At 37.4% G+C, this 63,672-nt stretch overlaps 5 protein-coding genes and 1 long non-coding RNA gene across 9 annotated transcripts; 4 read left to right on the forward strand and 2 right to left on the reverse strand.

Moving 5' to 3' along the window:
- Nucleotides 1-268: 268 nt before the first annotated feature.
- LOC131785051 (cytochrome c oxidase assembly protein COX19) lies at nt 269-2,116 on the reverse strand. The gene is made up of 3 exons (XM_059101897.2): nt 1,969-2,116; nt 1,257-1,368; nt 269-795 (listed from the first exon to the last, which is right to left on the reverse strand). Exons 1-3 carry the CDS (start codon nt 2,039-2,041, stop codon nt 672-674), a joined length of 309 nt encoding a protein of 102 aa, XP_058957880.1. The 5' UTR covers nt 2,042-2,116; the 3' UTR covers nt 269-671.
- A 114-nt stretch (nt 2,117-2,230) lies between these two features.
- On the forward strand, nt 2,231-10,333 carry LOC131785036 (WD repeat domain phosphoinositide-interacting protein 3-like). The gene is made up of 10 exons (XM_059101879.2): nt 2,231-2,392; nt 2,466-2,540; nt 3,968-4,069; nt 4,423-4,510; nt 5,068-5,162; nt 5,953-6,143; nt 6,697-6,782; nt 8,010-8,111; nt 8,898-9,022; nt 9,475-10,333. Exons 1-10 carry the CDS (start codon nt 2,326-2,328, stop codon nt 9,576-9,578), a joined length of 1,035 nt encoding a protein of 344 aa, XP_058957862.1. The 5' UTR covers nt 2,231-2,325; the 3' UTR covers nt 9,579-10,333.
- Nucleotides 10,334-12,210: 1,877 nt separating this feature from the next.
- LOC131785058 (uncharacterized) lies at nt 12,211-16,393 on the forward strand. Of its 3 annotated transcripts, none has more exons than XM_059101904.2 (4): nt 12,211-12,329; nt 14,264-14,546; nt 14,830-15,036; nt 15,429-16,393. In XM_059101904.2, exons 2-4 carry the CDS (start codon nt 14,264-14,266, stop codon nt 15,491-15,493), a joined length of 555 nt encoding a protein of 184 aa, XP_058957887.2. In that variant the 5' UTR covers nt 12,211-12,329; the 3' UTR covers nt 15,494-16,393. The 3 variants fall into 3 exon arrangements, with proteins under 3 accessions (XP_058957887.2, XP_058957889.2, XP_058957888.2); XM_059101906.2 differs by lacking the exon at nt 12,211-12,329 and adding an exon at nt 12,369-12,569; XM_059101905.2 differs by lacking the exon at nt 12,211-12,329 and adding an exon at nt 12,369-12,495.
- A 2,661-nt stretch (nt 16,394-19,054) lies between these two features.
- LOC131785045 (vesicular inhibitory amino acid transporter-like) lies at nt 19,055-21,248 on the forward strand. The gene has a single exon (XM_059101889.2). It carries the CDS (start codon nt 19,268-19,270, stop codon nt 20,582-20,584), a length of 1,317 nt encoding a protein of 438 aa, XP_058957872.1. The 5' UTR covers nt 19,055-19,267; the 3' UTR covers nt 20,585-21,248.
- A 6,309-nt stretch (nt 21,249-27,557) lies between these two features.
- LOC131785057 (uncharacterized) lies at nt 27,558-37,881 on the reverse strand. 2 transcript variants are annotated; one of them, XR_009340257.2, is made up of 5 exons: nt 37,642-37,881; nt 30,603-30,681; nt 29,711-30,058; nt 29,478-29,572; nt 27,558-27,726 (listed from the first exon to the last, which is right to left on the reverse strand). It is a non-coding gene; the product is annotated as an uncharacterized lncRNA (long non-coding RNA). The 2 variants fall into 2 exon arrangements; XR_009340258.2 differs by lacking the exons at nt 30,603-30,681; nt 37,642-37,881 and having other exon boundaries at nt 29,711-30,590.
- Nucleotides 37,882-44,517: 6,636 nt separating this feature from the next.
- Nucleotides 44,518-47,205, forward strand: LOC131785040 (Krueppel-like factor 5). Its single transcript, XM_059101884.2, has 2 exons — nt 44,518-45,080; nt 45,721-47,205. Exons 1-2 carry the CDS (start codon nt 44,928-44,930, stop codon nt 46,309-46,311), a joined length of 744 nt encoding a protein of 247 aa, XP_058957867.1. The 5' UTR covers nt 44,518-44,927; the 3' UTR covers nt 46,312-47,205.
- The last annotated feature ends 16,467 nt before the right edge of the window (nt 47,206-63,672 follow it).

Raw genomic sequence — 63,672 nt, forward strand, 5'->3', positions numbered from 1 at the left:
GAAAAAATCATTTTATGTTATTGTTTTGATCATATGCAGTTGTTTTGACTGAATGCACAATGTCACAGGCAGGGTTTGAAAAAATTATTTTTGCACTTGATACATAATCACATAATTTTTTCCATGCAATTTGGAATAAAAAAGCTCTTGTAAATTTTTTCAAAGCCCACAAATTGCACTTTCCCTACAGGCTTGTGCAATTTTCACGATTCTTAGTTTATTTTTTGCACCACATCAGAAATGCTCCAGCATAGTAAATACAAAATAGTCCTTGTTGCCTTTTTATTCTTGTAGGTGAAAACATTCTCATTCTACTATTCTACAGCTTTTACTAGAGTCCTACTATGTTATTGTATATTAAATGTTCACTTCTATTATATTGTTTATCAGATAGAGGGTGTGGTCTAATTGTCTGGATGAGGAGTGGTCCTGAAAATGACTGTTGGTGGTGAAAGTGACTGACTGCTTAACATCTTCAGTAGTGTGATCATCAAAGTCATTGGAGCGAGTCAGTCCTCCCCTTAGGCCTGTGTTCCTTGCCAAGGGCTGACTCCCCCTGGCTGTTGAGAAAGTTCTTTTGATGATGATTAACCAATGAAAAACCCAGTTCCACCAAACTGTTGTGTATTTTTAACATGTTAATCAACTTTTATATTGTCCTTGAACTACTATCAGCTTGTGGACTTTGTGCTATTTTGTATGTTGTCATGATCAATCTGATCAATGTTGTGATCTTGTGATTGTATAGACTGATGAAAACCAAGTTTCTCAAAATCCTCCTTTGCCATGAGTTGTCTGTCAATTTAAAAAAATATTACTTTGTTACCACGTACAAACACAAAACCAACTATGCAAAATAGGCCATTTGTAAAAGATTAGCCTGCTTAGCAAGCTCTTTGCAGCAAGAAATTGATAGGGAGGAGAGCAAATCAGAGCTAACCAAGAAGAATAACAGCAACAGAATCATTTTCACACAGCTCCATGTACAAGTAGCAATCACATATTGTGAAGGGAAGCCTGGATACAATGAATGGTTTCAGCCAATACTAACTGTGTTATTAGGAATCCCCTGTGGTATCTGGGAGGTATGGCTTGAATTCCCATTAAAGCCTGAATTTTTTGAGCCTTCTAAATGTTCCTGAAATTTCTTCTATTGCAATTCATCTGTGAGGATCATTTCGTTTTTTGGTTCTCCTTTTCAAAAACTATTTAGGAAAAGATCTTTCACTGGAATGAATATGGGAAAACAAATGTACCTGTCCATTCTACATTGGAGATAATCCTTGGACTCTGTTCTACACAAGTGGTTCCCATTATTGTTCTCCCTCAAGCACTTCATGTATCTCTTCATGTACTCTTTACATTCACCTGTTTCACAATAAAGTGAGACATTTGCACATATACACATGCTGAATGAGAGTCTTCTTACTTCCTGAGCTCAACATTACATGTAATTAATCTAGTGCATGAGGCACAGACCAGATTCAGCCATATTAAAATATGGGCTACAATGGACTAAGGAAAACTTGGACTTGATCCATTTGATGAACAACCACTAATTTTTAAGTAGATCAATTCCATGCTTTACATACATAAGGTAGCAAAGGGTTTATAAGAGACAAATAAATTATGATTGATTGATTTACCAATCTGGCAAACCAATTTTTTCTCTCAATTGCATTTTTCCCAGCCAATGAGAAACTCGTATTTTGTCAATGTTACAGAGGAAGTGATAAATGCGATAGAGGACGCAGCCAGTCAAAATTGTTCCTCTAGTGTCAACAGCAAAACAAATCAATAACAGAATTTGAAAGCAACTGAGCCACCATACTAAAACAATTGTTCGCGTTCGGCGAATTGTTAATTATCATTCATAAACTCAAGCTTGTTGATGAAAAACTGAATGATTCTTGTTAATAAGAAGTTTCGTTTGAAACAACATTTGATACGTCGGAAACTTTTCCATACCGTCGTGATCCAAAGGAAAGCTACCCTTGTCTGGTGGTTTAGCTCGGAATATTTTTCTGCTCCCGGGATTCATAGTCACTCCAAAATATTATGGAAAAGTAAGTTGACTACAGTATTTCAGCCGCCATCTTTGTTATCGTCGCTCGACATGAACTCTGGGGTGCCAACGCAGCCAGTCAGAAAGGCAGATAAATGAAGTTTGATTCTTTCATGAATTTTGATTGGCTACATTCAGTAAACCATAGCAAGGATATCACATGGTCTATTTAATTCAAAATGGCGGTACAAATTGTGCAGTGTAACCTTCTTAGTAGTTAAAAGTATGCAATATTCAATGGGTTATTGTTATCTTTGACAATGAATATCAGTCAAACAAATTCATATGGCAATGGGCTGCTGTATGCAGGCTTCAATCAAGACCAAGGTTTGTATTCATACTATCGAGTGACGGATCGGAAACAGCTCAGACTGAGCTCAATCTTTACTTCCTTTTAAAGGTTGCTTTTCTTGTGGTATGGAGAACGGCTTTAGGATATACAACTGCGATCCGCTGAAAGAAAAAGAGCGTCAAGGTAACGTAAACATCTAAGCGTCTATGACATACCTGTGGCATTAATTTTGGTGGAAATGACATGGTTTCAGTTTCATCCACATAATATGCACGTTAGAGGTCAAACCCGACTTGTAAGCTCCCGAAATTATATCAAAGAATCTTTAAAATAATGTTCACTGGTTTGCAGTAGTAGCCTTTCTGATTTTCTTCGTAAAGTTTTATAGGAGAAGACTGACAAATACAAAATTATTGCTTTGTAATCGGTTTCAAATCATACTCATTGACTCCTTCACCTATGATCAGGATATTAGTTCTCTGCACTGTACTACAACGGGCAATGACTTAATACATTACTTATAGTACAAGATTAAAGAATTTTGTGTAAAATTAAAAAACAACCTCCCCAAATTAACATTTTCGTTTCTTATTGTCACTTGAAAATGTATTATTATTATAAATTTCCTTCTGGTCATTCGTGGGAGTGACTGGTGAAGCTAAGAAATGCATCTGAGTGCAGTGGGTCACTTTGACTGTGAGTAGTATCCACTGGGGTATCAATAGACTGCCAATCAGAGGAAGACTATGCTGGCTGACTAATTGTTTGCCAAAAATAGGTTAGGGTGAGGGAACAAAAATGTTGTGAGGTACCTTGATACAACCTGACTAATCTGACCTCAGGTGGGAGCTGTGAATTCTCAATGGTCTCCAGGAGTAATGTAAATACAGCACAAAATGCCAGCAGTATTGCATTTAGTTTTTTTGGTGCTATAAATTATTATCACTATCATTATTATTTATGTGCTGTAGTATATATCACTATCACTTTGCTGGGCTTTGTGGTGCATTTTGCAGGTTAAAATAGAGAGTTTGGTGCTTGCATGCTGTCATGATTTGTCAGACTGTTTTTTTTTCCAGTTTTAATTTTCTTAATGCCCTCCAGAGTTGTAGTGATATTAACACAGTTTATTTTCTTGGCTATACATGTAAATATGTTTTGGGCCCTTCTTGGTCATTTAAACCCTTGCCTAGTGGTTTGGGCTGGAACAACTCTGAGTCAGGTCTAAAACATATTTCAGCCCAGAAACAGAAACCTTATTGATTTATCATTTTAATATATTTGTATGATTTCAATCTATGGCTCACTCTGATTGATCAATCTTAGGGCCTGATTCTCTATAGTCATGGTGTGATTCTTATGTCATGCCAAAAGACAAAAAAAAAAAAAAGCTTAATCCCATCCTGATAGACGTCATTACTATATGAAGAATACTGGTTCAGCCTCTGTTAGTCATGTATTAAGAAATTATAAATACTCAATGAATCAGAATTTTAAGAGGATGAGCGTTTAGCGGGTAAATTGCTTAAAATTTTACTATCAATTACATTCTAATAATGCACAGGCAGAACCATTACTGAATAAACTGTGCTATGATTGATCAACTTCAGATTTCCCAGATGGTGGTATCAACTATGTGGAAATGCTTTTTCGATGTAATTATCTGGCACTTGTTGGAGGCGGACAAAATCCAAAGTATCCAAAGAACAAAGGTGAAAGATTTTATTGACATTATAATTCTTATTGCTCTAATCCTCTGGTTAAATTATCTGAAAAAAAAATCCCTTAATTGGTTACTTTGATTTCATATAAGGGGCAAAATTACATTCTTGTGACAATGATTCATGTACATGTATTTTCCATGTGATTAAGTGTTCATTTAAATTTGTATAATGTAGATGTACCAATTTCTTCATTTACAGTAACTCACAGCACAGTCATGGTATTGTCTTGTTATGACACTGACATATGAATGGAATAATGTCCTTTTCCCCTAAGCATATACATGTATATGCTTGTATGCAACATACAAAGAGTTACTTATTGTTTTTATTTAACTTAATAGTGATGGTTTGGGATGACTTGAAAAAGAAGTGTGTCATAGAGTTGAATTTCTCTAGTGATGTCAAGGCAGTGAAGCTTAGAAGAGACAGGTTAGTGATTTGTTTAAAAGAAGTTCCAGCTTGCTAATGAGCTTTGACAGAATTTTTTCCACATGACATGTGATCTCACTCCAATTTTCATATAATACAATGTGCTTCACTAGATTGAATTTATTGGTTTTTGAATGCTGCTGCTCATAAAAGCTATTTATCAACCTTAGTAATCTGACCAATGACACAGGAACTTATCAGTTGGCTTTTATTTGATCACACTAAATATTCATGTTAGATTTGGTTTTGGGTTGATACCACCAGAGAAACAAGCCCTTACCCAAACCTGCCAATAATCTTTACAAACATTATTTAGTGGAACAAAATGTTATATTTGGTTGTGGGTTGATGCCACTAGAGAGTCAACCCTCAACCAAATCTTTCAATTATCTTTACGAACATTATTTAGGGGAACGAAAATTCTTGATAAACCTTCTCTTAACACTTGTTATTACCATTTTTTGTCATGCTGAAATGATTATGTCATCTGAACACAGGGTTCATGGAATTTTTTGGTGTGATTTGTATTGTAAAATTGTCTTTGTAATGTTTCACAGGATAGTAGTTGTGCTGGCAGAGCTTATCAAAGTCTTCACATTTACACAGAATCCTCAACAACTTCATGTGTTTGAGACAGCAATTAATCCCAAAGGTATGAATTTCACACTTGAATGAGAAAATTCACCTTTTCAGTATTAGTTTTTATGTGTACTGTCAGGTGACTTCTGATTTAAACAAAAAGTGAAAGTTTGACAAAATTCCTGATAAGATACATCACTGTTCACTGAACTGGTTTGATTATTCCATGCCACAACACTTCCTGTTACATTCTTTGCATCTACTTTGGGGCTTACAAAATAACACCTTGCCTTATAAATAATCAAACATATGATGAAACAAACTAGTCAATTTTGAGTGTTGAAGTGGTTTGCAACATTGGAAAATTATTTAAAACAAAATGCTGAAGCTGAAGTTTGTACACAGGTAGTGGGTGGTTGACTCAATGTCCAAACTTTTGCCGTTTGTTTACATGTGTGATACCAAATTTGGCCAATCCCTGTTACAGTACCTCAGGATGATAGAATGTCATTCTTTTTCTCCTTTCATTCTTTCTTGCTCCTTAGTTACAAAACAAAGTTTGATTTTACTTAGCAGTGATCTCTTGTTTGAAGTGTGTTCCATTATCAGATTATCTTTGAATTGAGTTGTATTGAGTGAGTTCAATAGAGAAAGAAAGGGGGTCATTTACAAACCAGTTTAATTTTTCAATGTGTGAACCAAGTTTCTATACTTTCCTTTTTAATGCTGCTCAAGGTTTTGTGCAAATACTCAATAGAAGTCAGAGTTCCTTTTGGATACATAATTGATTAGCTACAAAGGACTACATGTACTTCTAGATGAGGTTTACTGTAGTAAAATTCAGGATTTTTCTTCCCTTGTAGGTTTGTGTGTCCTTTGTCCAAGCAGTAACAACTCTTTACTAGCATTTCCTGCACGTAAGATGGGACATGTTCAGATTGTTGACTTGGCCAACACAGAACGTGCTCCACAAGAGATTGCTGCTCATGAGGCTGCACTGAGTTGCATTGCCATGAATTTACAAGGAACAAGACTAGCAACAGCTTCTGAGAAGGTGTTATATCTTTCCTGTAATATTAACTGTGTTGAAAAGATCAACTTTTTGTTACTCTGTGTCAACTGTGTTTTCATATATTGCTCTATATATTCCTCTTTTTGATCAGCATCAAACTAAATTGATTGAATTGCGTACACAGCTGTATCCCAAAAATGTTTCATAAACTACAGTAGTTATGCAAGGAGCTTGATATACTCTCTTTTGGGAACAATGTTTAAAATTCACTTTGACGTAGCTTGTCTTTTACATATTGTAGACACTGGTGTAAACCACTGGCTGCTTAAGCAAAATCAGCTGCTTTTAATACTGCTGGTCAGTAATTTTAAGATTAGTATGAAGTGCAGGGATGAGGGGGTTTCACTTGTATGGGTATATTTTTTGGAACTGTCCCATTTTGGAAAGAGAATTTGATGATTACTGTCAATGCATAAAGGTACAACAGCTTATTATGCTGAGATTCGGAATGGATTTTCAAGAAACAGTGGTAAAGGCTAGTCAGTGGATAATTGGTTAATAAGTAATTTTTTCTTTTACTTAATCTTCTCTACAGGGAACTCTGATAAGAGTTTTTGATACAAGTAATGCAGTACAACTGCACGAATTGAGACGAGGATCAGGAAGTGCTAATATTTACTGGTAAAAATGAAGAAATAATGCTTTTTATGTATGTGATTGTCTTTGAGAGGGCAGTCCTCAAAGGGACTGTTGGTGGTGACAATCACTTTACATTATGACAACCTGATGGAAATCTTTATTATGATATGGTGACTTCAATGTTGACTTCAGCTAATCAGCTGTTGGCATGTCACTTGACTTTTGCACCACTCAGTCAGGTTGATGAATGATGTTCACCATTCTAAACCCCCAAATCATTTTGTCAAATTTTCCTGTCAATTAAGGTCTGTGGTGCTATTATAGTAAACAAAATATCACATGGTTGCTTGTTTATGTAGATATGGAATTTCTCTTCTTGTGTTCAACTTGATATCTCACTCATACTCTCTGTGTATCAATGATAAGATGCCAAATAGAGATTAGTGTAAGCAGCAGCAGTTATCAGGTGTGGCTCCAGAGGTTTGGAGTTACCTGTTCTCCAACAAAATTTGCCATAGCTCAGAAATCATTACTAACATATTTCAGGTGTGCATGGTTTTCTGTGTTTTACAGTAATGGTGGTCGGCTAAGAATATATGAAAGTCATATATTTGAACTGCGGATAAAGACGTGAATGAAAGTGATCCTTGCAGTATTGTGCACTACTTGAGCAGTAGTGAAAATAAGACCTGAAAAAAATTCAGGCCTGCATGGGGTTAGAATAAAGGGAATAAAGGGTTAGAATAAAGGGAATGATTGCTAATTGAACTAACATAATGACCAGCTCCCAGTTGGTTTGTTAGCTCAGTTGGTAGAGTGCTGCACTGGTGTTGCAAAGGTCATGGGTTCAAATCCCGTACAGGCCTGAATTTTTTTCAGGCCTTATTTTCACTACTGCTCAAGTAGTGCAGATTAGTGCAGGGATCACTTTCATTCAAGTAATGGTAGTGTTGTAAGATATCGACAGCTTTCATTTCTTTCTTTCCCTTGAGTAATACTGCTGAGTGATTCATGGAGATCACAAGGATAAAGGGAGTGATTGCTAACCTAAGAAGCTTTGACTGATTAACTAATCCTCCTTGTTGGTACCATGTAGGAAATTTATGAATCTAAAAGTGTGGAGAATTTGGATAACTATGTCATAGTGTAAAGGGCTAGTTCAGGCAGTAAATTGAAATGATCATGGTTTATTATTTTGCATTATTTTGTGTGCCATTTTCTCGATGATTTCAACAATAGTAGATAACAAAGAGTCTGTTTTATTTGTAGTATAAACTTCAACCATGACTCAGAACTTTTGTGTGTATCAAGTGATCATGGTACAGTTCACATCTTTGCCATTGAAGATCCAAAGAAAAATAAACAGTCAAGGTAAGGTCCTCTCCCTCCAAGGTAAATTTTTTAGATTAGCTCTAAACATGTACATGTGCTTCACAGTGCACATAGATTTAGGATAAATACATAAAATTCATTATGCAAGTGGAAATCCAGTCTGAGCTAAGGTCCCCCCCTTGGGATTGGAGAGTTGTCCTGGTATACAGGTGTTCCCATCTGGGCTGGCAATTCGATTTTTTAGTGGGATGTAGAAATATTGAAGTGACTTTCACAGCTGCTGCAGATTATCCAGGGTTTGTAGCATGAAGGAAGGAGAGCTAATGCTATTTTTCCTGAGAGGAAAAGGTTCTTTAGAGAGGTTCCCTTACAGTTCACTCTGCTAGTATTGTATTTACCATATACTCATGAGCAGTTGTCTTTCTTATGAATTCTGAGACCCTGGCTAGGAGTTGAACCTTGACTTGTTGATGTGGAAGCACATCTTCTACATTCTCCACCTGTAACTAATCCTCCCTCCACCTGTTACTTTGCTTATTATTTTACAAAATGTACATTTACATGAACAGTGTATACAGCTCTGGTATAATGGTATTGGAGCTCAACAATTTTGTCAGCGGCTTATATAGAGAAATGGCTTTGGAATTGTTACAAGATGAATTTATAATGTTGTATATATTTTTTATTTTCTTTTGAGCTAAAATCACATCTGTAAGCCATGCAATAAGAAATCACTGTTCATGGATACATGATATATGTGCTGCACTGCCTGTGTTCTGGATTACATAATTTTTTTCCTAAATTATTTCCTTTTTTTTATGTCAGTCTTGCCACAGCCCACAACTTTCTTCCAAAATACTTCAGCTCTAAGTGGAGCTTTTCAAGATTTCAAGTTCCTGGTGACCCACACTGTGTTTGTGCATTTGGAAGTGAAAAAAACACTGTCATAGGTATGTTCATTGTTCTTTTTAATAGAAAGCAAGGGACATACATGCATCGCAACTTCAGATACATTTAAAATATTCAGGATAGGCTGTCACTGTACATGTACACTGTGCAGTCTTGTTTGGATTGTAAGCCTCATTGCTCTGCATGTGTGGAATAGTTTATAACTTAGTTACCACGTATGGAATAATTTATGACTAACGATGTAGGTCTGGGTTACTTGATGCTTCTCAGTAGAATGGTTTTTAAGTGTCATGAACTCCTTGGACAAATTCACTAAAACATCAGCCAGCATTGGAAAATTCATCTGGCATTTCGATAGTCACAGGTTGCAATCTCGTGAGAAGCTGCAGGAATTTTGCTTGTTCAAGTAGACTTACAAGTTTGATAACATTGTTACTTTTTTCAGTTGATAATTTGTTTTGATCATCCGTTTCTTTTGTTGATTTCTCCGTAGCTATTTGTGCAGATGGCAGTTATTATAAGTTTGCTTTTAATTCCAAAGGAGAGTGTTCACGAGACGCCTATGCACAGTTCCTTCAGATGACAGACGGAGATTGAACTACTCGCTCATTCAATTAGTTTCTATTTCGAATCTTATGCTGTTACGAACGATCACTGTAGGATGCAAAATATATTTTTTAATTATTAGTTATGAATCACCTTTTTCCAACTTTGATGGGGGATGTTTGATGCTTGGCATGATTGGAAAGAAAATTATGTACATGAATACAACAAATGGGAAGAACTGAATGTCACCCCAAGCAATTGGTAAATTGTAGCACTTCTCGTATTTAAGTAACACTAGTAAGCTATCTCTGGTTTCTAATAGTAGTGTCGCACTTCTTTACCCTGTAGCTGACGAGAAAGTTGAAAGTATTTCAGTAAAAGATAATATATAACTGGAAAACAATTCCTGTATTAATATTAGATACTAGCAGCAGTAATGGATTGCTTTGGAACAGTGTTGACAGACAACCGTTTGGAGGACATTTTTCAGCTCTAAAACCTCGCTTCCGAGTGATGTCAAGCCCCCTTCCCCGCCAAAACACAGCGTCATAAATGAGTAGTGGTTTCGTCTCTTTTGCAAGGATGTAACAAGCTCCTCAGAGGGTCTTGTAATTGGTTTGTACAATGGCTTAATGAAACGCGAAAGCGTTCCTTTTGTGAATAACTTAAAAAAATCGATTACATTTATGCGTCATTCACAAATCCATGAAAACTGAGAAATTAAAACGATTGGAATAGTGCATGTGTAGTGTAAAGAATTGTATTAGATAACTATTTTAGTATTAAAAGTTCTATCCTGTTTTTAACATGTTTACGCACAGTATATCTTATTGAGAGAAACTGTAATTGTTGGGGTAGCTTCGTGAAAAACTAGTCAAGGACTCATTAGGAACTCTTTTTTTTGCCTCATAAGAGATCATAACCGCTTTCGCATTTAAAAATTCCCCGAGTTTTTTTATTTTCATATTCCATTCTGTTCGCTTCCTCGCTTCTTTCCTACTGTTCGCACAAAACAGTCCTCAGCTAAGGACACGGGACGTGTTTTACAGCTTACCTTGGTATCAAATGCGGTTCTAGCAAAATAGCTATCATGTATGTTGTATAGCAGTTCTAACAGATCGGTTGCAAGCTCTTTAACCGCAGTCTTGCATACCGACGCCTGGCACGTGGTGGGTCTCTGCATGTGACAGATGGTGTCTATGTAATGAGGCAATTAGATTGTAATGAGAATACTCGTGATAGATTTCGTTTTAAAGTTTTAAATCGCTGTAGAATAATGATTTCGCCCTGTATCGCTAGAGCGGAGTGTGGAGGAAGGGAAGGGGGAGGGATCGAACTTGACCATTTCTCATACTCACAGGTTCAAATCATTTACTGCAATGAAAGTTACTGATTCTCTATGACCCTACTAAGCGCAATTTTTCTCTCAATTCCGAAATATCAGGCGCATCGATGTCCTGCTGCTGATCTAAAATACAAAGATTTGTGATTAGATGACATTACAGGTACCCGTGATAACTTAAGAGATACATGTTAGCTCGCTCATTAATTTTACAATGCAATAGCGATTTTTTAACACGATTGTAGGACAATTTAAAGGTATTTCCCAACTAGTTCAAGAAATTTTGAATGAGAGCTGTAGATCAAAAAGGTGCGATCCTCTAACACAAAATAATTTGCCAATTTTTATGTCAACAAGAACGTAACTCACTTCACATTTGTTAAAAACCATTAGCTGCTTCTATTTCATTGGTTGGAAAAGATCCGCTTTCATATTTTCATAAGTAAAACCATTAATTCAAATCGTTCAAACTGAAATTCCACACTACACCAGCCCAAGAAGGTGGTTTAAAAGGAAAAGCCAATCACCACAGTTAAGCAAAAAGAATTAAAACTTTTTTCAGTGTTTGAGGCTACTGCGATTGTACACGACCTGGCCGTGTGCAGCTTAATAACAGCCGAAAGTGCCATCTAAAAATCCGCACTACAGTACTTTCACTTCCGCTTTTTTAATTTCCCATTTGGAAAAGGCAAATCGTTAGCCTTTTATCATGTCTTTCTAAGGTCCGACATGCGCTTCTTATCACGGAGTCTATCGGCAAAGAGTAGGTGAAAAGTTTTTTTTCCACAAGGCGAACAAGGAAAATGTATATTCAGCTATGTCTTAGTGATAGGATTGATTGAACAGGTCGAAACAGTGGACTTTTAGGGGAAGGAGTTACTTTTGTAATGCAGGAATTGTACACGAAAAAAAGATCGTCAAATTAAAGCTCAGTAGTTTTTTTCCTAGGTGGCTGAATTTATTCAAAGGTGCACCGGTGTGATGGAAGGAAAATGTAAACTTACACCGACAACTTTGAAAGAAAGTGAAATTGACGAAAATAAGATGTCAGTAGCAGTTTGCAACAGTAATTTGCATGATTTACAGACAACAAAATTTAACCGAAAATATCTAATATCTGGTAAACTTTTTTTACAACTCCATTGCGAAAAAATAAAAATAAGAATTTTTTTTACCATAAATGATTAATAACTTTATTTGAAAGTAGAGGGTACACACAACAACGAAGCTAACAACCAATTGGTTCTTTTAAACATGCGCATTTCGAATTATAAGTAGGAGGCGACGTAGGTTAATAACATACAAAGTTCAACAATAATTTTTTTTGCCTTTGTTGGTTCTATGGAAACAAGTTAAAACACTGTAAAAGGATACTGCAAGGTAAACTCAAATTTTTATCGCCTTCAAATTAGAGCCCTTCTGCTGTAAGATCCAATTGCAGCTTTAACATTTTCACAAAGGTAAGAGAATACTTTTATCAATGTGGCAAATCTTTGTTTTCACGACAACGGTTTTTTCCCCAGAGACAATTGGAACGGGATAATTTGGCAAATATTTCCATACAGATACATATGTGTATATAGTATATGTCAGTGGAACGACTCAACCTAACCAGCGACATGCAAGGTCAGGATAGTTAGGGAAACGTTGCTCGGAAAAAAGAAATATGCATAGTTTTGCTACAGAAATATCAGCAAAAGGTACAAGAACAATTCATTAACCCGTTGTTTGTCAAAAGCCCGTTTCTGTTGCGATAGGTTAAGCTGACTTAGGAACACTTTACGTAATTTTCCTTCGCACGACTTAATTCGGCTGACATGAATATCTTCAATGCGCAGATTCTTCACTTCTAAATATTTCCGCATTTCCTGTAAGATCGATTCAGCCTTGTAAACTTACCGCATCATAATTTAGGTCAAACAAAAAAGCAGTTTTCAATGAAAAACGATATCTTTGCAGCGACTCAGCATTTACCACAAGCAACCAAACTTTTTTCTCTCCGCTGTAATATTGAGATATTCGTCAACAATCCTTTAAATCTACTGTATGAATGTTCGTGCTTGTGGACAGAAAATGACTCCATGTTTCGCCCCTCCTTGATTAAACAAGCTCCTCATATTTCTTGTGTATGGAGTAAGTGCATTAATTGCTTCCACTATGAGAAAAAAAATAGCATAAATAGACTCAATTTTTTATGTGCTACGATAGAGATGATGCTGGGGCTGATTTCGGAAAGAGAAAAATAAGTCACTTTCCCACCTTATCCACGACATACTTTCATTCAGTGAAACTAGAGTAAAACTTGATCTGCTTGTTATTGCTAGAATAAGAGACATATCTGAAACTTGAAAATATAATATTTTGCTCATGTTTCTGTAGATTTTAGTTTGCAACATTGCCAGATAAAACCGATACTGTTCTTTAAGTTCTTTCAGGGTTTCATAATATTCATAAATAAGTGTTTTACCTTTTCAAGCAGTTACGTGAATCAACCTCCTTGTGTTTATGTGTCGTAAGAAAAACTGGGCAGGTGTTTTGTTGAAGAGGACATTAGGAAAACAAAAGAATATTTTCCGCCAGAAGAGAGTTGGTACTATGGTCAGAGAGCCAAGAACACCACTTTTACACTTTTCTTAAATATGTAATTCGGTGGACAAAATGCCGCTGAAACAGAAGTGGTTCTTGTGTCATATCGAAAGCTGAGAATACTACTACGATAAAATATATCTAAATGCAATAGGTATTCATAATATTTTTTTTCCTTAAAACATAATTGGCGGGCCGCTCCTATCCCAAATTATGAAAATAACTCTTTTGAGCTTCTGTGGCCGTGAAAAATAGTCGATGGTGAAAGATTGAGGGAAACTACAACACAAATCAATGCAATAAAGCATCAAATGTTAGTGATGGAAATCCTTGCTTATCGCACGGGTCCATGAAAGAGTGAGGCCGTATGTTTACATTCATGCTTTTCCCTACTCCTAATCTTTAGAAACCTGATTACAGGATTTAACGTTATTTCGACTAAGCCTTCCAATCATGTTTCTTAAATGAGCTATCGTATTTACTTGATCAAGCGCCGAGGCAATTATTCAATTTTTGCGTTTCTGATGCGAAGTTCATAACGTTGCGGCATTTATTTCAAAATCATATTTCTCCAGTTTACCACGATAAATCATTTTGTGACTCAGAAACTTCTTTTAAGTTCTCAAGTCTCGTTTTTAGATAAAAAAATTTCGACGGAAGGTGGAGGTAACCGAGTTATATGATACTTGATATCCAATTTTACTATAAACTTCGAATAAATGCAACATTCTTCTGATTGGGTGCGGTGTATATACCAGGGCGGTGTTTACTCCAGTAATATGGTTGTGACACAAAACTGTTATTGCAGATGTTGTTGCCACAGGCTCTGCTCACCGCCACGTTAGCTTTCTACTTCATGCATTCATCTCTTGGTTCAAGCAGTGTAACAGTTACTCCCTCACTCACAGCAACATCAAATTCAACCATTGGCACGACCTCTCCAACTGTAGTTAACAGCACTACTACCAAACAGGGTAATTCCGGAGGCAGCTCCCTTCTCTCTAAGGATGGACATAGAATGACTACCGTATCAATAGCGAAGTCCGTAGATCACTCTGTCAATCAGACCGCCACTGTGTCTATTGGTTACGGTAAGAATATGACGGTACAGTTAGCAAAAATAACAACTTGGTTTGATGAATACTTACAGTTATATAAATGATACTTCGTTAGACAAATAGAAACTTATGAAATGGTTCTACAGGAAGCCTTATTTATCATGCTCATTAGCGCTTTTTAATGAAACCTACGTCGTTCAAATGAAGACCCAAACCTGAATATGACCAGACTGATAAGTACCTGGATGGAAAAGTTAACGACAACTTACATCAAATACATTTTAACCGAAAAAAATTGCTTTGCTTGATTCTGTAGCTGCAGTAAGGTGGTCTTCTTGGAGAGTAGAAAATACCGATGATTGCCAGAAGAAGTGTTGTGACACAGGGGGCCCAGTGATTCGCCAGATAAGAAATTGTACGATCATAACAGAGCGATGCATAGGTCTCAATAGATGCTCACATTATGGACCCGTGGAGCGAGATGTATCGTGTTACACAGTGTGCGATTGCATGCACAGTCTAGGTCAGTTGTTTTCATCATTTTGTTTCACTTTTGTTTGAAACCAAAGCCCTATGTCACTAACCATGTGACTGACTGAGATCCCATGTTATGGCGAAAGACAATTGAGACGTGGTAACATGTAGTGAGCCGAACATGAGAGTGGGAAATGTATCAGAGAAATTAGTATACCTAACCAAATGACAAAAACTATACAAACAGCACACATTACTTTGTGCGACATATTTGACTCACTTTTAGTCCCTAGATATAAAGTTCTTTTTCCCTGTCGACAAAAGAAAAGAATGTAGAAATGGTTATTAGTTTATCTCAACCATACTTTTTTAACCCACATATCATTTAAGATCGTATGAATATCAGGGAAACTAGTGTATGTTTGTCTTTATCTGTTCCAGGGCACTTCTTGGCTGCTCCGGTGATTATGACGGTCATGTCCAATATTCTAGCGGTTACTTGGTAGAATGTGGCATGCAACTAAAGATATGTACTGAGTTTGTAGCCAATCACCGTCGTGGATATGTTTTAAAGGATTTTTTTCTGTTCCCTAACCCGCGCTTATTTTGCTCTTTTTGTTAACAAATAAGCGAAAGTTCTTTCTTTTTCTCGTCACGAGTGTGGGACAAAGAAAAAAATTCAGTTGGTCGAAGGCCGATAAGCGCAAACCTAAGACTAAGTTTTAATCCGGGTTTCTTTATTTCCTTGTACAAAAGCCTTGTTGGGATAATTTTTTCTATTCTTTTTAGAGCATCTAATAATCATATCCTAGACAAAAATAATAATACTGAATTTTCTATAAAAGCTTTCATATCTAAAATCAGATTTCACACTAACCCTGGGTTATCTTAACCCAGCTTTGTAACAAGCAACAAGTGCGAGAACTTTTTAACTAGAAGACAGAAAATCAAGCTTTCTTAGAATAAGTTTAATGTACCAGTCTTTGTCCCTTTTGTAAAATTTCATATTATTTGTGGTTAAAAAGAAGCTTTTTTCGCGTACATCATATTATCAAAAAGCTATACGTAAGGCATTACTGTAGTGGGTTAGATAAACTAAAAGAAAGAACTCAAGAGAGTTAAGCTCTGCCTCACCTGCGCTCAAATCTCATCATCGAGGTTAAATTCTTATGGTGTCGTTGGCGAGATTTTCCAGAGTTCTTTAAACAGTCACATGTTGATAATTCTCACCTAGAACTATGTTTATTTAAGTCTGTTAGAGTTAAATTTTTTAAACTCTTTAGCTCGTGTTCTTTTTGGTTTTCCTAAACGGTAAATGTGTCACCAATATGACTACCATGATTGCTACATTAATTTTCGAAACTTGATTCTTTATTCTTAGTAAAATACTGTGAAACAGCGCTGAGAAAAGGCCATTAAATTTACCATAAAATTCATTGAGAGCAATTTTTTTTTACTTTGTGTAACTTGAATTTTGTTTAAAAGGCATAAATGTAGATTATTGCCTACTTTACTGACACGTTAATTATGTTAAAGGTATCTAAGAGGTGAATTTTGTGAAAATTTGATTGAACTCCATTAATCTGCTTCCGATTTGTTTTCTTTTTTAACGTTGCATATTTCATGATGGTGTTACTGTATTTTTATCAATACTTCTTCTGTAATAGCCATGTAATTTTGCCGATAACCTAAAAAAGGGAAGACCTCTCTAAAAACCTTCATGCCACTTCCTTTCCTGCTTTGCAACTGCTTGAAATCTGTCTTTCAATTTAGCACAATGGAGATCCAGGATTAGTAACTTAATTGTAAGTAAGAATTGCACAAGGGAAGGGAGAGGATGGATAAAATAAATCGATTGTTGTTCGCCTCTCCTGATCAGATTTAATATGAAAAATATGAAATTTTTCTTTTCATGTTTCCTTGAGTTATATTGAGTTACCTTGAGGTATGATCTTCGTTATTCAGAGACGTTCCTCATCTACTCCCAGGGAAATTTTCTGAAGTGAGATGAATGAGCTGATGTATACAAAACAGAGCATTTCACTTTTATCCGATCGGTGGAACGGATTATACAGTTTCTTTAAAACAAAGCTTGGTCTGAGCTTCAGATTACAGCTCGACGGCGTCCATCTGTATCGCAACCGAACAAATCTGTCTTCTCGTACTTTCTGCCTGGAGGAGTTGAGACTCGAATGTGAACACGTTCTGGTTTGATTATCAAAATCTTTAACTCAACTCAAATCTAAACTGGTTTTACTTGATATAAGATTTTAAACCTTTACCCACCCCTATGGTTAATTTAATCTTTCAGGCAATAAATTTTCTTGCGTTCTCTTGCATGGCTTTCAAACCCTACTGACCTACTTTGTTTTCTTTCGGACATATTTCCGTTACTTAAAATGTTAAATCTGGAATGTAGTTAACGTCAATAAGGACCCGAATCAACAAAGCCTATGAAGAAATTTAATAATCATATCAAATTCAAATAATTCAAATATCAGATTTTTTTAAATTTTTTGTACCGCCACTGAAATAAACACTACAAATATGTAAATCGAGCCACGAGATACTCATGCGGCAGTCTTGGCAAATTCATCCAGCCCTTAATCATTTTGCTGAAGCGTTCTGTAACGGCCTTTGTTGGTAGCTAATTACTCAGTATCGGGATAAGATGATGTTGTTGATCTTATGACTTATGAAAAGAAAAGAAAAGGAAAGCAATTAAATAGGATGCTCTCAAGTTGCATTGAGTTGGCATAAAAGACTCCAAACATATAGAACTAACACCATGCATGTTTATAACTTTCCTTTTGTTTTAATCATACATCTCTATCAGCTTGAAAATTCAAAGTTGATTTTTCGATTCAAGACAAGAATACATGTTTCTACCCGAAAATGAGGATGCCTGGTTAATAATGTTTAGCTGAAGTTTTGGAGTATAGAACACCTTCTACTCTATCAAATTGAGAAATCTTCTTCCTCAATATTGCGTACTGGTCACTCTAGGAAGTTTAAGCTTTTACTCTTGCTGATTTGCAGACAATGAAAGATAGAGGTGAAAACTGTAGATTAAAACAGATATTTCAAAGATAGTCACAGATTGTGTGGGCGAGCAGAGTGATTATTCGCAAAACCCACTGTTAAGTACCAACGCGCTTGTAAATAATACAATTACCTACAGCCACTCTAATGTTAAAAAAAAAATTATTTTTAATATTTCGTTTCCCAATCGAAATAAAGAGAATTTGATAAGATAATCTTGGGTTTTGAAAATGTAAATAAAGACGAGAAGCGGTATCACAAGAGCATACACCAAGCTTATTATTTGTAATCGCATTTTCAGGCTTTCCTGATTTACACAGACCCTTAAATTTCAATTTGACATTTTTGCTTCAATTTTCATCATCGATAAAAATGAAAGCACTTTTTACTTTCCTTATAGGTTTGAATTCATGCATAGAAAGGGAAACATGGTTACACGATAGAAAAAAAAAACATTCCCACACGGCTGAATTACTTAGTTAGGGTGTATTTTCTAAGAAAAGAGTGATAAATAAGTCTTTTTCTTGTGTAATAATGTTGTTGTCATTTATTAGTAGGTGGATTGATAATTTTTTAGATCTTCCTTTCAGAAATGAAAGTTCATAAATTATTAGCTAAAACGCCAAAAGCAGCCAATTTACTCTACTCTGAACGATCGAGTAAATAATTAATTAGTGGAAAGAGTGGTTGTAAATTCAAACAAAATGTATTATTACTTTTTATTGTGCATGAACTTGACCAGAAAAAATTGTAAGTTTCCTCTGAAGGTCTGGTTGAAGAAAGACGATTAGAAATACTGTTTAAATAAATGTATCTTCACAATTTCCCACGCGAGAATGTTCAGGAAAGCCGATCCCTGTACAAGCAGGTGGAAATTTGTGATATTTTTCAAGATGTTTTGTCGCTTTTGATTGGATGTTAGGCGCCAAAGCTAATTGGCTCGTGTTTTAATAACAGTTAATTGGCTCGTGTGCTAATAACGTTTAAGACCTCCAACACATAAATTGTTTGCGCGAAAGCCTGAAGCTTCTATTGAAGAAATTTCATTTACAAGTCAGAGCGCTTTCCCCGATGTTTGAAATGGACGGGTCTTCAAGATAACATGTAATCTGCCGGTTAAAACACTTGACCTTTCTGAAGAAAGACGCTAAACGAAATTCAGAATTGATTTAAAGTGAAGACAATTAATGAGAAGCGCCAACTCGAGTGTAAAGGAAACAGACTCAAAGTAATTCGTTATGAGCGAGTCGAGATCATCTTCACCCCTTCTGGGGAAAGAAAGTAAATCCAACCAAGAAGGCTCCGGAAATGAGTTAGAAAACAAAACTTCTTCTCTGGAAGCATTTTTCAATATCTTTAATGCCAACATGGGCACTGGGGTTCTAGCTATGCCGTATGTTATACGTCTGACCGGCTACTGGGGAGTCATTCTCATCATTATTATCGCTGCTCTCGGTAATTATACGGGCAAACTTCTGATCTACTGTCTTCGGGAGGACACTGCTTATGAAAACCTCTCAAAGGCCACTTACGCCGACCTGGGTGAAGCATTCTGGCCCCGATATGGGCGCGTCATGGTGCACATTACTAACTTCTTTGAACAGTTCTCGCACTGCACTCTATTCCTTATCATGTGTGGGACTGTGCTGCACCACACGTTTCCAGATAGCTTCGTGTCAGAGAGCGTTTGGATCGCGGTGGTCTCCATTGCTGTGTTGCCGTGTGCTGGCGTCCGTACAATGAAGCACATCTCTTGGATCAGTATCTTAACTGTTATCGTGGCTCTGGTCACTTCGACCTGTGTGTTGGTATTTGCTCTGGCTCACTTTCAACAATGGAGGACTCACGAACTAGCTCCACTGAAATTCAAAGAAATGTCCATTGCCATGGGTATCATCGTGGTAACCTATTCATCACAGGCTTATCTACCTATCATCGAAAAGTCCATGCGGTATCCAGGAGAGTTTAACGCCATCATGGATTTCACCTATACTCTGGTTACCATTATCAAATTCAACTATGGAATCCTGGTGTTCTTCTGTTTCAGGGAACACACAGAGCAGATTATGACACTTAGTGTCCCACATGGTGCGTTCCGCATCACTCTTTCTCTCGCAGTTATCGTCACAGCACTTCTGTTTTATGTGGTTCCCATGTTCACGCTGTATGACATTTTTGAACACCAGCTCAATATTCCTCTGTTTGCTGAACTCAAAGATGAGCCTCTCCGATGCAACAGGAATTCCATGCCAAAACTGGTGTTCAGGTTCATGTTTATTTTGCTCTCTACTCTTGTGGCAATTTTCGTGCCTCATTTCGGTTTACTAATGGCCTTTGTCGGCAGTTTCACCGGCACCATTTTAGTGCTTATATATCCGTGTCTTTTTCATATTAAGCTTCACTATTCCACTATGCCTTGGTATCATATATTGTTCGATGTGTCAATAGCTGTGTTTGGTTTAGTAGGCTGTTTATGTGGGGTGGTATTTTCTTCCATTCAGATCGCTAAAGAGTATGATTTTTATAGAATGTGGGGAATCGAGCCGGATGAGTAACGAGGCTGGAGACTTTTGTTTCACATAAAAGAAAAAGTATTGTTATCTCAAAAACATCAACAGCTGGGAGACTATTTCAGATTTAAATCTTGACTGACGTCAGAGAGCTTTCAAGATGGAAATAAATAACCATTCACTCTCATTTTTGTTTTTCTGAGCGGAAACGTTTCCTTGGAAAATATGTGAGTCTTATCGCGCTAGCGGTACTGACTTAAACAACAAACTAAAAACCAGAGAATTTTGATTCAAAGGGAATAAGATATGTATTTTGATATCCTCAGCCTTTCTATTTTAATTTTGGGACGGTTTGTAGCGGTCAGGAAATGCTAATCAGTCGTTTTTACAATCGAGCCGGTACAGCTGGCAACTTTGACCCTAGCTTTATTAATAAAATAACTCTTGGTTTGCAAGAATGGAAATAACTTCTTAATGTGGGAATATTTTCTAGAATTGCTACATTTCGGTGTTCAACTCGTAGACTTAAAATGCTGACAAGGATTCGAATTTTTATTTTAATCTAAATGAGGATGTGAAAATAGGATCGAGGAAATTGAGAGCAAAGGCGACCAAATGTTGTGGCAAATGAATTCAGAATATAACGTGTGTGTCACAGGAGTATAACGATGTTAGTTATTATCATGAAAGAAATATAATAAAAATTCATTTCAAGGGACTATTAGCTTTTATAAGTGAAGTAATACTTTACTGCGAAGAAAGATACCAACACATAGCTGAACTAAAAAATATTATATTTTGATTAAAGAGAGATAAAAATCCATTTCTAACCAGCTCGCCAGGGTAAGGATGTTCGGATAAACGCTCCAACAGAACAGAAACGGAAAAGCTCTTAAAAAGGCGAGGAAAGTCATATACTCAGCTAAAATCACACAGGAAGGAAGTTTATAGCGAAATTTTGTTCAGCCAGAGAAGGTACCTTACGGCTCACACTTTTTAATCAATTTTAAAAATGATTGACTTGGTTACATCGTAGAAACATACTGTACAAGACTGGTCCTTTCTTCAAATGGATTCTTAAAATTACTTCATCAAGTATTATTTTTAGCGAGCTTTCTCTTAACCCTTCAACTCCTAAGAGTGATCAGCTTCTAATTTCTCCTTACGATATCACCCCTGAATGAAACACTAGGGTCCCAGGAATCAAGGAAATGATCACGAACCTGGGAAGCTCTTGATTTTTAAACAAATTCTCCTTGTCAGCGATTCAGGAAATGAAAAGAGAATAGCTACGGAATCAGCGGCGAAAGCGCACGACGTTTCGATAATTCATGACTGTAATTTTTAAGGCCAAGGTAGAACCCGAATTAACGTCGTAATTTCCAAATGCATCTGTGAAAGCGCTAATTAGGTGAAATGACACCTTACACACACAAAGCAGTGGAGTAACACACTACGAACATTTTTTCACGTGTACAAAGAAGAAAAACACTCCTGTTAAACAATAACGACCCGCGCATGAATTTTGTAAAAGAAGATTTCGTATGGATTAAGGTGCATGTCCCCACTTCTGGGGACTTGCACTCTTGTATTTTAATTAAGAGTGTGATGGTAGTTGTTTTGTTTTTTTTAATCAAAGCCTTAAAGTAATGTAAGCTGGTGGTATCCGCCGCTTTCGCTCCCTATCGAGTTCGCCCCTACCTTATACCGTGTTCGCCCCACACTTTTCGAGTTCGACCCCCACCAAGTCGAGTTCGCCCCCAGATTGAGTCATGTCTAAATTAGTTGCTATCGAACATTGCAAACAAGTTAGAACCGAGTTTATCTACCGAACATTTCGTGTTCGTTAGATAAATCGAGGTTGGTTTGCATCTTTTCCAGTCTGAATAATAAGTTAAGCAATGTTGTTTTGATTAAGTGTGGTTCTCTTTATCACAAGCTCAGTTTATACAGTTATTTCTGGTATTCCCAGATCCCACGCATAGTATTTAGTTGAATCCGTCAACCCAGTTCCCAAACAGGTTCACGCAATTGCCGAAATTCAAAATGGTCGTCGCTGACGTGACATTTGGTACATTCTGCTGGTGCCTTCGTCACAAATCAACTCATCTGGATATCACTCAATCAAGGGGCGAACTCGACTTGATGGGGTCGAACTCGAAAAGTGTGGGGGCGAACACGGCATAAGGTAGGGGCGAACTCGAAGGGGCGAACTCGATAGGGGGCGAACGCGGTGCAATTCAAGCTGGTAGAGAGAGTCAAGGCAGTTCAAGCGTACTGTCTAGCATTGCGTTTCTACTTTAAATTAACATAGCTTGCTGACTTTCTGTTGCTCTCCGATACCACACATGACTGCGTTTGTTGCGAGGAAAGAATAAGCAATCCCAAGGCAAAGCCATCCTTGGAATCGAACATTAAAATTCCCTTTGAAATTACACAATTGATACCTAATGGTAACTGAACGATTTGAAGCACTGTGGCAAGGTTCCTCCGAGAAGAACGTGCGCAGGAGAGACCACGTGACGGCCGCAATAATGTGAAGGTGGATGCTTACTTCGAGTGACATTAACCAGGAGCTTCGAAGAGGACTTCTGGCTAAGTTATTTGTGAACGATTTGAAGCACTGTGGCAAGGTTCCTCCGAGAAGAACGTGCGCAGGAGAGACCACGTGACGGCCGCAATAATGTGAAGGTGGATGCTTACTTCGAGTGACATTAACCAGGAGCTTCGAAGAGGACTTCTGGCTAAGTTATTTGTAAACGATAGGACTGTTAGAAAAGGTCTTTACAGTATGCTGATATGTACTAAACCTGCAAAGCCTTTACAGTACCAGCTGACCAAAACAGGCCGGAAGTCATCCGAAGTCGAGCCGATAACGGAAACTGGTTCATGACGAACGGAATTCTTCAAAACTACGTATTGACCGATGAATGCAGATAAGGACACTTAGAAGCTATTGGCGCGCCAGAGTTGGTGAAAGACGGAGCTAACAGACAAGTCCTTGCTCAGTTTGGAAGAAATGTAACAAGAACTTCAGCCGTGTCTCCAACCGCTGGCTTGGTCCATTACACTACTGTAGTAGTGGAATGAATACACGAGCATTCAGTGACTTGCCGCTCAAGCTCAGCGTCAACTTAACCCGGACGAACCGTGGTGTTTATGGAGCTCCAGCACACCGAAATGCTGTTAACCCAGCAGCCAATACATAGCTTACGACGCTGCCTGCTTAAAGCCCTTTTCTCAACGTAGTGGAAAATGCAATCAGTGCCCTCAAAGCGGCAATAAAGGCAGAAGTGTCAAGACCCGCAGTTCAGCAACAGCTGAACGATAGAGAGGAGGCAAGACGGTAGGCAATAAAAAAATTATTTTAAGAATAGGGAGGAGATATATTAACTCTATAACAGTTAGAAAGAGTGCCCAATGGTTTAGATTTATGCAAACCTATATACTACGATGTCTTAGCAGTGAGCATCTCGAAGTATAAGCATAAAAGTATATAGAATTTTCATTACCCTTACTTCATGTATTTTGTAGTTAATGAAATTTCTTTCTCGTAAATGAACAATAAGAGGCAGCAATTGTTGGTACATTATCTTTAACGATTGCTATTCCCATTGAAGTAAAACTACATCTGCCTTAATAAAACCAAGCGAAATGTTGTGTTTCAGGGTTTAGGTGTCTGATCAAAGCATGTTGCAACTGTAAAAGAATTGCAGAAATAGAGCTGTTTATGCAGCCAGAACGGTGGTAATTGTTGCGACTAGAAATGGGGGGGGGGGGGGGTGGGAAGGGGTAAAAGAGAGAGACAAATTTAGCAAATTGCTCGTGAATCACATTATGCTGACAGCAAAGCTCCATAAGATTGTGCAGTGTGCTAAGTTCGGTGGATTAATTGGTCTGCAATTAGTTGGCCTTCCAGTTGGCAAGAGGTCTAAATAAATCAACAGCGTGTTAACATCAAACGTATTTAGGAAATCGTAAGAAAAAAAAAACAGTTTAAATATTGGCGAATACAGAAAACCACCTCCTCATGTGACAAAAAGTTCTTTGAACTGTAATGAAAATGTTTTATCTCAACGTTGGATGTCTCTTATTCTTGAATATTCGGAAATTCTCGAACACCAACAGGCTCCTCACGAGCTCCCCTCGCGTGTTTTGGATCTTCGATTGCTAGTGGTTCTCCATGTCAACTCGAGGAGCCCACATAATCTACATCGCAATACACACTTGAAATGATGATTAATGCTTCGGTTGTTATTAAAAGCGGAGCTTTTCATTCCTTTGACTTGATTTCGTCCTTGAACATGCAGCTTGAATAAACATTGGCTTTTAATTCTTACAACCGATTCGTTGATCTCTGATTTCTAACCCTAAGACGATGTTAGTGGAACGATTGAATCGTTACATAAACACTTCCGAGGACTTGGACTCTCCTAAGAATTGCATTTCAATAAACTGTGTAATAGCTTCTTTTTTTTCCTCAATCAAAGCCGTAAGGTAATGTAAGCTAGCGGAGAGAGTCGAAGGCAGTTTATGCGCGCTTTTCAGCATTGCTTGTGGAATAGAGTATTTCTATTTTAAATGGATATAACACGCTGACCTTCTGTTGTTCTCCGATACTGCATATGACTGCGTTTGCCGCGAGAAAAGAAAAAGAGATCGCAAGGTAAAGCCATCCCTGGAATCGAACTTAAAAATTCCCTTCAAAATGACACAACTCGCGGCTCAACAAGATCCGTTCGTGCTTATGGTTTGCCGGCTAAATTTACGTTTAGTGTCTAGAGAATACAGTGAATGAAGAAATAAGAAATGTAAATTTATTTTTCTCTCTTACAAGCTGATTTTTAAGCATATTCAGCTTAAAGTTTCAGCAAAAAATTAGTCGAACCACTCACGTTGAATTTTTCGTACGTTTTAAAATAGCATTTTGATGTCGGGTTCCAATGCATGGATGTAGCGCTGGCTCTGATGCCTCAGATGTAGTTTGTATATAGCGTCACGAACGGCGAATAAAAGAAAGGCCAGCAAATTGAGGTTTCGTACTTTCAGGTAGCCGTTTTTTTTCGGGAGCCCGTATTTTCTGACTTCTGCGGTGAATTTGGTGGCAGAGTGCTAAACTGAATAGACTTGGGCGAGTACGAGTGTTCTCTATTATTTGTAAACAGCCGCCTGAACTCGGTGAGTGAAGGGTTTGTAGGGAACTAATTTGGGAAAGAGCAAGAGAATAAAATATTTCATTCAATGATAAACTGGAAAAATCCTGAACATTTCATGGGCTTCTTTACACAACACGTAGGATCAAGATCAACCAATATCCACAGGTTACTCAGAAAAACAACAAAACAATAACACGCTCATTAAAAGGCTTAACTTCAGAAATTTTCCTATATTCCTAAAAAAAATGTCTGACTCCTCAAAAAGAACACATCCAGACGAAATTGCATCATTTGCTACCGCGACAGAACACCATGCCGTCTCTCCACCACTCCTTGATGAAGAAAAGTACAAAACTCAAGACACTTTTGCCGCAGACAGCATTGAATGCGGCAAAACTGGATTGTTCCAATCCTCCAAGCAAAAGTTTCGGGAGAGCAGATCAAGTTTCAAAAGCCGAGTCGTCCCTTTTCAAAATGTAAAGTATCAGGACGGTGACAAAGGCATCGTCATAACACGCATCTTTGACCGAAATCGATTTAGCCACTCGACAAAACCTCTTGGAAGTTACGTAAGTATACCTCTTCCACCTGGTTGTATACCATCCGAAATAATGGTACCAGCAGGAGAAGTTGAAAGTCATGTTACGTTTAGGGTCACAAACACCACATAAACGAAGAAAGTATTCTGCGTGACAGTAAAACGGAGTTTGACTCAAATGCTGCTGTCAAAAAGAACTCAGGCTCTAAATGAATATCTACAATACTTGTACTAAATGACTGTGACTATATGAAAATCATATATGTGAACTGCAGATAAAGAGGTGAATATGAAAGCGATTTTCGCAGTAATGAACACAACTTGAGCAGTTGTGAAAATAAGACCTGAAAAAAATTTAAGCCTGTACGGGATTTAAACCCGTGACCTTTGCGATACTGTGCTGTGCTTTAGCAACTGAGCTAACAAGCCAACTGGGAGCTGATCATTATGTTGGTTCCAAATAAACCCGTGAAGTGATGAAGAAATGACTGTGAATATATAAAAATCGTATTTGTGAACTGCGGCTTCATTACTGCGAAGATCGCTTTCATATTCAGTAGTAGTACTCTAAATATGCCTACATGAAGAGGCAAAACTAAGGAGCTGTCATATCCCTTATGCCACAAATCTCATGGCTTTTCCTTCCTTGATGCCAACATGGAGATTAATCAAAGCTACATGAGAAGCCCTACACATGCTGCGCTGGACAGCTACTAACCAGTGGAAGAAAATGACCTTAACTTCTCATTATATACGCCTGTTGAATGTCTGGTAAACCAGCTGACCTTATATATGTAGTTATAAAACCAAAACGGTTCTCCCTAAAAACAGTTACTGTCAAAGTAGACAGTCACATTCTTGGAAACTTAAACTTGAAATTATTATTGTGACGTAAAATGAACTATACTTCGAGTTTCAAAAACTAAATTAGATACCAAAATGTATTTTTTTCTGTCTTAGGACAAAGAGACTGACTATGAAATTTGACTGCCAAAAGTCGTATCATGTAGCACCGTTTATAAATATAGAACGTGACCAATTTTCAAGCTTGTCTCGAGTCACAAATAAAAATAATTAGTGCAAAAGTTACATTCAGGAGACCACTTATGTTCTGCATACCAATGAAAGCAAAACACATTCCTAAAAATACAAAGGAGTTTTTAGACAATTCTCCTAATCATTAACATGGATAGTAAAACGGATTGGTTTGGAAACCGGCTAACGAGCCGAACATCCTAGTCAGAAATGCGTGATGTCATGGGCAATGCGAAGAAAGAACCATTCTATTGGGGTCTTCAAACAAGTCAATAACATATTTCAAAGATCAGAAATGAAATGTTTTAATATGTTGTTATTGTTGGAAATCTTGCAGAGGTCATTATGGCATATTTATAACTCCGCTAAAGGCGATTTGCCAAGATGGTGGAGTCCATATTAACAAAGAATGGCTCAGGCTCCTGTGGATTACAATGAAATTGTAGCATCCTCTTTTCCTGTAAAAAATGAAATAGGACAGTAACTTAAAATTGGCTTAAGAAATACCTGAATTCTAACAAATGTCACATTAATCATACATGCAACAAAAGTGAAAAACCTGAGAAACTTCAAAGGACTGGTGCGTGATTGGTCAAACATGAGAAGATTATGCAAATGTAACATTGAAATGGTATCATCTTAATCTTTGCCACTGAATGTATCCGTTTAGGCCTGTGATAATATACATCATAGTGACGAGGTTTGTACTTTGAACTCCGAATAATTCCACAGGATTGTCTCATTCACCTGAACATTTCTTACAGCTTGAAATGTTGAAAAAGAAAACAGAAACCCACCTTTCAACTTTTGTTACATGCGAAGGTGAATGAGTCACACTATCAATTATTCCTGACAAACTCTAATATAATCACCAAACTCACTCAATAGAAAATAGAGATTCACTAGAGAGTTGACGCCCATAATAGTTAACAGATCAACACACGGCAGGGAATTCCACATCCAGCTGAAATAGTCTAAGTTTCAAAATATTTTGTTGTCGCCACTGTGCTCGGTAGATTCATCGAGTGCACTTGATTAATTTATTTTGTAATTCCTTCTCATCCACATGCTGCGTAAGGCTCTCTTAATAAATTTTAACATTTTAAAGGTTGTTGTAGATTTGAAGGTAAAGGCAGTGGGGGCAGAACTTTCATTATTACTGTACTGCAACTGTGCTGTCGCTGAAGGTGTTAGTGTTAGTGAATCTTTCACAGTACATAAATGGTGTCCACCTCTAAAGAATACTATACCCTTACATGATCCACTATTAGTATTACTGCTCTTGATACTAAACCATATGATGTTAGTATACAGACTGTTGCTACAGTCAATTTTCCTTAATTTTTCCCACTTTCTGCTTTCTCCATTTATTTATCTGTTTTTACTACCATCCTGAGTGGTTCTTTAGAAATCTCCTTACTCTAAATATATCCAAATGTAATTTTGTTATCTTTGGAAGTCCTCAGAAACTGAATCGCAATAAGATATTTTGGTCAAAGTAGAGGGCACTTGCATTGAGAAAACACAATCATTCAAGTACCTAGGCGTGACATTCAACCAATCTATGTCATGGGCAGATCATATCGATGCTATTAGCACGAAGATTAATCAAAGGATAGGCCTAATCAGGAGAATCAGGAATGTATTGCCACTACAAACTAGAGTTACCTTGTACAACACCCTAATCCTCCCTCTTTTTGATTACGGAGATGTTATATGGGGGGACAAGAACAAGGACACCATAATGTCAGAATTACAGATCCTACAGAATAAAGCTGCTAAAGTTCTGCTGGGGCACCCACCCCGAAGCTCGTCAACCGAAGCACTGAGGAGTTTAAATCTCAAGTCACTCTCCGCAAGAAGGTTTTTTCATCGCTGCATTGCAATCCACAAGTGCCTGATTGGGGAAACTGATATTAACTTATCCTAAGCTAACGCTGTTCAACAACGGGAGACTTCTTGACGCTCGTCGTATAACGTGAGGCTCTGATTACTTGTAACAAATTTAGAATAGTGGACTTCTTTTTTAAAATTTTCCTAGAATAAGTAATGTGATAATTCTCTTCAGTACTCTTTCTTTCAATTTTGTCTCGTTCACGTCCGTATCTACTCATGATTCACTTTTATGAACAAACAAAGCATACAAACTAAAGAGGTCTATATACAATAAATATTGTGACGGATAATCCCCAACTCTATCTTTCCTCACTTGGTGCATGCCAACAAGGGCTGTTCTTAAGACTTCGGCTAGTAAACACACGGGTCCAAATGATCTGTGCTCAGTAATACACTGAAGCTTGCTCCCTGCAATTTCAATGATAGTTCATATCACTTAGTTAGCAGTGTGAAATAAATCCGTCGCGGGCACTGCGCTTTTCTTTTGTAAAAAAATCAAAAATAAAACTTAAGAAACAAAGATGTTATTTCAGAAGAATTAACTACCTTCCAGATCGAGTCAATCACCCAGTACTTTCATTTCTTGACAGCACATACACTCGTTTTCTGCTGGCATCTCTTGACAGTTACCGCATGAGCACCACTCGAGATTTCCAAGAAGTGAGCGCGTAGATGTTTCTCCTTGAATCTCTTCCTGAATTTCTTCGTCAACAGAAATTTCTTCTTCTCCTGAAGGCGAGCTATGTTGCGGCTCAAACATGAATGGACCAATTACACCGTCTGGATGAAGATCCGAGTCTAGAATTGAGTCATTATCGCTCTCCTCGCCGCGGCTTTCTATGTTTTCATCCATCTTAGTCGAGACTACAATGTTTGACTTTTGCTACGTCATAGCTACGTCATAACAAAGATGGCGGATTTCAATTCCAAAATGTCAATTTTTAAAACGTGATTTCTGGCAACAACAAAAACACTTTCAGCTCAAATGAATAGTCAGTTGGGACAAAGCAAGCCGGGATCCTTTGATCTGAGCAAACTTATTCTAGACCGTACTTTTATTTCGTCTTCCAATTTTGTACACTTGTTTATATTGCTACAGGCGTTACTGTTATTAAGTCCACTTTTGTTACTGAACCCATTCATGTTACATTCGTCTCGTTGTTTTTCATTCATTATAAAAAGTTACACCGTACAGTGTTATTAAAAACAGCAAAGAAATGAAGTCTAGGGGCAATAAATAGTTAAAACTAATTACATGCCCTTGAATTTATTGAATTCTTCTCTAAGAAAAAAGGCAAATTTTAGTCGAAATTCAACAGGAAAGAGTGAAAAGTAAAATCAATGTACTAGATCATAAAATATCAAAATAGTCGACTTTCTAAAGTTTAGTGCTGAGACAAGACTGAAACAGGTCCCTTTAAACAAATTCAAGAGTTACCTTTTTCCTCCCAATATAGGAGAGCCATTTCTGTCAGAGCATCTATGAGTTGTTTGGAAAAAATCTTCTTATACTAATTCTGAAAGAAACAGGATTCAAGTTTTGAGGACATGGACCAGCCTAACTAGGTTACAGCACATTGAAGTCGTGCAATGTTCAGCTGGTGTGTAATCAATGAAGTCAGGCAGTTTAATGTGGCCACATTTTTAGTAATTGGGAGTAATATGGTCACGAAGATGTACATTGTTCATTATCCTAACAACTTTGTTTTATTAGTCTCACCAACTGTGATAATTGAGAGTCGTAATTATTAACCATAATATGCAACGAAGATGTACATTGTTCATTATCCTAACAACTTTGTTTTATTAGTCTCACCAACTGTGATAATTGAGAGTCGTAATTATTATCCATAATATGCAACGAAGATGTACATTGTTCATTGTCCTAACAACTTTGTTTCATTAGTCTCACCAACTGTGATAATTTAGAGTCGTAATTATTACCCATAATATGCAACGAAGATGTACATTGTTCATTATCCTAACAACTTTGTTTTATTAGTCTCACCAACTGTGATAATTGAGAGTCGTAATTATTACCCATAATATGCAACGAAGATGCACATTGTTCATTATCTTAACAACTTTGTTTCATTAGTCTCACCAACTGTGATAATTTAGAGTCGTAATTATTATCCATAATATGCAACGAAGATGTACATTGTTCATTATCCTAACAACTTTGTTTCATTAGTCTCACCAACTGTGATAATTTAACAACTTTGTTTCATTGGTCTCACCAACTGTGATAATTGAGAGTCGTAATTATTATCCAGAGTATAACCATGAGTGCATAGCTAACACTTATTTTCGATTGGGATGTTATTTAATAACAGATTCCAATCTTGATACTACACTCTTCACTGTTTGCTCACCATCAATTGTTACTTAATCTCTGCCTGTAGAGTTGTTTAATGTTCTTTAATTCCAACTAATGTTCTTTAATTCCAACTTTTATCAGTCAATCGTTTATTTTGATGATATCATCATGAGGGCTCCTAAATTCGTAATTGACGATACTCTTTTAAATAGGACTATGTCTTCTACTAATCAGCACTAATTTCACTTCTGCTATCTCGTTCGTTACGTTGGCGCACAAGATGATCAAGAGTATCTTTACCTTGTACCATTAATCCATGTTGTTCTATCCCTACGAGTGCTACTACTATAAAAGATTTATGACTACATTTCCTGCTGCCAGTTCTAAAGTATTCTATATTTCATATCACCTTTGACTTTTACAACACCTTGTATTGCTAGTGATACAAATTTACCAACCTCTCACGTTCAAAATTAAATCTAAGCTAGGTGGTTACCATCCCTTCTATTGTCACCATACCTTCTATACTTACTACATCTCCCTCTTTGACTAAAACTTCTACTAACACTTCCCTTTTTCTGTTGCTATATACTTGAAATTTGAATATACCAATATGTAGGAAAAAAAAGGAGCCGTCATATCCCTTATGCCACAACTCTCATGGCTTTTTCTTCCTTGATGCTCACATGAGGGTTAATCCAAGCCACATGACAAGTATTACACTTGCTACTCTGGACAGATATCAACCAGTGTGGGAACAGGACATTAACCCCTCGCTGTACACACCTGTTACGTGTAAGGTAAACTAGTAGACCTTATGTTTATGTAGCTATAAAAATAACCTTTATATGTTTGGAACAAATAAAAGTACAATTTAATCCTCAAAAAAAGTAAATTTTAAAGCAAACAATCACATTCTTGGAAACTTGAGCTTGAAATGATAATTGTAACGTAAAATAAACTATACTTCACGTTCCAAAAACTACTCTCGAGACATTGGATATATCAGAAAACCGGGAGACACATAATTAGAATGTACCTTCGATACCTCTGTTTTCCCGAAACGTACCATTTTTCTGTCTTAGGACAAAGAGAGTGACTTTGACATTTGACTACCAAATGTTGTATCATGTGCAACCGTTTATAAATATAGAACATGGACCGATTTTCATATATATAAATAATTGGCGCGAAACTTACATTTAACAGACCGATTATGTTCTGCATAGCAATGAAATTGAAAATATTTCAAAAAGAAAATCTTGAGAACTCTAAAACCCCGAAACTACAGAAAGTCACAAACGAAACAATTTTTAAGGCAATTTGCCTTATAAGGCAAATTAGTGATAGTATATGGGATTGGATTGGAAATCAGCTAACGAGGCGAATATCCTGTCAGAAATGCGTGATGTCATAGGAAATGTCAAGAATGAACCATTCTGTTAGGGTCTTCAAACAAGTTAATAAAATATTTAAAAGACCAGAAATGGAATGTTTTAAACTATTTTCTTGTTGAAAAATCTTGTAGAGGTCGTTATGGCATATTGATAGATTCGCGAGAGGCAATTTGCCAGCATAGTGGAGTTCATGTTCTCGAAGAATGACTGAGGCTCTTCTTGATCACTATTAAATTTCAGCATCCTCTGAAAAAACTGAAAAGCGACAGTTATTTAAAAAATTGTTTCCACAAGAAATACCTGAATTCCAACAATTATCACAATAATATCACATGCAACATAAGTGAAAAACCTGACAAACCTGAAATGACTGGTACATGTTAGTCAAACTGAAGAGATTCTGAACATATAGCATTGAAATGGTATCATATAAATCTTTAACATTCCAGTGCTAACTGTGGCTGTCCAATTATACAGCTTCAGGCTAATTACAGAAATAAAACAGTTCGTGCAATATTCAAAACAATGGAAAAAAGTGTGTTGTTACGAGTACACATAAACATCACCAAGAAGAAACGCATAAGCATAGGGAAGAATATAGTTTGCAATTTCCTTGATACTCATGTGGCGTGCAGCTCTCTCACTGGAATTAAGTTGTTGTAGAAGATAGTGGAAGGTGAATCTTTCATTATTACTGCAACTGTACAGTCGCTGAGTGTGTTATTGTCCGTGAATCTTTCACAGTACATAGGGGTTGTACACTTCTAATTGTATACTGTTACTCTATTAGGATTCACTGTTAGTATCACTCTCCTTGGTACTGCTAAACCATGTCATGTTAGTATACAGACATCTTCAATAGTTATGAAAAACAGTTATTGTTTTTTTGATTTTCCTAATATATTCACATTTACTACTTTTATCGATTATTTAACTGTTTTGAATACCATCCTTTTTTACTGCAATTGTCACTTTTACCAATCCTTCTACTGTTATCAGAGGTTTTAAGTGCATTTCACATTCGTTTTATATCGTCTCTCTTTGTTTTTCTATTCTGCTCCTCTAGTTTCTAATCGTTTGAATGTGACACTGCCTTATTCTATCGCTACCCTTTATAGTTTAGATGTATTAAACTGCTTTGATACCTACAGGTTTAGATGTACTGTTTACACTGGAACTATACTGCATTTTAAAGTTTTACCACAGCTCCTATTGCTGTCAACCCTTTAAATATTATTACATTTTCTCATGTTCCTTTACTATTAAACCCATCAATATACCTTTAAATATAATTGCAGTTCTTCTACTGTTGGTGCATTTTTTTTGTTGCTCACATTTTACTTTTTCTGTGCCGCTCCTTCTGGTTCCAAAACTACTTTCAACCGCCTTCTTATTAACAATATCTTCTTTTCTATGTTACTACTTCCTACTGAGCCAAACCGCTTAATATTAGCTACATGCTCCACTGCTGACTATAGCTTGAACTGTTACTGCACCATCTATTCTTACCACATCTTTAACTGTGAACATATCTTTCACGTTCGCCACAAGGTGAAATGTTTCTACATTTTACCTTGTTACTGTACTGTTCTTAATAAATACATTCTATGATTTCCCCACCTGTTTTCCATTTTTAGGGCCTCTTCTGTTCCTTAAAGTTTCAATTCATGCTACTTCCCTCTCTATTGAAGCTTAAGACTTAAATTTATTTCATCTTCCATTTCTGCTACACCTGTTAATATTGCTACACCAAGGTCACTGTTATTAAGACCTCTAATTCATGTTGCATTTATTTTGCTGTCTTTTATTCATCACAATAAGTCAACGTAAAGTGTAAATAAAAACAGCAAAGGAATGAAGTATAAGGGAAACCGACGATTAAAACTAATTACATGCTTTTGAATGAAATTACTGCTATTCTGAGAATAATGCAAAGGGAAAATGGGAAATCTTAATCGATATTCACCAGAAAAGAGTTAAAAGTAGAACAAATATGCTGGATAAGAAATTATCACAATAGTCGACCAGCCAGAGTTGAGTACTGAGAAAAATATCCCTGATGCAGATCTCTTTAAATAAATTCAAGTTACCTTTTTTCTTCTTGATATAGGAAAGCCATTTCTGTTATAGCATCTATGAGTTTTTGGGGAAAAAATCTTCCTTTACTAATTCTGACCTATGGACCAGCGTAATTAGGCTACAGCACTTTGTGATCGAGCGATATTCAGCAGATGTGTAGTTAATATAATCAGGCAGTTTAATGGGGCCACGGCTTAAATAATAGGGAGTAATATGGTTATGAAGATGTACGTTGTTTATTATCCTGACTACTTTGTTTAATGGTCTCACCAACTGTGATGATTGAAAGTTGTAATTATTATCCATAATATATGCAACCATGAGTGCATAGCTAATACTTATTATAGGTTGGGATTTTATTTTACAACAGATTCCAATCTTGATACTATTCCTTTCTCTGTTATCACACGTTCAATTGTTATTTAATCTCTTACTGCCTGTAAAATTGTGTAGAAATTCTTCAAATCCCACTCTTACCAGTTCATCTTTTGTCACAGTACAGCGTCTAAATATGTAATTGGTGATACACCTCCAAATTGGACTATGTCTTCTACTGAGCAACACTACATTCACTTCCGCTATCTCGTTCATTACATTGGCGCGTAAGATGAAGAGTATGTACACTTTGTACTGTTAATCCATGTTGTTCTATCCCTACAAGTCCCGCGACCATAGCACATCTATAGATACATTTCCTGCTACTAGTTCTTCAACTTCAACTTCCACTTCCACTTCCACTCATACTTTCCCTTCTACTGTTGCCATAAAATCTACTATAATACCTTAATACAACTGTCCACACACTTTTTGACAATACTTTCTCTTAAGGATTTTACACTTTCGGCTGTTATTACCATAACTGCCACTGTTAGTTTACCTTGTTCAGTCACTACACCTTCCTTATAGGTTACTTAATATTCTACACTGATTTACTCCATCTATCGCTTCTCACAAGTATTCAAGTATTTGTGCACGTTATGCTTTTTTTTTCTATTTTTATTACGTCTACGCCTTTCTTCGGTATCACACTTTCTCCTCTCTCCAAACTTCTAGTACCCCTATCCCTTCTATTGTTATTTCTCCTTTAATTTTTGTGCATTTTTTGAGTTACAATGCCTCTTGGTGTTAAAATCATTACATCTTCCACTTTTACTACACCTTCCTCTGTTTTTGCAACTTTTATATTTCTCTTTCCATTCCCTATAACTTTTCCATTTTACACTCAGTTGATGAAAATATTAGAGTAACATCTTCTGTTGTTTTTGTATAATCTGCTGTTGGTGTTCACCTTATAAATACAGCGCACCAATTAGATCCTACTCTTACTGACCATCTCCCTGTTACTTTAACATCTTCCAACTGTTAATAAACTTTTGGCACTTTAAACCACCTAATGTTATCACATCTTCCACATTTAGCACACCTTCCACCGTAAATTCACGACTTAGGGTAAATTCACTTGCTTCTTTCGATACTTTTCCAACTGTTTCTCCACTTCCTTCTTTTTTACGTCTTCAACTGTTCCTGTTTATTTCAATGATGATAAATCTCGCAGCTGTACTATTACCGCTCAAATTTTTACTACAAAGTCTACGTTGCCACACCTTCGACTAACACTAGTTTTCTTTTGTTGAGACCTTCCTCTACCGTTATTAAACCTTCCACTGTTACAAAATGTTGTTCTATAACAACTTCGTACAGCTGCGAACACGCGCTGACATCAACTACTAATTCACAGTTTCTGGTCCCTGCACTTTCCACCGCTAGCATACCTTCGACATCTATTATTACACCCTCATGCATCTTGAAGAACGGATAGTACGTCGTGTACTGTTACTACAACTTTAAGTCTGTTACTCAAACATCAATTCACTGTTACTACTTCTTTAAAGCGATCACTGTTATTACGTTTTGCACTTTTGCTATACCTTCCATTGCCATTACACCTTACCTTGTCACCACACCTTTAATTTATCACTATCGCTCCCCCCTCCACACTTGCTGAAGCTCTTATCGTCAGTTGTCAATGATTCTACACTCTTTGCTGCTACTACATCTTAACTGTTATAAAAGACTTTTTCTTCCTTCCTTCAACTGTCACTATGCCTTTCAGCCTCTTTACATTGTAAGCTGGTACTAGACAATCGTCAAATATTTTAATGCAATGCTGCCCCTTCTACAACTGGTGTTCCATTAAAATTTACTAGATCTAGTGCTAGAACGCCACCAATTAGCACTTTAAGTAATGTTTTTTACTACTTCTCGTATTTTTCTTACCATATTTCTCAGTTTGATAAGTACCGTTGTGTTGCTTAGATTAGGTAAAAAACAATTCAAGTAGAATTACTAAAGGAAATATGTAAGAAAATGTGAAGTGTTGTACCAATAACGCAACATTCTGAACATTTTTTACAGCAAGGCCGGCGGACAGAAAAGAATATATGGATGGCCCGAAAGGAGAAGGGATAGGGAAAAAAAATCCCTGATGATTGGAGGTTCTTATCATGGTTTGTAAGGGAATTCCATCCCTTCAAAAATGTCATGCTCCAAAATGTTGTTAGGGAGGGAGGTGAAAGGCAAACCGAAAAAAAAACAACAACAACAAAAAAACAACACATAAAAACCAACAGAACAAAACTGGCGTAGAAACGAAACTAGAAAGTGTTCATGAATAATCTCACCTGGCTTCCCTGTGTAGGCCAATCCATTGTTATATAACCTCTGAGCTAGCACCCTGATCTAGGCAGGGAGACTGTTAAAGTAGTGACTGGGAGCGACTGAAAGGAGCACACGGTATTTATACTATACATTGATCAGCTTCAGTGAGTTTATGGCAAAATTCTGTTTTCTCGTTCTTTTACTGTTGCAGTTTTAGTAATTAAAGCCCATCGTTTGTTCGTGACTCTTGAAGAATCGACAAGCTTCGCGTCAGTTCTAGAACATTCGTCACGGCACGACTGAGACTAAGTGTCACGCACGCGCGACACTTGGTATTGATTGTTAATTAAATGTCTTCACGTCTCATGTAAGGTGATCCCAATACATGTTTTTAGTTAAAGCAGATATTAGACTGAGTTGGCCTTGTAGCACATGACCCGAACCATCATCAAACAAAATTCAGTTCTGTCGATGTTGACTGATTAGCAATAGCGGACATTGCGAACAATTTATCCCTATCAGTCTAATTTAGGTTAACTTTTGACCAAAAAAGCTTTGCGTTCTGTAAAAGAATCGAAGAAAATTAAGGGACATGTTCGTAGCCTTCTAAATCTGGATCGACTTACTCTGCATTTATCTTCGACTTTTGTTGGATTCGCCGTTTTTTGATTGTTATCTTAAAAGGTATTACAGCAAAACCTAATTCCTTGATGGTTATAATGTTCTGGGCTTGTCTGAGCAATAATGACTGAGTACTTGCCGAACCATGCGACACCCAACCGGTGAATACGGAATGTTGCCTTGGGGTAATTCATGCACTGAGGGCCTTACTTGGCCACGAAGAATAATGCCTAGAGGACATTACATATTCGCTTTAAAATAGTTTTATCGCAGAGGTTCTTCGTTTTCTTTCTTCTCAATATTCTTGCAAATGAGCCACTTGGCTGATTAGCAGTAGACACACTTTCGTTTAGGCAAAACAACTGCGCTTGTTTCCCATCATATGATGAGTACCTCCTTAATTCACATGACACGAAACGAAAAATTCGCACCTCGCTATAAAGATTGAGAGTGTCGTAAAGTGGTCTGGCATACGAGTGAACACTTCCATCATTGACCTTAGGTGAACTCAAATTTCAGTTAAAAATAAAACCATTCGAGAAATGCTTACACGAATCTTTACAGAACTGTCAAATTAACTTTATATTGACCTGTCTTTGCTTATATTCATGTCTTCCATTGTTATACCTTTGAAAACTTGAGATGTCACAGCTGATATGACTTACTTAGAGAGCGAAAGGTTACGCACGTCTCAGTTGTCGTATTATGTTTCTGAATGTGCGTTGTTGGCGCCACTAAGATAACTTTGGATATATTTCTTTGTTTCAGTCAAAGCCTACAACACAATGGGTGCTTTTTTGTCTGATCTACAAAAGGAGGAGAAAGGGAAGCTATTTTCACAAAGGCACTTTAAAGACAATCCTGAGCTTATAATCGATCTGTCAATTAGAGAACAATGTGGTATCCGCAATAATCACGCACGCTAAAAATGTTACTGTGAATGATTTCTTGTAAGTTTATGATGCAATTTAGTTTAAAGTAACGTAAGACATTGTACTCTTGCCAAGCAATCATTATCATTTCGCAAATTTCTTGCTTAGTTAAACGTCGAACATAATTCATCCAGCGACATGTGCAGACAATTCTGTAGTCCCCCTCTTCCATGTGTTGCGGAACCCATCAAGAGAATTTGGAATATGCTTGCAATCAGGACATCAAATACAACTTTCAAAAAAAAAGAGAAGTATCTATTATTTTGAAAATTAAAATTTCTCCTTAGCCCCATGCACTCAGAGTGTATTTAATAAGCTTCTCAGAAAGCTGTATCTTGATATGCTAATTATGACAAGACAATTAACGGGTGAGTCCACAAGGTTAGAAGTTCAATTGGTTTGTAGTAGTTGTACCGAAACTAAAAAACCATGCACATCTTTTTGAAAGAGTACGTCACCACCGTGGTAGAGAGCTCTAGATTTGATTACGAAAAGCAAAGGAGCTTTTACCTTTTGAGAGACACTTGATGATCATCAGGGGTAGCCAAATGTGATCGGGCTGGTATAATAGATAAATTTCCACAAACCTCACTCTGCACTATCACTCTGAGACGAATAAGGAAAAGAAACAAAGTATGCTTGTTCTCAAGTGGATCAAAAATTTCCTTCAGAGCACATGTCGTAATTCTTAGATTGGGTCTTGGTCCATTTTCATTTTTTTTCCTTTTTGCACTCTGTTAACATTCAGTGTGGAAAGTTGGTAACTCCTGAGTAGCGAGTAAGCTGACATGCTTTTACATAAAAATGAGAATGAAAGATCACATGGTCATGTTAGCAAGAATGAGCATCTGCAAGTATTAAATATTTATAAATGTTGAGCACGATAAAATGGGTGCACCGGCTGCAGTTTCTTGGCTATAAAATTAATTCTAATTCTCTAACAGCCGCTGCAGACTTTTCTCCCTTTTACTTACTATAAGCGGGTTAACCAGGTTAAATTCTCTACTGAATATCGCCACCTACCCACTGAGTGATCAATAACACAGGCTACCTGTCAACTACTGGATACCAGCTTTAATTGACAAGAGAAATCGCCTACTTTAATGAGCAAAGACTCCAAAATGGATGAACGTGATTTACCTTTGTTAGACTTAGTGAATACTTCATCAAACTAATCAAAACGGTGTTTTGCTTATGATCATTATTGTTGAACTGAATATTGAACGACATGTCAGAGCCTGAGCCTTAATTATTTGATAACTAATACAAGGTTATTTTGGTTTGATCCAATGTTTCACATCATCTGAAGGGAATTTTAAAACAAAACTCTAGTAAATTGCGCAACATAGAATTGTAATAACAACACATTGGCAACATATTCAACAACAGCTACAGTTTTATCAAAATTGATACTTAACAAAGATGTAGCAATACTTTCAAAATCTTAAAAAACATTATCTCAAGTTGTAAGCGTTATGATTGGTTGAGATCCAGCAATTTTACAGCCTAAATCATCCATGCTCTGTTTCCAAACAAAACTATCAGTATGCACGTTTTGTCTGAACATGTCATAATAATGATTTCAAAAGCTGTTGAAACGAAACATTCATTAACATTCATTTGCCTGAGAATATTGGGCAAAGTCAACCAAATCAAGATGATCAATATGACAGAATAAATTATGGCAATTTTACAATCTGCTCCATGAAATTAAAAGATTTGAGACTCATATCACGTATTTTCACAAATTGTTTACTTACGAATCAGAGACAAAAATTTAGAAATTTCTACACTGAATGGCGAGGAACCATTGGTTTGAAAGAAAACAAGCAGACTTATAACCATCGCTTGTGTGGTTGCAGAGCTATTTTCTCAAGAACAATGCTCACAGTGGCTTCATTGAATGTGTTGACCATCAAAACCTCTACCTAGAAATTTCAAAGACAAAAATATTCACCGAACTATCCAGCTAAAGCTCAAAAGCTCTGAAGTGACGATAAATTTGTAAGTAACGTGTTCTTAAATTTAACTACAAAACCTCAACGCAACAGGCAAGAGAAACGATTAGTTCGTTTCAGTAGTGGAATGCATGCTACTGCCCCGAAGGAACGGATTCGCACGCCTTATACAAAAGAACCAAAGAAACGTTTAAGCCAAATTCTCAAAACGAAAAAAAATACAGGAAAGCTAATCCCATACCTTGCAAGGAAAATCAAAGGGAGAGCTACAATTTTCTACAATCGACAAAACCCTTCGAAATCGTTGTATTTAGATAAACAATAACTTGATGACTGTTGTTGATCCTAGCGTGTCTTATCAATGACTGATGTTTCGAAACTGTTTCAGGATAAATTTGATGACCTCCAAAGTTAGGTTGTGCCTCTTTTATGAAAATATACCCGTTTGCCGAGCTCCTACACGCAGTTTGTTATTGCGGGACACATCAATAACGACTTTGATGTCTCTTTCAAAAGCACCATTTTCTTGTAGACTGTTTTGGTAGCCATGTCAACATGCTGATTCCTTTTCTTTCATAAAACACCTCTTAAAAAGTGAAAATTTCATTCTCTCGTTTAGTATCGTATACTGAACGCTCTTCATGTACTCCTCGTAAATGTTTCCATTCCCAAAGAATGCAGTTAAAAGCTCGGTTAAAAAAAGTTGTAAAAGGCATAGTTGACATATAATCAGAGCTTCACAGCAACACAAAATACGATACTGAACCCAGAATCAAAGTTTTCAAATATGTAATCGCTCTCAATAATACTCAGTGGATCCAAATCAGCTGCTTATTGCTTCAAGATTAAATAATCGTAGTCTCGCCCACAAAAGTGGTCAATTTTAGTTAGTTCTCCTAGTGTGCGAGAGCAAAATACAAATAAAATACGAACACAGTATAATGTGACGTGTTATTTGACATATATACATAGACATGGTGCAATGGACATAATATTTCTATGGTGCCTATATCAAAACATATTGCACAAATATCACATATTGGTAGGCGGCTAAGGAGGTGGGTTGCAAGGAATTATTTCGCTAGTTTGTACTCTGAAGCGTAAAGACAATCTTAATTTAGCCGTTAGAAGTTGAAAATACCTTGACAGCCTTTCAATCTTACACCTTCACCTGAAGCAGCCCGTACGTTGGCTAATCTTTCAAAGAGAATATATTTAGGCAAACCTGCTAAGTTTAGTATAAACAAAGCACAGATCGACCATCTTTTGTTTACTTCAGCAAAACCCTTGGTCAGGATTTACTAAAAAAAAAAAACGTCCATTTAAAAGGAGCCTCTAAAGAACAAAATTAACATGGCTTGATGCTGTTGAAACCCGATTGGAATTCTGTCAACATCGTGGATACTGGTCAATAACCAGTGTCAAATGTAATTCAAGTTTTTCAATTCTCTCCTGGAGTGTAAGCAACATTTTTTAAGTCTTGAGAAAAGTATTATATCTGCACATTGCACACGCGATTGAATTTGTTCACAAAACAAAGGATTAACGAATAAACGATTTAGACACTCAATTCTTGTAGAAAAGTACCGTAATAGATGGAAAGCAAAGATGGGAAGGCTTCTTAAATACTAGGGTTCTCAAAGGGCACGAAATTACTTGCTCTTAAGAGACGAACTCAGGGTGCTGTATAACTTCCATCTCTGACAACATTCACTGTGATTTTATTTTACTTTTGTTCTGGGCCTATTTGATCAAATAGTGGTATGTTTTCATTGAGTGTTATGTGAGATGCTTCAACAAACGTTTATTCCATTTGGGCAAAAGAAAAATAATTCAGTCCACAAAACAATAGGTCAAAATAGAGAGTAAGATCAGTGCGATTAAAATATTAGCGACTACTCAATATGTTTGTTAGAAATCCACCAAAACGGGTTCAAGTTAGACGATCGACAATTAACTTGCTTGCCTTATTTTGTTACAGTTTGCCAAATTTCTACATAAAGCGGAAAAAGGAGAAAAAACTAACATGATGTCACTTTTAAACACAGCTTTTACGACGAGCTTGATTTATAGACACGGTAATTAAAGCTCGGCTAAACTGACACAGCGAGTCACGAAATGTATTCGAACAGAATTATTCTGTCTCGTTGAGGCTTAGAACCATAAATGTATACGTTTCGCAATACACATAGAGTTTCAGATGATTTGAGGAAGTTCTAATATCCACAAAGCATTTTAAGCAATATAACACAGTACAAAGCAGTTTCTGAGGCCACCATGCAGAATTCTCTGTTATAAGTATTCTCGATTCAAGCGAAACTTTTGTTCTGTTTTTATTATTTTTTTTAATTTCACCTGCACAACTTTGACTTTTACTGGAGAATGGAAGCTTTATAATGAAATCTTAAACTGGTGGGTGGTATCCAATCGGCAAAATTTAGAAGCATAGTCTTTGTTGCGTCACGGCTGCCGTCAGCTCATTAATATTTAACGCTCAACGGAGCCTCTTAAAGCCTAAAGTAACATCAACGCTAATTTTATCCGCTACTTTCAATGTGTGGGTTCGGCGTTCGATTTCAAAACAACATCTCAACAATCTATAAATTACGTGGGCCGACGGACTCTTCAGAGAACACTCTGATTCGGTCCGCTAACTTTCTTGAAGCCAATAAAAAATTAAAAGGCAAAATCGGAAGTTGAAGTCACGCTATCCAAACTGCTACGTGAAAGATCTGAACGAAACCACTCGACTAGAACAGTGACCCTCCAGGTTACTACGATGATCATTGCATAAGAAACCTGTATTTTGGTTATGAATTTTGACGTAAACCGATACGGAATATTACTTATCATGTCCCTGTAAAAATGTGATCTTTCCTGTCACATTATGCGTATTGTGTACTTACGTTTTGCTTCACTTAACAAAACTTTCACGAGCCTTCAAGGCAACATTTCGATTTTCAAATTTCCCTGTGCGGATAAAAGTTCAATGCGTTCTGTTTTTTGCAACTATGTAAATAGAACATCGAAAACACCGATAAACCTTGCAACATATATATAGAACAAAAATAGAACAATTTCTTTTATTTATGCTGTTCTCTAATAAAGGCTTCACGCAGCCGATCAGCATGTTCGTGTCCCTGTTTCGCAATAACCTTTTCTCCGAGATCAACCGAGCATTTCGCGAAAGATCGTTATTGTAATCGGAGTCCGAAGATAGAACGTCGCACTATTTTCGGAACCAATCGGAGGCTGCGAAGGTGTTTCGAAGTTTACACAACCTTCTGGAGCATTCGGCGTTACAAAACGATTGCTGAAGCGAGTCGTTAATAATTCGAGAGTCTTCTTTTATATCAAACGATTAACTTCCTACTCAAAATGAAACCCCATTATATTCTTGACACAGAATTGATAACTGTTTCCAACTTAAAGTAACTTCAAGGCATATACGGGCTGAGAACCATCCTCATTTGAGTTACGATACGCATCGCTGATAAGTTGATCGTGATCTGTGCAGCGTGACTGCTCTCAACTGTAGCCTGGGGGAAAGTTTATTTTAGAATTGAATAACGGAGCATCCGACTTTGCATAAGAAAACTCGGAGCAGATTAGCGCAGAATCGGCACCTGACTCTTAAGCCGTACGGATCCACGCAAACACACGTCTAAATCTTAAATACTTACACGCGATCAGGAAGAAAGGACATCATTCATTTTCACTGCGAAACAGTCTGTGGAGTTTGCTAAACTTATATCATTTTATAGTTGGAACTGCTGTTATACAGATAAGAGAGTCTTAATGCGTATCCCTATGGCTTATGCGAATTTCGACGATTTGGTGCGAGTGACGGAGAGTATCACCTACCCGAACTCCTACCAAGGCGAGGGAAATCCGTTGACGGCGGGGATCTATTCGTTGCTCATTCCAAACACAGAGGATGAACTACAACAGGTCAGTTGCGATCTTTCAGAAGCGATTTATATGGTATTGTTAGATGCGCTGATTGAATAACGAGCCAGTGTCGCTCTTTATTCAATATACGCTTGTTGTAAATGAATTATAATTCAAGAAAGAGCTTTCACGCCGGAACAGAACTCGTCCGACACTGTTCAGTCTGTTCATTATTTCCTCGTTTTAGTCATGCTTGTAAATGACTCCAAAATTGCCAAAGGAAGTATATCCGGTAAATAAAATCCTGTAGTTTCAGAGTCCATTCTGGACTGATCGAAAGTGTAACAACACGGATTTTTTTTGCAGCCATTAATCTTAACTGCATGATGATTCGAAATTTCCCCAAGCTGGTAAAGATTTACGAGAGCCCGTGGGCCGTGCACGCGAATTCGGCAATTAGAGGAGCAATTGTCACAGCCTACAGGGGTCCCACTGTACGCTTAAACTGAGCTCTATGTTTATTATACTAATGTGCCAAATTTCTGCCCCTTCCTAGACAGAGGATGGCGGTATTCCGGTGACCTTGTTCGTGAATTCGATGTTATGTAAGAGTCTATACTTAATTAATCGTCTATCGAAGTTCAACTGATCAAGCATGGCAGCTGTATAATCATTTTTAAACGGCTTTTCTTTCCGTCAGACACTTAAAGAAATGGATAGTTACCTGTGTTCCACCTCTCAAGACACACCTTCAGAATTGCAGCCACATGTAAACCTCCATCAACCAAAGTTCGAAGAGGGGATGAAGAGAGACTGTCGCTTTCCAGAGTCAACGGCCAACGTGTGTAATGGCCTACAAACAGTACAAGCGCCTTCTTGCGATCTGAAGCTAGAGTGGCCGCAAGCTACTCTTCAAAACCCAGCAACTACGACGACTGCATCATGTGCGGAGTCCAACGTCTTTAGTTTCGATACACACCAATCCTTTCCCACATGCTCTGAGAGCGAACTGGAATTAAGCCATGCCTTTCACTGCGATTTTCCCGGTTGTAAAAAACGTTACACAAAGAGCTCGCATCTTGGAACACACAAGAGAATTCATACCGGCGAGAAGCCCTTCCTGTGCCCGTGGGAGGATTGTGGGTGGTGTTTCCGCAGATCGGACGAACTAAAGCGCCACTACCGAAGACACACTGGCGAAAAACCTTACGTATGTCCCTTGTGTGGCAGGTCCTTTAGTCGTTCAGATCATCGGTCTTCTCACATAAAGAAAATACACCCACTAATGTAGGAGTTTTTTAAATCGACTCAACGGACCTCAGATGACAAACGTCAACATTTGACTTAAATTTTTATTTGTTTGAATGTTCAATAGACAATTTATACTCTATATTTAGTCGACCTCATGGCCGCGACGTTGTCCTACTGTCTGTTCCATAAAGAAGCCTTATTTAACGAGCTAAGAATTATGTGGTGAATAATTGTACATATAGAGCACACTATTGGCATAAACAGGGGAATTCAATGAGCCAATAGTCACCGAAATCACTATTTTAATGGAAAGTCTTTAAACAGTCAATTTCACTCCTCAGTCAAGTATCAAGACGATACAGTCGGAAAACGTAAACCTTGTAGTTATATTATGTATATTTCGTAGCGACGAGTCCTTCTCAGTCTTAAAAGTCACGTTGTCAGTATTTTTCGTCTTGTTGGAGGACCCATGATCGCTTTTCTAACTCATTTTGACTCAAAAATTTCAGAAAGCCAAACTACGCACATCTTTGTGGTGGAGGGTTAAGAGAGAAGAACAGGGCTGGTTCCTGCTGGGAAGGTGCTTTGTAGTATGACATGAAATAAACATGGTTATATTCAAGATTTAACATATACTGAAATGCATCCATTCTTCGTCGTTAAGGGACAGTTGTCCAACTACTAAGAGATAAATACTGCTTCGGACTGTTTCATACATTCTACATCGAAGGAAAAAACTGAAGAAAAGCTTTAAGAGGACAGAATGTTTCATTCAGACTTTAACATGAACGATCAGTACAAGTATTTAAGAGGTATCGATTGTGAAACGTGATTGAAGCTGACGGCGATCTCTAAGAAACATGTAAAAAAGCCCTTGAAGACTCAACAAATACGATGATTTTGATACGATGTGTATTAAACAAATTTAAATCTCCCCATAGTTTTCTTGCTTAATAGACCTTCATAGTCCCTTCATCTTCTTTGGCGGGATATGAACAATCTGGGATAACTATCGCGAAGAAGTACAATTGTTACAAAAGAAAAATTCTGATAAATCACTCAGACTTCTCACTCATTTCTCCCACTTTACACCTTAAAACAATTAAAAAACTAAAAAAAAAAAGTGTCGCGAAATAATTCAATTTTGCTAACAATAAGACATTGACATGTGCTAGTTGCGTGGGCTCAAGTTAACGGAGGGGGCCATTTAATTTACCATGAGGCTTCAATCCTAAGATTATCATCTACTTTGACCCGGAGGAAGGAAAAGATTTATCGTAAAAGCGACAAATAGACTTAAATTTTCGCTGGAAAGTCTGAATTAAATCAGTTGTAGTTATTGTAGTCGTTGCCAGCGGTTCAACGAGTAACTAGACGGTGTTTACATTCCAGAGCTCATCTGGGTCCCAGTTCCTCTTCACCCTGTTTCTTTGCAAACAAAGTTTGGTTTACTCACACTAACTTAAAAATTTCTTTCCTTTCAACTCCGAATTTCTTTCCTTTCAACTCCGAATCTTTAAATTAAAATCATTTTGGTACCAAGATAGCCGTGCCTTAAATTAATAGATTTAAAGAATCCCGGAAAGTGGTTTTAACTACACCTGCAAAATTAGTATACAACTTTCTAACAACTCCTTTCGCGAAATAATACACTTGACAATGGGTTTTATAGTTGTGGCTTTAAAACTACGAGAGGAATCTAAAGTGAGTATTGAACGGTACACACTACAATGTGCAAAGTGAAATCCATTAGAGGAACGAGTGGGCTGCTGCACGAACGGTGAATCATGCATACGTGAAAAAATGAGAATACATGCAGGAAACAAGAAAAGTTATATAACTGAGAGGAAAATTCCATCATGAAACAAAAATTACAGCACTCTTCTTACCTTTCTAAGCGTTAAATGTGATGGGGTATTAGTGTTCTCCCGGAGGTATTAACCGGTCGGCACACCAAAACAACCCACGCAGTCGGTTCTCTATGTTAAATTGCGTCAACACCCGGATGAAAATAAAAGGAGCAGACATCCGATGTCATTAAAAACTGCACATGGTTCTCCAATTGTTAACCTTTAATGGCTAAGTTCACTCAAGTGTTCAGTTTACTCTTTGAACCGGCACGTACAGTTACGAAATAAAGTTGAGATTTTGTTATAATCAGTAAAGGGGTTCATTAATTTCTGCTCTTACCTTTAAACGGATTATGGCTGCACTCGCAAATAAAATAGTTAGTTATGGCTTTAAATGTGACTCATAGAAACGACAACATTTTCCTTCCACGACGACATTTTCGAACCTACATTAAGAAGCATTTCCTGATCCTCAGCGCCCATCACCACGCAGGTTAGATAAACGAGCCAATTTTTAACCCACTAAGTAAACAACGGTAGGTAGGTATTGTTTGGCTCATTATTTACATCCTTAGTAACTAGATGAACAGGAAATGAATCACGGGGCGAAATGACGAGAAAAAGATCAAAGTAAATTAAATCAAATTGAAAGAAAAAAGAGAGAAGAAACCCCTTCCCCGCCATTTGCATTTCGTCTGTCCACATCAATCTCCAAGCTTGTTATTTTCCACTGTGGAAGGTTTTGTTGTGGAACAGGTGTTTCACGATCCGAATTTCACTAAATTGCCGTATTCAGGTAACTAAACCACTCATAATTTGAAAATTTTACATACTCTTCTGAGGACCAAGTGCTGAATTTTAAATGGCGAACGTGACATAAGCAGAAAACTGATAAATCATTTAAACGTTGTTTGCTAACTGAGTTCACATTCAGCTACTGTTTTAGCTCATTAGTTTGTAAGGGTACGATAAAATTTCATTAAATACATGCTAACAGGTGTAGAGATAAATTTATCTTCAGTATAGAATTTGTCTCTTGAAGCGTGAATGCTTCACAACGAAGGTTAATTATTCCAACTTCGATTCAAACGAAATTTAAGGTGAAATGTAAATAATTCTTGTTTAATGGTCAATAGAATCTCCCATATATCTTTTTCTTATTTTCAACCGTGATGTTTCTTTTGCTTCAACAAACCTTACATGGGTTCATGTGAAAGTAAGTGAACAATAATTCAATTCCCTTTGGCTTCGATGACTCGTCAGCTATTCTTACGTAAAAACCTTAAAAAATAATGGATCATCAACTTGAGGGTTCGAAAAATCGTGCTAACAATGTAAGGTATCGTACGTTTGATCCTCAGGGCATTTGTCTTTTAGGCTTGAACTTTCTATTGCTAATGTAGCACCATCACTTGACGATGTCCTACTGACTCTCAGTCTTTTGTCTGGTAATAACACGTTTTCTCGGTTTAACACTTAAGCATTTGTAGTTAATTTGTATTCTCTCTCATCGGAATGACTTTAAAAATAGCATGATGTTGAATAATTCCTATTGATTCATATATTTATTATTTAGCAAAATGTGGATATCTTCTGAAGTAAAGCGACAAATGTTTCAGGAGGTGTATTCTTGTATCACAAGATGAACGATCACACTTACATGGAAAAGTTCTACACAGACGATACCCAAAGCTTTGAATCATACTTATGTAGGCTTAGTATTGTTGTAACTGTAGCATAAAGGCCTTCATTATGATCAAACTGGAGCTAAAAATACCCTTTTACTGCGTGTCCATGTTAACCTTCAGTATAATCTTATCAGGATTCTCTAAATGTTGTCTTCCAATCTTGGTTTCTAGTGCACTAATAGTTCGATGACTCATTGTCATCAAGGTATCCTTCCATTAGTTCTTACCCTCAATTTCTCATTTCATTCTCCTTCTTTTTCTCCCATCTAATTATATTATCATCAATCTCTCTAGGTATGTTTTGATTTCTCTTCACAATTGTCTGTTACGATTTTAATTATTCTTGGCTCACTCTATGGTTACCTACATGTTTTCATTTTGTCCTCATTCCCATGTGTTTATTTGCTTTGTATCTCTGCTGCTTGTTTGTTTGCCTTCTCATTCGCCTTTTTATCTGTGATCGATGTGGACTGATCCCAATTAATGGAATCGTGTTTTTAGTTGAACTCAAACCTTTGCTTTTAACAATCTATTTAGCCTGTATGTCCTTACTTTACTTGCATATTTCACAGTCATTATTTGCATGTTGATTTCATTGATTTTAAATACTCGAATGTCATAAAGCTTTTGTGGTTAAAATTGAGTGGCTGTTGTTTTCGTCCCCACTAACATTGAATGCAAGGTTTTCTAGTACAACACTGCATATAACTGGACAGTGCTGCAGTTTTCCATGCTATCATATTGCACGATATGCACCAAAAGGCATAGCAGAAAATGCACATGTACTTAATGTACGTCGCTATAATATGCTACGTTACACTGAATCATGATGGACAACGCATTATACCTGCATCATACTAAACTACATTGCAATACAACACATATGCACTGCAACTACACTGCAATGTACTGCACTTTTCTGTATTGCAACTTTATTAAAATGCACTTAACCACATTGCACTGCATAGTACTATAGTAAAGTGATACAAACAGCACCAAATTGCATTGATAAATGATGCACTGAAGACTTGCTATACTGCAACACCCTGTATATTGCAATACACAGCATTTCAATACAGCGCTGCAAGAAAGGAACAAATTCCCACTGTCTTTTACATTTTTTCACATACAAACATGTTTTGCACTAGTCTGTCCAGAACTTTAGTCAACCACCCTGCATCAAACTTTTTTAGATAAGACAGCATTGTATCACTGCATTACAAGGTATCCTTGGTTATTCACTGCACCCAACTAAAATGGATCACTCATACCCCATCGTATACCACTAAAATACCATGCAGGGGCACACTACATCTTGATGAACTATTTCTTCATTTTCTTAATTGCTCTTAAAGCCATTAAACTTCACAGAAAATCTTCCCATTGCACTACAAGGAGGTAAAGGGGTCCTTTAAGAATCTTAGCCTCATGTTCACAAAACATGGTAAGAGCCTGTAGGGTATTTAATCGCCACTGAAATGTTAGCTTTCCGTAAGAGCGAAACCTGTACAGATCTATTATCATTTCCAATGCACTCCTATTTCACTGCATTGACTTAGTCATATCAAGAGAGTTTTTTTCTGAGACAATTATTCTTGAATTTAGCAGTAGCATTAAACAATGTGTTCCTGTACTTACCCATTGTAACATCGGGATGTTAATAGCTTTCAGAGGAGTACGACGGTAACGAAATAATCCTTGTTCCTTTTTCTTCGAGGTAGCACTTTCCGTTCTACTATAAGGCAAGACTTAGTAACACTACTAGAAGTAATTTAACTGGTTCATTAGTGGGAACCTCTATCGCGTGAAGCCAAACCATTTTACGAGTTAATGTATTCAACTACAGGAACAAGGAGTACTCTTGATTACGATTTTCAGGTAGTCTATTCACAGCGGTTGAAAACTTTTCCGCGACATACATGCGCATAATGTTTACTATCGCAGGCACTCTTTTATATTAGTCTGCATTGCCCTTAAATATTTCTATCTTCCATATTTCATTTATTTGCCTCCATCAGTGAAATGATGCAAATTGGTCTGCAACATTTTTAAGAATCGTCTCATTGATGGAGGCAAGTTAATAATACATTGTACCCTTACACCCTCACCGGAAACAACTTACAGAGTAGAACATAAAAGACTTCTGATTCAGTTAAATACCTGCTCAAGGGTGTTGTAATTAAATATATGCAAGTGATTAGAATCAAAGGCGAAGGACATGAATAATGTGTAATATCAGAAGTACCACTGACACTTTCAAAAGTGATATGGATACTCTGAGTCTGCTCTCTATTTGATTGTGCTTTTGTGTTTTGTATAACAAAGAATTCTAAGAGATTCTTTTGGTTTATACTGTTTGCACACTCGTCTTAATTGACTCGTTACTGTCGTACGAGAGGAATCTCGTACCTTTTCTTTCAGAGATTTTAATCACGGGACAACATTTGATCGAGCTCGTATGACTACAACACAGAAATTATGTTGCTCGTTAATAAGCCCTTAATCTAATAGAATGTCCGAGTGCTCGTGCGGTCCCATACCGTAATAACCATTAACAGAGACAACGGAACTGGAGTTTTCATATTTCCGCACCACATGAGTACAGTCATCTGCGATAAGCATAAGCACATGCTTATGAGAGGCGAAATTATTAAAAAAATGATAACTTGTTTCAAGAGATCGCTCAGTATTAGGGTAGAAGATAAGAAATAAACATGGTGCTAGAGAACACTTTTTCCGTCGACCCCGAAATAGTCTGTTGTCATCTCTCACACAATATTTCCATCAGATTAATTTTTAAAGCAAGTTGTCAAATAAATTTGTGGAATTTTGATCTTCTTAAGTTTCAATTTTTTTTTTTACTTTTTTTTTTTTTTTCATTTCCTCTGTCAGTATTCCAAGCATCATTTTCCTTGCATCACGCACCTAGTATGGCCACTGATTAAGGCTACGTTATGCCTCAATGAATTTCAGTTTACACTCTCTTTCTTCACATTCTTTAACTTTACACTCTCTTTCAATTTACACTCTCCATCCATGACCAAACCCTTAAAATTTTAAACTATTGGCCTTAGGGCCGAACAAGAAATCTATTTGTGGAACACCCACGTTCAACCCTGAACTACATTTGATTGCGAAATTTATACCCAAAATAGCGACATCAGGAAACAAAGAGCTATCTATAGTAACCAATATCCTAAGCATCTTCACGTAACTTAAGATCAAATCGTTTAACTCGGTACTATTTTTAGCGACGTAATGTCGCAACATATAAATAAGGAGTCTTGAAAGTGTTTATACCTACGTGTCAGTCCTCTCTGAAATCTGAATTTCTAGAGAAAAATTGAGTGAAATAGTTCATCAAAGCGAAAGCTCGAAACAAGTGCTTGGTGGACTGGTTGTCACGTTACCGCTGAACCGTTTGAGCATGTTTTTTATGGTTCAAATGCATTCATTGGCTGATGTTGTGATGAAGTTACGTGACCGAACTAGCGTAAGACATGTTTACTTTTGCCCCTAGGCTAGCATTTCCTCGACTTTATCGACTCCATTGTGTTTTTATTTCAATTGATCACGCAAACTGAGATAGAATTGGATCTAGACACGTGTATCTACAAACTAGGAATCTACACAAGCGCGCAAGGATCACTTTTGATCACTTTTTTCACTCATTGTGATCGATTGTGAATATCACAAGCAAGCCAGAAAGTGAAAACTTCACGTCTCGTGGTTACGAACTAATATGCATAGCTTTCACACTCTGATAACCATGATCATTTCGCAAATTCATTGTTGTTTAAGAGCGAATATAACAATGTGTTAAAGAATGAAAATATTCAGTGAAACGTATTTCGTAACAATTTAAAACGTCCGAATGAATCGATGGCAACTTATGATCTAATTTCTGCAGACTGCTATTGCCTTTCACTCTCTTGGCTTTTCGGACTGCCTGTGTTCAATGCTTTATAGATAAACGTATCATTTCGTCTGGTTGTGTTTCCCTCGCTACATCAAGTACTTGTGGTGATTATTTACTAGAACTCTAATTAGAAAAGTCGATCAGCATCCACTTATACATTTAACTTGACAAATGTAATATTGAAATAGTTTTCAAGAACTCGTTTCAGGAAAATAATGAAACTTCAATAAAACAGTTCTGACTTATAGGCAAGATACATGTCCGCCACCTGTATGATTGACATTCCGATACACCTCACTGAAATCCAATTTTTTAAAAAAATTCTGGTTTAGGAGACTTTGGGGAATCGATAGGTGTAAAATTCGCAAGCTCTAAATCGCTTAGAGAAAAGACTTATTTGACGAGTGGGTTTGTACGTGGAGTCCTGTGATCTCTCGAAGAAGTTAACGGACAACAGTAACAGCACATTAATTTTCCTATAAAGATGATTAAGAAAATGACATTACGAAAAATACAAACTTTCTGAGTAAATAATAGATATATTTTATATCTGCGACACTTTCTGTTTTGTTGTATAACATTTTGATCCAAACCAAACGAAAGAGCAATCAATTGTGGTCAAATAAACATAAACCTAACCTGTGCTACGTCTCACAGCTTTGGGCGCCACAAACTCCTACGTTGATGCTATAAGTAAAAAATATCCAAAGGAGAGCTGCACGTTTTATATGGAAGAACTCTGAATTCTCTTGCAAGGACAGACTCTTGAACCTTAACCTCCTTCCTATCAACTACTGGCTGGAATATCTTGAATTGTTATTTCTCTACAAGTGTATTTACGGAATTATTGATATTAATTTAGATAACTTTGCTCAATTTTGTAGTGGGCGTTCCCGTCGGGGATCCTCTGGGCTTTTTCTCAACAACAAAACCGCTAAAACATCTCTTTTCCGTGATTCCTTCTTCACCCGAATAACTAATCTGTAGAATGCATTACCCATCACGATAAGATCGGAGGTAAAGTTAGTTCCTTTTCGGAAAAAAGTTAAAATGGTTTTTTTAAAATAGACTAAGTTCAGTGTTTAATCATGATGACATTCGTTCTTATAAGTTGGTTTATTCGAAGTGCCGCCGTGCCAATACTGCAACACGTTGTTCTCGTTAATTTCTCATATATTTTTCTCTTTTTCATTATTATTTTTAATGGGGTTCCAAGGAATGGGTTTTCAATTTTTCGGGGGAATGGTTACGTGGTGTGTTTACCCAGCAGGGGACCTAGGGTTCTATTGTATGCCCACCTGCCTCAGAGCGAATTTTGTAAATAATTAAATAAATTAATAAAATAAATAAATCGAATATACTTCACCATCATCAGCTAAACTCGTTAAGATCGAGGAAGCAACATAAGTGAGGTAAATATATAGATAATATCCGTGCGTCATAAAAATTAAACCAAGACGGAGGTTCGCTAACCGTATTTGAGGGTGAAAAAAAAAAGACCCATCATATGAGATATGTAAAGTGAAAACGACAAAAAGTCCCATGCGCATCTCGCATTCGAAACCCCCCTGATAAACACCAATAGCTGTCATGCTCGAACATCAGACTCGTCGTCACCAAGATAACTAGCTGATTGTACGCGACTTATGATTGAGGGTCCCTTACTGAGTCTGTTAAATGAAGGACCTCGATTTACCCTCGCCTTGCTTCCTTGATGAATGTTCAGCGAACCTGTTTCGTCAGATATATAGTTATCGTTAGAGTAAGGTCCTTTGGATGAAGCCAATATTTTGGCTTTTTGATGACCTGTTAGACAAACTGCACTGTTCCAACGCGGATTTGAAGGAATTTTTCTGCTGGAGCCACGTTGACCACGACGCCTGAGTTCTTGCAGTGAGGCAGTACTATCCACATTTCCTTGCCAGTTACTTCCATTTCTTGGTCGTCGGTCATACTTATTACCTTCAATTGGAATTTCGTCGGCAAAACGCACGCTTGACAAAGATGCATGCGATCGTCTTGAATTACGATGTGCCTCTACGCTTCCTGATGAATCGGATATTTGATAAGCCTCAGGGAAGTGTGAAGCATCATGTTCTGGAAAGAAAGAATCTACAGCATCATCCTCAAGTGAAGCAAGCCGACTAGAATAACGAGGCTGGCTCTTTAAGTTTCTTCCACGGTTATTCGCTTCTGAATTCTGGTCCCCATGGTAAAAACGACCCTCTTCTTCAAACACAGAATCTTGATCAGGATTCTCGTTGGATATTGAGCGCCGAAGGCTACGAGACTTGTACTCTAACGAGCGCCGAGAACCATACGAGTCTGGTCTTTTGGAACTCTTTTCTTTGGAGTGTTTATCGTTTCTATTTTCTGTAAAGTCGTCTTCCAGGCCTTCATATGAAGAGGTATTACGAACGTTTCGAACTCTTGAGTCTTGGGTGCCGTGGCGATCCCAGACAATTTCAACATCACGGCGTGATCTTGTCTTCTCATAACTGTGGACCGAGTCAAGATCTTGACTGCTCTGACCTCTATCCCTTTCATGGAAAGGAACCAGGCCCCTATAGCCGCGTGCATCGCGTTCTCTTGGATCTTTGCTCCTATCCCAATCGACTGGATCTCTACGCCCTGAACCTCCAACTTTTGAATAACCTCTACCGTCGAAATCTAGCCCTTCACCGTATGGAAAGTCACGCGAACTACTACGTCTACTTCCCCGCTCGTGCAAGAATACCGGAGTCCCAGATTCCTCAGACGTTCCAGCTTTTGGTGATACTGCATCTTTGGTTAGATGTTCAGGGAAAGAAACCGTCTCCTTTATTCCGTGACTCTTAGTCTTTCTTGGATCTTTTGGGATTTCTTCACAAGTTTCATCTCTGGAGCTTACCATAGCCGGCCTGAGTGTTCCTGTGTTGTTTACCAGCTTTGCCTCTTCGCTTGGATTACCTCTGGATGTCATCTCCCCGATTGCTGCGTCTCTAATGTCCTTAAGTGCAGCATCTGGCATGCTAGCAACCGATCTACGCAGTGTATCCCAATGAGAGCTTCTCGGGCCTAATATCCCTGTGGAGTTGGATATGTTCGAAATTTGAGGTTCGCTACGAGAAAGTGGCAGAAAGTTGTCGTCTTCAGTCTGTGTCGACGAACACATAAGATATTTGTATTGGGTGTAAATTAAAGGCTGTGCTTGCTTTCGCGTGCTCCTTGGAGGCTGGGATGAAACGCAATCAAAGTAAATAGAATCGCTGTCTACAGATTCTGTTGATCCTTTAAGGGTGCTGCTTGAGGCAGCTTTATCAGTACTTTCTTCACTTTTTTGGCTTGTGGACGATGATCCCCCTTTCTTTTTATTGACAACGCGAACTACCAACCGAGCCAGTCGAATTGCGATGTGCAACATACTGCCAGACTTCTGACGGGTTTGTTCAACTCCTTGACGAGCTGTCTTATCGACAGTTTGTGCAGTAGATCCAGCCAGATTGGCAGTGCTTTTTACAACACCAGACGCCATTTCAAAGGGAGTTTCGGTCACTTGCTTTTCAAAAGTTTCGCCATGTTTTTCACTAATTTGTAAATTTGAGGAATCTTCATCTATTTGAATCCTTGTCTCGCTCAAAGGAGCTTGTTCAACTCCGTGTTTGATCTCCGATGCACCTTTTTCAACTCCTCTTACTAACTGCCTGCTATTCCACCTTAGCTGACGTTCCACTGAAATAACGCTACTCGCTGCTGCGCTTTGCCAGTCCGTCTCGACAAATCTCTTTCCACGGTCGGCGACATTTAAATCAATAATCACCGATTCATTGAATCCACACGTGGTCGATACAAGCGGATTGCGGTCATCCGCCAATGGAATGGAAGCACCTGTTATTGCGGGTTTCTTCCCGGACAGCCATTCGCTCTGTTGTGATGTTCCCTGTAGTGATTTCTGCCTTGTTCCCGCCTCCTGATTTTCCAAATCTTTAGATGTTCCTTCACCACCGGTTGAAGTGTTTGTGTCTGGTACAGTTTCTTCTGTGTCTCCATTTTTCTTCTTCTTGAGCTTAGCGATGATACCAGCCGCTAGTACAGCGACCGCAATCACCTTACGTGCCATGTTTTGATTGTTCTCAGTGGGATTGACGGAAGTGTTGGTATCTCCTTGTCCTTCTCCAGAGTTATTAATTTCCCCAGCCTCTTGCAGCCCTCCCATTTCTCCCATCGGAAGATTAATATTACTTCCCACTACATCTCCGATAACATCGCCTAATTCCCCGTCCGCTGCCCCACCTTCAGCATCCATTTCTTCCAGCCCCTCAGCTACATCTTCAACAACTTCCATTACATCCTCTAAAGCCTCAAAGGCGTCTGCTAAGCCATCGGGTACATCCGACTCTCTTTTACCTTTTCTCTTTTTTGCACCGAAGAGAAACACTCCAGTCGTCACAATGAAGGAGAATGTTGGAAAGAAAGCCATCTTCCAACCAGCGAAACCGAAAAGTCCCAATACGTCCTTTATTAGTCCCATTGCGGAGTCAACAACAGCCAGAAATGTAACAATTTCAAACATGAATTTGTCAATAACATCTGCAAAGTCCTCCATGATTTGGAGTAATTCTTCAGTTGCCGATGGCATGTTTTCTGGATTTTCCTCAGTGGGAACTAAGTCATCCATGGTGACTGAGATAGCTGGTATAAATTTTTCCTAAGGTTGGATTACTTTTTTCCTAAGCTTGAATGTTCGCGACCTGAACTGAAACTAACAGGTTGTTATTTACAAAACCTCCCATTGCCACATGTGCCTCAAGCTTACTTTCACCTGTCATGTTGAAACTGATAATATCATAATAATTTAATTCTGATGGCTTATAAATACAAATAAGTTGCTAAAACAATTACCAGCTATCTGAATCACGGAAACAAACTAAAACCAGTTAATACCTATCGTTGTAGCCTGATAAAATATTCATACAGCTGGCAGATTTTGCACGGTCAGTCAACCGCCACCCGCACAATACTTATGTGCCGGCGTGTATGTGAATAACATCCCATGTTTACTTGCTTTCCAACAACTTATTAATGACTGGCTTATCTGGCTGCATTGAGGACCGATAAAAAAAAGCAGTGATTGCGGACATAATATTAGAAAGTTAATCGAATCGGGATGAAATCTCTTTCCTTGAAAGTACATGTGCGGTTTCTTTACTAAATAAATATTTCAATAAATATTTTACTAACGGTCTTACAGAAAGCTACTCCTTAGAACATGTAAATTATTTAAACGTTTTTATAATACCTTTCCGATACATTTTTGTCGAAGCTTGATCTAAACATTCAACGAACTTTTATTTTGATTCATTAGAAATTAAGCCAGCTTTCCTAAAGCTATCACTAAGCTAATTGGTATATTGTTTTGTGTTAATAATCAAATTAATTAACGTGATTCTCTAATTGTGAAGGATTAACCGAAGATAAGTTCTTCCAATGTGTAAATCCCCCAAGTTTTCAATTCGAATGAGGGTTTGTTGCTTTGAATCTATAATTTTTATGGATAAAGCTGTGTTTAAATGATCGAGAAAACATCATCATCCGACTACATAAAATATTCGACTGAGAAATGAAATTTGAAAATATTCGACCAACCCGGTCCCAGATGTTCTTGTAGCCACAAATCGCTATTTGTGCTTTGGGAGTTAACATGAGTCGCTAGTAATTATCGGCTGCAATTTATCCATAAATCTTGGCCCTCAGCCTCCGAATACTCACTTTCTAATCCTCCAAACATTCGACTAGCAACAATAAACCTAAACATAAATTCTCGTTTGATGCAGAACGACGTAAAAGAGTTTGGCATTTGATAATTATTGAATTTTGGAGAGAAAAGAAGTCACAAGAAAGCACTGCCAATAAATCCTTTTTACCAGGAAGAATTTTTTTGTCATTAAAAGCAGTTTTTTTCGTAGGTAATTTGAAACTTGAGAATCTTGTGAGCAGGAAAACTTTACGGCTATATGGAGGTTTTGCCCCATAGCAAGTTCGCCCCCCTATGAGTTCCCCCAACCCCAACTCGACGAGTTCGCCTCATCCCATGGTAAAATGGTGTAATTGTGGAATAATACAACAAGCTAAACCCCACCTTAAATACACACAATCTTTCATCCTTTTATTGCAGCATTATGTATTCCTTTTCCAGAAAAAAATTATAGCGTTTAAGTTAAACAAGAAATTTGCATCTTAAAATAACTTATCATTATTTCGTTGGAGAAGGAAAATGTTTTCTGAAAGGAAACGAGTCGAAAATTTCTGGTTGAACTAGTAATTGCACTGGGGTAAAACCTTCAAAAACCACACTATGCTACGTGCGGAGCAAGTTAAGCTCTATTGCCGGTGTTTACGAACGTACTTACAACTTCATGAAATTTTGTAGTGGTTCTTTACTTGACTGCGACAGTCAATAATCACAAGAGCCCTCTAGGCAGGTTTTGCCAAGCGAGGTCATAGTGAGAGTCATAAAGATGAGTACATTCTTTTATCAAGGGTTAGTAAGTTCTAGTTGACCTGTGGTGTAGACTACTTTCAAACTACTTCAACCAAATAAAACAGGAACGACAAGAGGCAAACCGTGAGAAAGAAGAAAAGCCAACGTGTTCTCTAGCAGCCGTCATGGTTTGTTGGTAGACTAACGGGTTGACAACCGAAATAGGAGAGAGACTATTTCACAGGGGCGGATAAGGGAATTTTCAAAGGCGGAAGGGGGGGATTTTGATATAATAAACTGTTCACGTTTTAAAGGTTATTATTGTCTCTCCTGCACACCTGCCCAACTCCATCAGCCACAGTGATCTCACTTCAGTCACCGCGCACATGTTTGTGACTTGCTGTCATTGCTTATGCGACAGTAATTCCATTCCAACAAAATCAAAAGACGAGTTACTTGGGCAAGTACGTCCTGTTGCTTCAATCGCAGTTTTCCGTCATGCACCGATCAATTCGGAGCTCCAATATCTTTCCCCCTCCTAACAACACACAAGCATTTTGAAATCAAGAAAGCCATTTATAAATCAAAAGGCCCTCCAGTGGGTTAAGTGCTTGAACCTTACCTGGGTGGGGTGAGGAATTTGAACCGGAAGCGTCAAGTCTTTTCAGCGGAATACAAATGTTTTAATTTTTAACATGGCGAACTACAACACGGCCATAATCTCAATATTACAGCAGATGGTGACAAGGGAAATATACCAGCTTCTGTCTTTGAATCTTCGGTCAGTAAGTAATCTATTTGTAGAGTGGAAGGGTGGGTTTATGTTAGGTGCATTTTTTTCATACAAGGGTGCTCTTCGCTTACCATCTTGCAAGCCACTCTGACAATGTCTGCAAAGGATTCATTCCTTTAATATAGGGTCAGCAATCATACAATCATGAAAGAAACTGGGACGAAGCCTGGCTACAGCTAGTTTGAGTGTTTCTGAGCCATGCGAGTACGAGTAAATATGGTCTCGGTTAAGCAGATCGCCATCAGCTCAATTGTGCTTGTTTTCTAAGTGAACAGACTGTCAGGAACCTTAAGACTTTCCCTTCCTAGAACAGACTGTCAGGCACCTTAAGACTTTCCCTTCCTCGATATGTCTTTTTCATTATTGTTATTGCCTTCTAACCGCATTATTCTTGTGATCCATCGCTAGCTCACTTGTTTGTTTTCTAGAAACGACTGGATACACTTTCATGACAATTACAGTTCGAAGTAGCTGTTACAGTAACTAAATTTGCAGGTGCATTAAATACTCTGGTGACAGTAAACGATTCATTATCAATGGGCCGGACGTGGTACATAGCAACTCTCTGCATATTTGTTGTTCATCTAATGTATTTATATTTATGTGTATGCACAGCTTCGACAAGGCTACGATAATTCACAGCGTTGCACGCGAATATATTTCATGTAACTTTACGTGAGTAGACTGAATTTGATAAGCCTGAAATTTTCTTCTCGGGGTTCTTGGATAGGATATAAATTATAAAGATGGGCTAGAATTAGCTTTTATCTCCATAAATTAATTTAGCTCTGTGCTTGAACCAAAACTATAAGATTGTCAACCTTTGACTTGAAACCAGTTGTCAAAATTAAAAAAAAAACTTTGGATAATGTAATCAAGAAAGGAATTATTGTTTATCTTAAGTCAATATTGTAGAGTTAAAGGATAACAAAATTAGTCTAAATAATGACACTTAACTATACAAAGATATTATGTACACTGCAAGATTGTCGAATAAAAACATACTATTTGAATGTATATGCTTCAATGCATTTCAACCACCTTCGAAATCTAAAGATAAAAAATGACAACATCCTTGAAAGGAGATAAGCATTGTAAAAGTTTTCATATATTAGGATCAGAGAGGTCATTCACTCTACAAATAGGCTAACATGGAAAATCAAATAACTCACAGGTACTGTTACTCTGCAAATTCAAGCACCCCCCTTATTAACCAGTCTCTTTCAAACCTGTTAAAGTTTTCAAACCTCCCTTGTTAGTCCTCTATGTAAATAGTGAGTCAGAGAGAAGAATGTTTGTAATAAGTATTGAACATGGGATACTATTCTATGCAAACATATGAAATTTCAGTATTAGAGCTGAGCTTAACTTAAGACATGTTCAGCCAACTAGATTAAAGTAACCTTGTATGTAAATACTTGGGTCATGTTGCTGTTTGTGTGAAAATCTTAATGTTACAAACAATGGCTTTATATGAACTGAATTTGTGAAAATAATTAAGATTTGCAACTTGCGTAAGTCATGCTCTCGTTCTTATTATATATATAAAACTAGCACTTATCTAGCACTTGTACAGACTTAAGGTACTTGAGTGCATTAGGGTGGGATAATTTTCCTCTATCTTCATATCTGAATAGTTAGAATTCCAGATTTAATTGATTTTGCATAATACTGTCAGAACCCCAAAAGAATCTTTGAGTGACACGGGCAAAGTGCTTCTTTCAGATTTCACCAGCATTAAATTATATGGAGGTCATTGTTTGGATAGGCAAGAATTTCCTTCATGCCATATCCAGGCCTTATTGGCAGATCCTGTTGTTGGCAGTGTTTTGTTTTAACTCTTTTAAAGACTGTATGATGCTATCCATTAGGTACATGGCTACCCATACAGTGACATGAAAGTAAAGGGTAAAACTAGAAAACAATGCAAGCTGTTTTTTGATGTTTTATCTTGTAGTTTAAGTGACCCACTATATAAATAAATAGGGCCAACTCAATTAGGCTTGAGATATGCTTGACCTATTGTTGATAAACTAACAAACGCTATAATCAAAATTATGGCGTTGAGATATGTCTCAAGTGCAAAGCTGGAGTACTTCTTAACCGTTCTCACCTAGACCTTTTGTTACATTTTAAATGGTGTTCAGAGAAAAAAATTAATATTGGTGAGTTGGCCAAAAAAAAAAACGGCCGTCATTTGGTGGCGTACGTACTCACGGTAAAAAATGTAATGTTCATCAAAACAGGCCTCAATGAGAGGTCAAAATTAGTGATGGCTTTCATTGAGAAGTTTTCATTTCCTCTCCTGTTTTGTTTCTATTTTCATCACTCCAATTCTCCTGTTTTTCGGAGAGTAGGATTTTCACTGAAGGCGAGCCAATATGATCAAGTAAATTGGTTTCATTTTACTGTTTTGCACATTTTCGCCCGCCTGGGTGTTTACCTTTCTGAAATAAGGTTACTGAATTACGAAGATAGGAGTGGCAATAGATATAGCGTCGACTTATACCTGTTTGTTCCTTTGTTCACGTCCAGGATTGTTTTTCCCCAGTTGGGTGAATCACATCAGTAATCATCTGCCATATATATATGTGAGGACTTATGTTTCAAAGTTTCGATGCCGTCTGGTTCTCAAATGAACCGCCATCATATGCCTCGATTCCATGATCATCTCCAGTCTCTATAATTCCA

Source organism: Pocillopora verrucosa, chromosome 8 (assembly GCF_036669915.1).
Source record: "Pocillopora verrucosa isolate sample1 chromosome 8, ASM3666991v2, whole genome shotgun sequence".
Taxonomy (NCBI): Eukaryota; Metazoa; Cnidaria; class Anthozoa; order Scleractinia; family Pocilloporidae; genus Pocillopora; species Pocillopora verrucosa.

What these genes read in the sequence shown, in the direction of transcription:
- LOC131785051 (XM_059101897.2), bottom strand. Translation starts at nt 2,041, where the DNA reads ATGAATCCCGGGAGCAGAAAAATATTCCGAGCTAAACCACCAGACAAG. An exon ending in CTTTCCTTTGGATCACGACG is followed by an intron (nt 1,369 to 1,968) that starts GTATGGAAAAGT and finishes ATTGTGAAACAG; the next exon opens with GTGAATGTAAAGAGTACATG. An exon ending in CTCCAATGTAGAATGGACAG is followed by an intron (nt 796 to 1,256) that starts GTACATTTGTTT and finishes TTAAATTGACAG; the next exon opens with ACAACTCATGGCAAAGGAGG.
- LOC131785045 (XM_059101889.2), top strand. Translation starts at nt 19,268, where the DNA reads ATGAGCGAGTCGAGATCATCTTCACCCCTTCTGGGGAAAGAAAGTAAA.
- LOC131785058 (XM_059101904.2), top strand. Translation starts at nt 14,264, where the DNA reads ATGTTGTTGCCACAGGCTCTGCTCACCGCCACGTTAGCTTTCTACTTC. An exon ending in CACTGTGTCTATTGGTTACG is followed by an intron (nt 14,547 to 14,829) that starts GTAAGAATATGA and finishes TTGATTCTGTAG; the next exon opens with CTGCAGTAAGGTGGTCTTCT. An exon ending in CGATTGCATGCACAGTCTAG is followed by an intron (nt 15,037 to 15,428) that starts GTCAGTTGTTTT and finishes TATCTGTTCCAG; the next exon opens with GGCACTTCTTGGCTGCTCCG.
- LOC131785036 (XM_059101879.2), top strand. Translation starts at nt 2,326, where the DNA reads ATGAATATCAGTCAAACAAATTCATATGGCAATGGGCTGCTGTATGCA. An exon ending in GAAAGAAAAAGAGCGTCAAG is followed by an intron (nt 2,541 to 3,967) that starts GTAACGTAAACA and finishes GATCAACTTCAG; the next exon opens with ATTTCCCAGATGGTGGTATC. An exon ending in AAAGTATCCAAAGAACAAAG is followed by an intron (nt 4,070 to 4,422) that starts GTGAAAGATTTT and finishes TTAACTTAATAG; the next exon opens with TGATGGTTTGGGATGACTTG.
- LOC131785040 (XM_059101884.2), top strand. Translation starts at nt 44,928, where the DNA reads ATGCGTATCCCTATGGCTTATGCGAATTTCGACGATTTGGTGCGAGTG. An exon ending in CAGAGGATGAACTACAACAG is followed by an intron (nt 45,081 to 45,720) that starts GTCAGTTGCGAT and finishes TCTTTCCGTCAG; the next exon opens with ACACTTAAAGAAATGGATAG.